Source organism: Helianthus annuus, chromosome 7 (genome assembly GCF_002127325.2).
Source record: "Helianthus annuus cultivar XRQ/B chromosome 7, HanXRQr2.0-SUNRISE, whole genome shotgun sequence".
NCBI classification, from domain to species: domain Eukaryota; kingdom Viridiplantae; phylum Streptophyta; class Magnoliopsida; order Asterales; family Asteraceae; genus Helianthus; species Helianthus annuus.
In genome coordinates, this window is record NC_035439.2 from 13,807,534 (window position 1) to 13,879,622 (window position 72,089).

Genomic DNA, 72,089 nt, shown 5'->3' on the forward strand with positions numbered 1-72,089 from the left:
CCCAGGTTTAATATTGCACTTCGTGCAAGATCCCGGCTTGAAGTAATTCTGTTACTTGTTCGTTCATTGCGTCTTCTTTTTCTGCGCTGAGGTTGCGCCTTCCTTGCGCGACTGGTTCCGCAGAAGGTCGGATATTTAACAGTGTTGAGCTATGTCTCTTGGTACTCAAGTCATGTCTGCCGGGGACCAGGCGAAGATATCCATGTTGTTAGATAGAAGTTCTTTCAACTTTATACGGATTGCCGGGGAAATGGCGTGTCCTAACAAGATGGTTTGTTTAGGATGTTCCTCGTTGAGGACCCATTTTTCTAGTTCGCTTGATGGTGAAGGCTTGGCAACTTTTGCTGGTGGCTTATCGTCCACGTACATTACTTCCTTGCTGGAATATAAAATGGCTACCCCAGTTTCTGTTGGAAAACCACAAGCAGCGTGCGGGATGGAGGTAATCATGCTGAACTCTCTCTGAGATCGCCTTCCTAGTACTACATCATGACGCGATGTTGCTGGCATAACCATAAAATTGACTGTGACAGTGCGCGAGTGCTCACCGTCTGAGAGGGTTACAGGGAAGGCGATTTGATCTAGCGGAAAGACGGCTTCGTTGCAAAAACCAGTGAGAGAAAAATCGGCTGGTTTTAAGCGCGCCTTATCCTCTGGGTCGAGTTGCTTAAAGCATTATTCGTAAATTATATCCACAGAACTTCCTGGATCTATAAACATATAATCGGTTCGATAGTGACCGAAAATACCAGTGATAATTACCAGGCGTTCTTCTTAGGGACCTCCTTGAATGACGGGGAAGACTACTTGCTGCTCTCGCCAATGCTGATTGTGATTTCGCTTGTGCGGTCTTCGTGAAGGTTCTCCTTGTACCACATTTATCTGTTGCACGTCGGTTTCCTGGTGGTCGTTATCTTCTGAATTTTGTTGCATATATCTGAGTGGTTCCAGATATCCTTGGCTACGGAGGTGGATGTCCCACTGATGTGTTGATTGTGGGTCCAACATTATGGTACCAGATGTTCTGCTAAAGATGTACTCTTCTTGATCATTAGATCTGTTGTGCAACGACTCAAATCTGGATTTTAGGGCAAAAATTTGGTTCATAGTTTTCTGAAATCTGGTGAACCAGTACTCTGGAGTTTCTTCCGGGAGCGGATCTCTCCTGGTTGTATTTCTGAGTCAACAGAGGTTTTTCTCTTGAGAAAATGTCTGTTGCTATTTGTGTTTCCCATGATTCCGTCGACCTGAACAACCTGGGCTGGACTGCCCTTGTTTTCGGATCGAGGACTTGATGGGTGATTTAGCGAATTCTCTGCCATGGAAAACAGAGATTGAAGAGAAATGAATCAAAACGAGAAGATGTGAACAAAAACGGAGAAATCAATGGGCGCCAATGAAGAAACACTGGTTTAATCGACCGGAATCAATTGAACCAGGGGGTTTGGATCTGCATAAAAGGGTTAATTCTTCTCGTTTGATTCGAGGGTGAATGATCTCCTTCTTCGAACAACAACTGCAAAACAAACAGCCGTTAGACTCGCCACGGGGAGAATGGGGGTTCTCTTCGTGACCACCCTCCGGCGTGAGAATAAGTACAGGGTTTGATGAAGCAGAAGAAGTGATAGTAAAGTGAAGTGAGAGTAACTTGAGGAATTACACCTGAATTATCTTTTATTTATCGCCGAAGTTTGGGCGGGAAAGTCTGTTGATAGAAAAGATGATGGAAAGTAATTTCCGTGAGCGGTTATTTCCTTCACCCTTAATCACTAACGGATGTTCAAGTGTGAAAATATCGAAATATCCTGCTAATTTTTTGAGAATTTCGAGATACTCGATTAACTTCTTTCCTTTAACTACATAGGTTTCATTAAAATGGTTAGTGATTAACAAGGAATCAACAAATACTTGTAAACTCTTGATATTCATACTTTTAGCCAACTCTAATCCTGCAATTACAGCTTCATATTCTGCTTCATTATTAGTGGCAGGAAACTCACATCTAATAGCCTGGAGTAATATGTCCCCCTGTGGCGATTTTAGTAGTATACCTAAACCTACACCTCTTACATTAGATGCACCATCAGTATATAACTTACAGGATTCTAAGTTTTCTCCTAGCTGTTGTACTTCTAGGTCTACTTCATTTTGAATATCACTACTGAAATCAGCCACAAAGTCAACTAAAGCCTGAGACTTTATGGCATTTCTAGGCTCATATACTAGATCAAAGGCACTTATTTTCACCGACCATTTAGCCATCCTACCTGACATCTCGGGTTTCCTAAGCACATTTTTAACAGGATAGTTGGTTTTAACATGAATCCTATGTGTTTCAAAATAATGTCTTAGTTTCGTTGATGCCATAACTAGGGCTAATATCAATTTTTCAAAAGGAAAATATCTTGTTTCAGCATCTAATTAACTTTTACTAATGTAATAGACAGGATACTGCTGACCTTCATGATCCTTTATAAGGACGGCACTTACTGCATTCCCTAATACTGCAAGATACAGGGATAATGGTTCACCATCCTCAGGCTTCATCAATAGAGGTGCGGTTGAAAGACACTGCTTCAAATCCTGCAAGGCTGTTTCATGCTTCTCTCCCCATTCGAATTTCTTATTCTTCTTCAGGATATCATAAAATCCCTTGCATTTTTCCGAGGATCATGAGATAAATCTGTTTAATGTTGCTACTTGCCCTGTTAATCGTTGAACATCCTTCATATTTGAAGGTAACTTGATATCCAGGATAGCTTTAATCTGCTTGGGGCTTGCCTCTATCCCTCTTTTCGTCACCATGTAGCCTAGAAACTTTCCTGCCCCCACTCCAAAATGGCATTTAGCAGGATTCAATTTCATGTTGTACTGGTCTAGGATATCAAATGCTCCATTAATATCCTGGAGGTGATCCTCAGCCTTCTTGGATTTTACTACCATATCATCGATGTATACTTCCATGGTGTCCCCCATTTTGTCTTTAAACATCATGCTCACCAACCTTTGGTATGTCGCACCTGCATTTTTTAAACCAAAAGGCATAGCAGTATAACAATAAATACCTGTTGGTGTCATGAAGGCAGTATCCTCCTGATCGGAGGGTTCCATTTGGATCTGCTGAAATCCTGAAGAGGCATCCATGAAGGTTAACATCTCGTGGCCAGCGGTAGCATCCACCATTGAATCAATATGAGGTAGAGGAAACGGGTCTTTCGGACAAGCCTTGTTCAAGTCTGTATAATCCACACATACTTTCCATTTCCCGTTTTTCTTTTGTACCACAACTACATTAGCCAGCCATTTAGGAAACTTTACTTCTCTAATCATCTTGCTTCTTAGTAGTCTTTCAACTTCCTCTTGGATGATCACATTTCGTTCTGGAGCAAATTTCCTTCTCTTTTGTTGGACAGGCTTAAATGATTTGTCAATACCGAGCTTATGTGTTATAATATCCTTGGAAATACCTGTCATATCCTCATGCTTCCATGCGAATGTTGACATCCTGCATTTCAAAAAGTAAGTCCTTTATTCTTCTTTCTTCCTAGGAGATCCTTCAGATATTCCTTACTCAGGAGGTAGCTTATTTCTTTCCTTAGAGCAATGCAATCCTCAGTGACATGTCCGAAATCCTTGTGGAAGGCACACCACTTGGATTTATCCTCCCAATCAGCTTTTTGTTGGTTTTTCTGGGGCCATCTTGCTTTGTCTCCCAAACCCTGCATAGCATACATCAATTCAGGTATATTAACAGAAAAACAATATTCAGACAACTCAGGATACTCCTCAGGATCCTCGTCTTCAACAGCATTCACTTTCTTGCTCTCATTTCTGCCATATGGCTTAGAGCGATATGGTTTATACGAGGATTCTGATTTCCTGTTGGTCGACTCGTAGGTTGTAGATGAATTCATCCTCTCTTGCATCTTCTTATCATCCTCCAACCGAATATATCTTAGAGCCCTGTTACGAGCTTCATCCAGATTCCTGCAGTGATTCATTACAAGATCCTGGTAAAATTGAGAATCCTTTTGCAACCCCATCTTGAAAGCCTGCACAGCTGTTGCAACGTCAAGATACGGGATATCCAAGGATTCCCAGCTAAATTTGTTCACATAATCCCTCAAGGAATCCTGAGGTCCTTTAGTTATCCTGTAAAGATCACTGGTTAGTTTCTCAAAACTTCGGCTGCAAGAAAATTGACTTTTAAATAAATTAACCAAATGTGCAAATGAAGTAATTGAGTGAGGAGGAACGTTTAAGAGCCATTTTAAGGCTGATCCTGTTAAGGTAGAGCCAAAACCCTTGCACATGCATGCTTCCTTGAGATCCGGAGGAATAGGGTTGATTTCCATCCTTTCCCTATGCTGGGCAATATGCTCCTCAGGATTCGTGGTTCCATCAAAGAGCTTCATGTTGGGGGTCTGAAATCTTTTTGGGATTTCAGCATCACAAATAGGATGCGCAAACCGGAATATACTGTGACTGTCCTTGGATGCTTCTGGAATTGGCTGGACCACCCCAGGCACACTAGATATCATGTCCTTTAGCTTCTGAAGCTCCCTAGATAATGCTGACATCATACCTGCATCCTGCAAAGATCCAACACCATTAGTGGCAAGGGTATTATTATTAGGCACATTACCGATCTGAGGACTCTGGACATATCCTGAAGCATATCCTGAGCTTCTCACAATCGACACTCTAACTGAAGAGGGTATCTCAGGAGTATGATTCTGGAGATGGCTAGGCACAATATTTCCCCGGTTATCCTCAGTGTAAACTGCAGAACTGAAGTTCAAAGCCCTGGGATGCAAGGGAGTGATAGTATCTTCAGCAGGCCTGCTTAAGCCGGATTTCAAGAGTTGTATCTCTCTCATCAGCATTTGATTAGTTTCCTGTTGCTGCCTCATCTGTTCCTGTACACTACCTAACAAATTTAGAACTTCCTCATTAGAAGCTAAAACAGGACCAGATCCCTGGATATTGCGAGCGGGGATAACATCCCGGGCCACATGAATTTCAGTTCCTTGGGAAGAGGCTTGAGATCTCGGAGGAGGTGGTGGAAGCACCGAACCAATTGTTACAGAGGTTGTAGCAGACACGGTGGAAGAGCTCATGTTTGATCTCGAGGCCAATGTAAATAGTGTAGCAAAAAGTTTTGAAAATAGAAAACCAAGTAACGATTTTGCAAAAGCTTTTAGTAGAAATAGCACCACTTGCCCCACGGTGGGCGCCAAATTGTTTTGGTCAAAAAATTACCAAAGCAATTAAGTGATCAAATTAGTTAAGTGAGGTAGTGATGTAGCGTGTGTTACGGAAAATGAAGATCAACATGTTGATTCTACGAATACCCGTATAGTTCTTCCCCAATCCCCAAATTGCAACCCAAAGGCCACGGAATTTGAAGTGAAAATTTAGTAGTTTCAAAATTCAATTCTGATTGTTCAAATGACTAGAGGGACATATAAATAAGAACAGAAATTCGAAATGGGCCTAAAAAAGATAACGGGCCAAACACAAGCCCAAAAAAAATGCCCAAAATACTTAAAAAACATAAAAATGCAAATAACTAATGGAAATATGTGTTTTTTTGGCCCGGAGATGACCCAAACCGCCATAGGCCGTTTGCAGCAAGATGGAGCTTGTTCTCACGTTCGTTTCGCCTGGTTAAGTTGTTTGCAAAAACAGTTTTAGGATACAGCTCGGGATATAAAGCTGTATCGATGATCAAACAATGAGCAAAAATGTAAAGGATGACACAGGATGTACGAGGAAGGCCCTTGATCAATCTAGATCGCCGGCACAAAACCTCGGGAGTTGACAATCGCAGCTGCCTTGTTCTTCTATTACTTCAAATATCAGGATACAGTGCAGGATATGATGCGGATAAACTAGGTGTTACAATGTAGTTTGAGTACAAGTGTTTGTGTGTAGTGATTGCATGTTGCTAGAGAGTAAAGTGTGCGAAGGAGAGTGTGTGTGACTTAATCTGATCCGATCAATCTATTTATAGTAAAAAAGAAACTAACTAAACATCCTATTATTCCGGGATTTGGTGGACATTCCCCATATGAACATTGTAGTCCACTTCTTCCGGGTTCAACGTCTACAAGCTAATTGATTTGCCCGAGTCTTGAGGGGAAGAAGTCCTCCTAACCGTTAGAGACTTGTCACAATAATCTGCATGTGGTTTTATTAGTTACTACCAGGATATCACATCAGGATGTTACCAATATCCTGATCCGGTATCCTGGTCACAAACAAAAGAAACACAGTCAATATATTAGCCAGGAAATATGAGCAGAAAATGACCCATAACAATAGTGTACCATCAAAGCTTTAAGAAAGCACCAAGATTTACTTGAATAAATAATGGAACCCTATGAAAAGCAACATGTTGTAGAAATTTCTCTTGCATAAAGAACTAACCCATCTACTTTTCAAAGAATGTTAACAAAACATCTTAAGTAGAAAATTACATTTCAATAGCTCTGTTGTAGAGAATCAGATGGTATGGTTCAAAATATATGCATATCAAAGATATTTATAGTCGTCATAGTATAAAATGATATCTTTGTTATTTAATGCACTAAAATTATATTCAACTTTTGATATATATACATATCTTTATTATTAAATGCACTCTTCTTAATTCAATTAGTTTTTTGTTTGCTTGTAATTGTTTTGTTGGTAAATGATTTAATCTCAAATACAATTATAAATATAAATAATATTGTAGTTATATAACAAACATGATATCAAATTTTACAAAAATTCTACGACAGTCTTTCATTTAAGCGTAAATGCGACGAATAGCTCGAATTCCATCTAGATTTGTTTTTAAAATATGGTGGTAGATTTGGTTTAGCGGTATTTCGTTTAGCGTAATGAGCCTAGGGTTTTATCGAGAACCAGATCGGTGTTATAATACCATCAAATTTTGTTATAGAAATAGGGTAGAGAATACCATCTAATTTATTATTATTATTATTCACACACGCATCTTTACTTTACTTCTGTAAGAATAGTGTTTTTTAGTCACCACAGGGTCTGCAATCTTATTTTTTCGGTAGATTTTGCAAGAATCGGAATGTACAGAAATACAATATACAATATCCAATAAATACAATACTCCAAAGATTTCACAAACTTTTACAATGAGCGTTGAAGCAAGTGGAAACCCATGACAGCCTTGGCCATACATCCCTTTAAGAACGTTTAAGATATGATAATTTTGTAGTTATTAGGAACACACTTTCCGGTCAATAAAATATGAAAGACGCCAGAAAATAAATAGCGACGTTTAATAATGACTACACAGAGAATTCCATTTACTAAAACAATATATTTTTTAAATGATTATTGTTTTGCCTTAATATAAGGTATGTGTTTTCATAGCACACCGGAAAATGTATTGTAAGCATCTGTCGATATATTACTTTGTTACGTCCTCATGCTATCTAATTCTACCTTTTTAAGATAGAAGGTTACATATTGTTTATCACCTACTACGGTAAGTAATTTAATTTAAATGATTGCATTAAGGATTGCATTCATGTAAGTTAATTTTTTAAATGATCTATGTTTCTTTTGTTATAAATTCTCCGTTAAGTTAATGCAGTAATCAAAGTATGCATAAAACTTTAAAAGCGTATATTTTCTTTAGAGGTAGATTTTAAAGACTTCCGGATTAAAAATTAATTTATACCACGCTTAAAATCCATCTTATTTCTTGTGTTTTAGTCATGTTTTTAATAATAAAGTAGAGTTAATTAAATATTGGTAGATCTAATGTTGATAATCATAAAATTACGTATGACCATTCCAGATATACAAATTGGAGGAAATATTTTAACAAAATATGGTAGTCATAAAGAGTTGTTAGAAACAATTAAACACTTTCTTGTATTATGTAAAAGAAAAATCTTCCCAACAAAGCTTATCAAAATGCTAGAAAACTATAAAAAATCAAATCAAACTCAAAATTACTAAATGAAATTAGAAAACATAATGCTTATTGTTAAAATTTATTTTATTACATTATATGTGACACCCCGTTGAAACGTTCTCACCCATACTAGCTTGACAGTGGCTGCCTTAACTTCCGAGACGAAAGTTCTTAAAACTTGGGGATAATGTGACACTCTTGGTTTCCCGAGCAACCTTCTTGTATCGGCATTATGTGTATACTATATTAAATGGAAGTTGTAATTATCTCGATGTGCTATAATGTGTACGTATAATGTATAATTATATATATATATATATATATATATATATATATATATATAATCATATGTATGAAGTGTATGTATGAAGTGAACCGAGACCACTAGGACCCAACTCGAGACCTCTCGGTCTCGAGCGAACAGTTGGGCCGATTGGGCCACACCCCTCCCTTAGCCCACTCGTAATGCCTTAGGGTGCACTTACTCGGGAGAGTATAAAATCCTTGCATTAGCCGACTTACCCCTTTTGGAACAACAATCATTCTCCCAAATTCTCAAGCATTCCCTCACTCTCACACCCTCTCACTCCTCCTAGCTTTCTCTCTCTAGAAAGCCCTAAAACTTCACTAATCAACCCCCTCCATCCTTTCGGATCCACTAAGTGGCAGCTTGGAGCTTGGAATCTAGCTAGTGTTCATCACTCGGGAGCTTTCTCTCAACTGTTTTTCACACACTCTTGTATTCGGACACCATCCGGTTAGTGTCTCCAACCGTTTAAAAACAACATGTGTTAAGTGGTCTATGTATAAATAGTTCAAATGATTAAAATGTGCTTCTTGAATAATACGAATACTTGTGTGTTGGATGCAAACCTGTTTCGGTGCTAGTTGTGAGTGATTTCATGATAATGTGTTACGTTTTGGATATATGAATGAAAATATGACATGATTCTCAATGAAATAACATGAATGATGATGTGGTACTATGAACATAGGCTGAGATTGTTGATATGAATGATGTCAAATGATTGTTGAGAGAGTTGTTTTGTTAGGATAATGTAAATCCTGATGTAGAACGAATTGGATATAGGATGAACTGTATGAATATGCTTAAGAACATTTGAAATTTGATTGTTTTGATCCATTTTGATTAGTGTAGGAAATTGGAAACATGTTTGTGATATTTGATTGGATAGTACACAATTACATGAAATTGCAATTCTATTGGTTAGTACATCAGAGATTCTAGAAGGTTTCCACCTGTGCACGCATCCGTGGTTGCGAGTCGAGACTCTGGTTGCGACTTGAGACCATCTCATGACAACCCGAGTCCAGCAGCCAAATTTCAGGGACTCGAGATTGGCACGATCTCGAGTCGAGACCTTCTGATCCATACTCGAGATGGGACTCGAGACCTACCTGGTTTCGAGCTGATCATGCATTATTCGAAACCCTCTAGTTGCGACTCGAGACCTCGTGCCCACATGTCGAGACCATCTGGTCTCGACTGGGCCGTTTGACTCAGTTATTGGGCCATAATGTATGCTGGCATGTTTGGACTGTGTGTTTAACTGGACTATGTGTTAACTGTTGCTGTTTAACCATGTAATTATTAGAGCAGGCCCAATAACTCAATAGATAACTGCATGCATGCTACGTGTTAAATACGTGTAAGACATACGTGATTTGTTTGTATCCGAGCTTGACCCTCACTGGTAACCATGTTAGGACGTGGTGACCATCATACTTGACCTAGTAAACTGTCTGCCGAGCAACCCAAGGTGAGTTCACAACTTAAAGCATGCATTCCAGGTGGATTGGGAAACGGAACTAAAAACAACACTATCCCCTTGTAAGGGATACAAACTTGCTTTTCTTCCCTTGTTACTGGGAACAAACTTACTTTTCTCCCCTTGTGTGGGACTCTTAGTTAATTACTGTTTATACGGAATGCAACGGGCAACACTAAACGAAACTCTATCACTCAAGTCCCTACTACTTAATACCGATTAGTTGCCGGGGCCAGGCGAATGGGTTATTAGTTGATAGCGCTATTTAGGTCTTACCGGCCTCACACCGTGCCCGTGTATGGGATCGGGAGTGAACTAATAGACTCTGGCAAATCCGTCAATGATGATAGAACATTGACAAATGGGGCACTTTACGGAAACGTACGGTCACATGAAGTATTCGGTATTGGAAAAACAGTTTAGTCGCTTACTTATGGGGTAGCTCCCCATGGCATGTATAAATGGATAAATTAACTGGTGAAACAAGTTTTTGGTAATTAAAAACTGGACAACTCGTGAACTCGCCAACATTTTTGTTGATACCCTACTGCATGCTTTGCAGGTACCCAGTGACTCAGGAGCTTGCTACTTGGGGATGTGTAGTGGTCGTCTTACCCATGTGTTGGGTTCTAAATAAACTCGGACTATGAACTTTGTTTTAAACTGTTTTGTCTATGCTTCCGCTACTTATGTTACTATTGAACTTAAAACTTTTGAACTTGATTATGATATTCACTAACCCTGTGGTTGGTGAATACTACTTTTGCTATTATTTAAATTGCTCAGTATAATTGGTGGCTGGATCCTGGTCAGTCACGCCCTCAAGCGGATGGTACTCCGCATGTGGATTTTGGGGGTGTGACATTATATTACTAAAATAGCATAATTTAAATCAATAAAACAAATTTAGTGATGTGTGTGTGGTTAGGAAAAACACAAAAAATGTACCTTTATGCATGTAGCTTGTTCTCAAACCGTTGGTTTTACAACAATCAATAACAAACTTATGGGTATATATTAAAGTTATCATGTGTGTAATTCGAAAACTAAATTTTCGTTCTTGTCAAATATAGTAAAGAAACAATATGTTATATAATTTGTAGCAATTGTGAGAAAAATATACCAATTTTTTTATGTATGCTTACCGATAAATACCCTTCCGCCCTCAAATATAAAAGATGAAATTTTCCATAACATGTTGATTGTTCATAGTGTACCATCAAAGCTTTAAGAAAGCACCAAAATTTACTTGAATAAAATAATGGAACCCTATGAAAAGCAACATGTTGTAGAAATTTCTCTTGTGTAAAGAACTAACCCATCTACTTTTCAAAGAATGTTAACAAAACATCTTAAGTAGAAAATTACATTTCAATAGCTCTGTTGTAGAGAATAAGATGGTATGGTTCAAAATATGTGCATATCAAAGATATTTATAGTCGTCATAGTATAAAATGATACCTTTGTTATTTAATGCACTAAAATTATATTCAACTTTTTATATATAAACATATCTTTATTATTAAATGCACTCTTCTTAATTCAATTAGTTTTATTGTTTGCTTGGGTAATTGTTTTGTTGGTAAATGATTTAATCTCAAATACAATTATAAATAAAAATAATATTGTAGTTATATAACACACATGATATCAAATTTAAAAAAAATTCTACGGCAGTCTTTCATTTAAGCGTAAATGCGACGAATAGCTCGAATTCCATCTAGATTTGTTTTTAAAATATGGTGGTAGATTTGGTTTAGCCGTATTTCGTTTACGTTATGAGCCTAGGGTTTTATCGAGAACCAGACCGGTGTTATAATACCATCAAATTTTGTTATAGAAATAGGGTAGAGAATACCATCTAATTTATTATTATTATTGACACACGCATCTTTACTTCTGTAAGAATAGTTTTTTTAGTCACCACAGGGTCTGCAATCTTATTTTTTCGGTACATTTTGCAAGAATCGGAATGTACAAAAATACAATATAACAATATCCAATAAATACAATACTCCAAAGATTTCACAAACTTTTACAATGATCGTTGAAGCAAGTGGAAACCCATGATAGCCTTGGCCATACATCCCTTTAAGAACGTTTAAGATATGATAATTTTGTAGTTATTAGGAACATACTTTCCGGTCAATAAAATATGAAAGATGCCAGAAAATAAATAGCAACGTCTAATAATGACTACATAGAGAATCGCATTTACTAAAACAATATATTCTTTTAAATGATTACTGTTTTGCCTTAATATAAGGTATGTGTTTTCATAGCACACCGGAAAATGTATTGTAAGCATCTGTCGATATATTACTTTGTTACGTCCTCATGCTATCTAATTCTACCTTTTTAAGATAGAAGGTTACATATTGTTTATCATATACTACGGTAAGTAATTTAATTTAAATCCTTTCATTAAGGATTGCATTCATGTAAGTTAATTTTTTTAAATGATCTATGTTTCTTTTGTTATAAATTCTCCGTTAAGTTAATGCAGTAATCAAAGTATGCATAAAACATTAAAAGCGTATATTTTCTATAGAGGTAGACTTTAAAGACCTACGGATTAAAAATTAATTTATACGACGCTTAAAAGCCATCTTATTTCTTGTGTTTTAGTCATGTTTTTAATAATAAAGTAGAGTTAATTAAATATTAGTAGATCTAATGTTGATAATCATAAAATTACGTATGACCATTCCAGATATACAAATTGTAGGAAATATTTTAACAAAATATGGTAGTCATAAAGAGTTGTTAGAAACAATTAAACACTTTCTTATATTATGTAAAAGAAAAATCTTCCCAACAAAGCTTATTAAAATGCCAAAAAACTATAAAAAATCTAATCAAACTCAAAATTACTAAATGAAATTAGAAAACATAATGCTTATAGTTAAAATTTATTTTATTACATTATATTATTAAAATAGCATAATTTAAATCAATAAAACAAATTTAGTGATGTGTGTGTGGTTACGAAAAACACAAAAACTGTACCTTTATGCATGTAGCTTGTTCTCAAACCGTTGGTTTTACAACAATCACTAACAAACTTGTGGGTATATATTAAAGTTATCATGTGTGTAACTGGAAAACTAAATTTTCGTTCTTGTCAAATATAGTAAAGAAACAATGTGTTATATAATTTGTAGCAATTGTGAGAAAAATATACAAATTTTTTTATGTATCCTTACTGATAAAAACCCTTTCGCCCTCAAATATAAAAGATGAAATTTTCCATAACATGTTGATTGTTCATAGTGTACCATCAAAGCTTTAAGAAAGCACCAAGATTTACTTGTATAAATAATGGAACCCTATGAAAAGCAACATGTTGTAGAAATTTCTCTTGCATAAAGAACTAACCCATCTACTTTTCAAAGAATGTTAATAAAACATCTTAAGTAGAAAATTACATTTCAATAGCTCTGTTGTAGAAAATAAGATGGTATGGTTCAAAATATATGCATATGAAAGATATTTATAGTCGTCACAGTATAAAATGATATCTTTGTTATTTAATGCACTAAAATTATATTCAACTTTTTATATATAAACATATCTTTATTATTGAATGCACTCTTCTTAATTAAATTAGTTTTATTGTTTGCTTGGGTAATTGTTTTGTTGGTAGATGATTCAATCTCAAATACAATTATAAATATAAATAATATTGTAGTTATGTGACACACATGATATCAAATTTTACAAAAATTCTACAACAGTCTTTCATTTAAGCGTAAAATATGGTGGTAGATTTGGTTTATCCGTATTTCGTTTAGCGTTATAAGCCTAGGGTTTTATTGAGAACCAGATCGGTGTTATAATACCATCAAATTTTGTTATAGAGATAGGGTAGAGAATACCATTTTATTTATTATTATTATTCACACACGCGTCTTTACTTCTGTAAGAATAGTGTTTTTTAGTCACCACAGGATCTGCAATCTTATTTTTTTGGTACATTTTGCAAGAATCGGAACGTACAGAAATACAATATACAATATTCAATAAATACAATACTCCAAAGATTTCACAAACTTTAACAATGACCGTTGAAGCAAGTGGAAACCCATGATATCCTTGGCCATACATCCCTTTAAGAACGTTTAAGATATGATAATTGTGTAGTTGTTAGGAACACCCTTTCCGGTCAGTAAAATATAAAAGACGCCAGAAAATAAATAGCGGCGTCTAATAATGACTACATAGAGAATCCCAATTACTAAAACAATATATTTTTTTAAATGATTATTGTTTTGCCTTAATGTAAGCATCTGTCGATATATTACTTTGTTACGTCCTCGTGCTATCTAATTCTACCTTTTTAAGATAGAAGGTTACATATTGTTTATCACCTAGTATGGTAAGTAATTTAATTTAAATCCTTGCATTAAGGATTACATTCATGTAAGTTAATTTTTTTAAATGATCTATGTTTCTTTTGTTATAAATTCCCCATTAAGTTAATGCAGTAATCAAAGTATGCTTAAAACATTAAAAGCGTATATTTACTATAGAGGTAGACTTTAAAGACTTACGGATTAAAAATTAATTTATACGACGAAAGCCATCTTATTTCTTGTGTTTTAGTCATGTTTTTAATAATAAAGTAGAGTTAATTAAATATTAGTAGATCTAATGTTGATAATCATAAAATTACGTATTACCATTCCAGATATATAAATTGGAGGAAATATTTTAACAAAATATGGTAGTCATAAAGAGTTGTTAGAAACAATTAAACACTTTCTTATATTTGGATGATAGGGTTTAGAGTTATACAATGACAAACGCGTGTAACTGTGACTGCTTCTTTTCTGGTGACGGCGACTAGTGGAGATGATGGGGTTTGTTAACATGGACGCATGGGTATATTGTTCCCCTAAATCCGAGTTCGTTTGGGCCGGTTCTGGTCCATGTGAATGTTGTCGTGCAAACTGAATGTACGGAGGGTCAGGTCTGAATTCTAGCTGTAACGGCGACGTCATGTCGAGACAGTTGTATGAATATATAGAACACATAAAATAGTTGTCGTAGTGGGGTGAGGAGAAAACAGGAGAAGAATTTGATCACCACACGTCAAATTTCAAGTAAATAGTTGGGTGTCATAAAGAGCACATTCGGGATAATAGATAACATGCTACTACTCTAACTAAGCATACCATAAGCAACATGAAGAAACACTGGTTTAATCGACTAGAATCAATTGAACCAGGGGGTTTGGATCTACATAAAATGGTTAATTTTTCTCATTTGATTCGGGGGTGAATGATCTCCTTCTTCGAACAACAACTGCAAAAAATACAGCCGTTAGACCCCGCCACGGGGAGAATGGGGGTTCTCTCCGTGACCAACCTTTGGCGTGAGAATAAGTACAGGGTTTGATGAAGAAGAAGAAGTGATAGTAAAGTGAAGTGAGAGAAACTTGATGAATTATACCTGAATTATCTTTTATTTTTAGCCGAAGTTTGGGCGGGAAAGTCTGTTGATAGAAAAAAAGACGGAAAGTAATTTCCGTGAGTGGTTATTTCCTTCACCGTTAATCACTAACGGATGTGTAAGCACACGGATCATGGTTATGATCAACGGCTGGGGAGATGCCACGTGGGAAGTGGGCAAGTATGGATTTTTCTTCAATTCGGTGCCATCATCGTGACCTTGGGGAATACCCAGGATGATGCCACGTGGCCATTCAGTTATAACCGAATGGTGATGCACGATAAAGCTTTATAGAAGGCTTACAGTTGTAATCATGTGTGGCTCTTCCTTATGGTAATTCTGTTATGATAGGAAGGTTATTTTTGTCCAAGTCTGGGTGACCTTTGCGCAGAGATATTGTTTGGATTTTATCCTAACTGTTCTGCTGTAGGGGGAGCTTGTGCAAGGATTTATTAGTTCACTTTTGGCGCGCGGATGTTAAAACTGTTTCCTTTTAAACTCTCTTCTTTAGAACCAGTGCGCTGCCGCGCAGGGTTCTTTTTAAAGAGAGTTCATTGGTGGAGTTGTGGTATGGTCCCGAGCACCCGTGCAAGGTTTTTGGGACCTTTCCCCTTCAAGTCCCCCCAGTCTAGTGTTACTCTTATGCAAATAAGTGGAGCACTGTACTATGAGAGATGGGTGTTTTTTGCTTTTGTGGAGCTTTCTTGGTGCAAAAATGTTGGAAATCTTCTTGGAGAAGATTTTTCTTGATTGGAACTGTTCATTGTGTTAGAATGAATTGATTCTTAATCATGAACTGTCTGAAGTGACATGGCCCTTGTATGCCATAGAGCAGGAGATGAACAGGTGTTTTGACTTATCACCTTCTCATTGAAACTGTAGCTTCTGGGAATGCGTGTAGGCGCTGTCAAAGATCATTTAATGAAATGGATGATTACTATGGTGCCGCCGTTTCGTAAAGTGTTGATGTGACATTAATCATCATAATTTCTGCCATTTCTCTTAAAGAAGCTGATGTCAACTGGTTTAATTATATATATATATATATATATATATATATATATATATATATATATATATATATATATTCATATAGAGGTTATTTTAAACTTTACCTGATTTGGCAAAAATGAGAACCAGGCGAAAATTTCGTTCACGGAGGGTATCTGAGATTCTGAAGACCTTTGATGCTGCTGAAGCTTTGCTTCAACTTGGAGGTATGTCATCAGAAGGGGTTGCCGAAATAACATTCCTTCCTTGTATTCAGGGGAAAATTATGCCTCCCGTCGTACTAAGGACGATAATGGTGAAGGGGTTACTCGATTGTCGGCGAATGTCCTGATGCAGTCTTTTCCGTTTGATCGGAGTGGGCGGTGCTCGGTGTATACAAACGACATCGAAATGGACGACTTTCTGCAATTCCGGCTGATGTCCAAATGACTACTTCTGCCATGGGTGATGGGAGGGGTGAAAACCCGTGGATTCTTGATCCTCATCCTCTCGAATGGTATGGTGAAGCACTGTATACCCCTTTGGAGGTGTTGGCCATGTTTCCAGACCCCTAGCTTATTTTGTATGTTTGTTTTTGTAAATGTCTTTTGATGTACTGTTGTGCTTGTATACTGTTGTTCTTGTGCCTGCTGCACAAGTCACTTTTTGGATGCACTGCTATGCATATAAATTTTTGTTAATGCGTTTGGTACGCAAGTAACTTCTTTGAATATATTATGTGTTTGGATTACAATATCTTGCATGTGTATAATTACTTTGTTTAGGTAAAGCGAATAAAGATGGTAATAAAGATGGTATGAAGCTCATGTGTGAACATAGGCCTGGATTGTGCGCGGGACTTGTATCCGTAGACTGTTCATGAGACTTGTAATGTTTTACTATAGTGTTTTCGAGCATACAAAAAGGAATTACATGCATTTTGTAATAAACAATAGAACATAATAAGAGTAAGCTTTGTATTGATAAGGCGCGGGGCCAGTAGATACAAAGTGAATAATTAAAATAATTATGTTGCCTGCGCATGTGTTCGGCTATTGTGTGAGATGGTTAGGCTGGTTAGATGTAGCACCTGCGCAGTTGTTGCGCGTTCTAGGTGCGTGGTACATCCGTTCCATCAAGCCTCTTTAAAGTGTATGCGCCTTTCCCCAGGACTTCGTGGACGACATATGGTCCTTCCCACTTAGGCGCTAGCTTTCCTGGTTTCTCCGCATTAGATGCCTCGTTGTCTCGCAGGACAAAATCTCCTGGAACGAAGGTGAATACGCGTACACGCGCGTTATAGTACTTCTCTAACTTTGATTTATACCTGGCTTCTTCAATGGCTGCGTTCTCGCGCCTTTCTTCAAGAAGGTCCAGATCAATTCTTCGTTCTCGCTCGTTATCTTGTTTTACATGTCGATCATACGCGGTGATGGGAGACCGACTTCTGCTGGAATTACCGCTTCTGAACCATAGACAAGGCTGAATGGAGTTTCGCCTGTACTGGTTTTTGGCATGGTGCGGTGAGCCCATAAAATGCTTGGGAGCTCGTCTACCCACCCCCTACGTGCAGTCCCCAGCCTTGCTTTTATACCATCTACTATTTTCTTGTCACGCTCTCAACTTTCCCATTTGCTTGTGGGTATGCCATAGAGGTGAAGCTGTGTTCAATGTTCATTTCTTTGAACCATTTTTGTGCCGTTATCAGAAATGATGCGTAATAGCAACCCAAATCGCCAAATAATGTGTTCCCAGATGAACTTGCGGATCACCATTGCTGTAGTCAACGCCAGAGCCTTTGCTTCTACCCATTTGGTGAAGTAGTCTACTGCTACTATTATGAACTTGACTGCGCCGGGTGCATCGGGAAAAGGATCGACAAGGTCGATGCCCCATTGTTGGAAAGGCTAGGCTGAGGTGACTGGGACCAAAGGATTCTTCGGGCCGAGCGTCTTTGGGGCATGGTGCTGACATGCCGCGCACTTGTGCAACAGTTCTACTGCGTCTACATGCATACCTGGCCAATAATAACCTGCATTCATGATTTTGCAACCACCATGCGTGGGCCTGTGTGGATTCCACATAGCCCTTCATAAATTTCTCGGACTAAATATTGTGCATCATTCTGATCTACGCAGCGTAAAAGTGGACCCATGAATGACTTGCGGTATAAGATACCGTCCGCCTCTTCGTAGTTCAATGCCTTTTTGTTGAATTTTCCTGGCTTCCACCTTTCCTTCTGGAAGGATCCCATGTTGCAAGTATATAATGATTGGGGATATCCAAGATGGATTCCCGACCTCTATGATGTTCACTTGTCTTAAGGGAACAAATGGGTTAGATAATACCTCGATGCGGACTTCCTTCGCGAGGTGTCTGAAGCTTGTAGCAGCCAGTTTGCTTAGCGCGTCTGCGTGTTTATTTTCACTTCTGTTGATGTGGACTAATTTGAAGGTTTGAAATTGGTTGATAATGATTCTTGCTTGTTCCAAATATAGAGCCACGGCTTCACCTTTAGCATCGTAATGGCCATTGTTTGTTCTGCTACTAATTTGGAATCGACGTGCGCTTCGAGGTTCTTTGCTCCCATCTTGAGTGCCAGGCGGAGGCCCGCAAGAAATGCTTTGTTTTCCGCCTCATTGTTAGTACTTTTGAAATCCAGGCGAATTGCGTATGTGAGCTCGTGGTTGTCGGGGCTAACCAGGCGAAGACCTGCGCCTGCGCCGTCATCGTTTGAGGCGCCATCTGTATGTAATGTCCAAACCCTGTCATCAAAGACTTGGGTAGGATTTTGGATTGCCTCGCATTCTTGGATTTTGTCGATGGGAACTTCAGTAACAAAGTCTGCTAAGACTTGCCCCTTAATTGCTGGTCGAGGTTTGTACAAGATGTTGTATCCTCCTAACTCGATAGCCCATTTGGCCAACCGCCCCGCAACATCTAGCTTAGACAAAAATTTTCCTAGATGATAATTTGTAAGGACGGTGATAATGTGTCCAGAGAAATATCGTCGCAGCCTCCGCGACTCGTGAACAAGTGCAAGGACAAGTTTTTCTATCATAGAATAGCGTGTCTCTGGACCAGTTAACATTTTGCTGATGTAGTATATTGGAGTTTGAACGCTATCCCTTTCTACCATTATTACCGCGCCGACTGCTACTTCTGCTGCGGATAGATATAGGATCAATGGTTCCTCCTTTCGTGGTGCTGTTAAGGTTGGTAACTGGATCAGACACTCTTTCATCTGTTGGAAAGCTTTCTCTGCTTCTGGCGTCCATTGAAAATGGCCCTTTTTAGCGCAGTTGCGCAACGTGATGATAAATGGATAAGATTTTGCGGCGTGATTTGCCAAAAATCTGTTGAGTGCTGCTAATCGACCAGCGAGACGTTACATCTCTTTAACTGTTGCTGGTGATGGCATCAATTAAATGGCTTCTACTTTCTTTGGGTTGACCTTGAAGCCGTCTCTGGTTATTATGAACCCTAGGAATTTGCCCTCCTCCATTCCGAAGGAGCATTTTATTGGATTCAGCTTCAGGTTAACGCTGCACAAGGAGTCAAAAGTGCGCTGAATGTTTGCAAGCATAGATTCTTCTTCTTGGCTCATGATTACGAGGTCATCCATGTAGACTTCTACTGTTACGCTAATATCCTCTCCAAAGACTCTGTCCATCAATCGTTGGTAAGTAGCCCCCGCGTTGCGGAAACCAAAAGGCATTTTTGTGTAGCAAAAAATACCTTTGTCTGTGCGGAAGGCCGTTTTGTCTTCGTCTTCCTCCTTCATTTGCACTTGATGGTAACCCTTATAGCAGTCTAAGAAACACTTCCAGCGGAAGGATGCTAAAGAATCGACTTTCTTGTCTATTTCTGGGATGGCGTAACAGTCCTTTGGGCAGGCCTTGTTGAGATCTTTGAAATCGACACACATGCGCCACCCGCCATTGTGCTTCTGCACCATTACTGGGTTGGCTACCCAGGTTTAATATTGCACTTCGTGCAAGATCCCGGCTTGAAGTAATTCGGTTACTTGTTCGTTCATTGCGTCTGCTTTTTCTGCGCTGAGGTTGCGCCTTCCTTGCGCGACTGGTTCCGCAGAAGGTCGGATATCTAACAGTGATGCGCTATGTCTCTTGGTACTCCAGTCATGTCCGTCGGGGACCAGGCGAAGATATCCATGTTGTTAGATAGAAGTTCTTTCAACTTTATACGGATTGCCGGGGAAATGGCGTGTCCTAACAAGATGGTTTGTTCAGGATGTTCCTCGTTGAGGACCCATTTTTGTTGTTCGCTAAATGGTGAAGGCTTGGCAACTTTTGCTGGTGGCTCATCGTCCACGTACATTACTTCCTTGCTGGAATATAAAATGGCTACCCAATTTCTGTTGGAAAACCACAAGCAGCGTGCGGGATGGAGGTAATCATGCTGAACTCTCTCTGAGATCGCCTTCCTAGTAATACATCATGACGCGATGTTGCTGGCATAACCGTAAAATTGTCTGTGACAGTGCGCGAGTGCTCACCGTCTGAGAGGGTTACAGGGAAGGCGATTTGATCTAGCGGAAAGACGGCTTCGTTGCAGAAACCAGTGAGAGAAAAATCGGCTGGTTTTAAGTGCGCCTTATCCTCTGGGTCGAGTTGCTTAAAGCATTGTTTGTAAATTATATCCATAGAACTTCCTGGATCTATAAACATATAATCGGTTCGATAGTGACCGAAAATACCAGTGATAATTACCGGGCGTTCTTCTTGAGGACCTCCTTGAACGATGGGGAAGACTACTTGCTGCTCTCGCCAATATTGATTGTGATTTCGCTTGTGCGGTCTTTGTGAAGGTCCTCCTTGTACCACATTTATCTGTTGCACGTCGGTTTCCTGGTGGTCGTTATCTTCTGAATTTTGTTGCATATATCTGAGTGGTTCTAGATATCCTTGGCTACGGAGTTGGATGTCCCAATGATGTGTTGATTGTGGTTCCAACGTTATGGTACCAGATGTTCTGCTGAAGATGTACCTTCTTGATCATTAGATCTGTTGTGCAACGACTCAAATCTGGAATTTAGGGAAAAAATTTGGTTCATAGTTTTCTGAAATCTGGTGAACCAGTACTCTGGAGTTTCTTCCGGGAGCGGATCTCTCCTGGTTGTATTTCTGAGTCAACAAAGGTTTTTCTCTTGAGAAAATGTCTGTTGCTATTTGTGTTTCCCATGATTCCGTCGACCTGAACAACCTGGGCTGGACTGCCCTTGTTTTTGGATCGAGGACTTGATGGGTGATTTAGCGAATTCTCTGCCATGGAAAACAGAGATTGAAGAGAAATGAATCAAAACAAGAAGATGTGAACAAAAACGGAGAAATCGGTGGGCGCCAATGAAGAAACACTGGTTTAATCGACCGGAATCAATTGAACCAGGGGGTTTGGATCTGCATAAAAGGGTTAATTCTTCTCGTTTGATTCGAGGATGAATGATCTCCTTCTTCGAACAACAACTGCAAAACAAACAGCCGTTAGACACGCCATAGGGAGAATGGGGGTTCTCTTCGTGACCACCCTCCGGCGTGAGAATAAGTACAGGGTTTGATGAAGCAGAAGAAGTGATAGTAAAGTGAAGTGAGAGTAACTTGAGGAATTATACCTAAATTATCTTTTATTTATCGCCGAAGTTTGGGCGGGAAAGTATGTTGATAGAAAAGATGACGGAAAGTAATTTCCGTGAGCGGTTATTTCCTTCACCGTTAATCACTAACGGATGTTCAAGTGTGAAAATATCAAAATATCCTGCTAATTTTTTGAGAATTTCGAGATACTCGATTAACTTCTCTCCTTTAACTACATAGGTTTCATTAATGGTTAGTGATTAACAAGGAATCAACAAATACTTGTAAACTCTTGATATTCATACTTTTAGCCAACTCTAATCCTGCAATTAAAGCTTCATATTCTGCTTCATTATTAGTGGCAGGAAACTCACATCTAATAGCCTGGGGTAATATGTCCCTCTGTGGCGATTTTAGTAGTATACCTAAACCTACACCTCTTACATTAGATGCACCATCAGTATATAACTTCCAGGATTCTAAGTTTTCTCCTAGTTGTTGTACTTCTAGGTCTACTTCATTTTGAATATCACTACTGAAATCAGCCACAAAGTCAGCTAAAGCCTGAGACTTTATGGCATTTCTAGGCTCATATACTAGATCAAAGGCACTTAATTTCACCGACCATTTAGCCATCCTACCTGACATCTCGGGTTTCCTAAGCACATTTTTATCAGGATAGTTGGTTTTAACATGAATCCTATGTGTTTCAAAATAATGTCTATGTTTCGTTGATGCCATAACTAGGGCTGATATCAATTTTTCAAAATGAGAATATCTAGATTCAGCATCTAATAAACTTTTACTAACGTAATAGACAGGATACTGCTGACCTTCATGATCCTTTACAAGGACGGCACTTACTGCATTCCCTGATACTACAAGAAACAGGGATAATGGTTCACCATCCTCATGCTTCATCAATAGAGGTGCGGTTGAAAGATACTGCTTCAAATCCTGCAAGGCTGTTTCATGCTTCTCTCCCCATTCGAATTTCTTATTCTTCTTCAGGATATCATAAAATTCCTTGCATTTTTTCGAGGATCTTGAGATAAATCTGTTTAATGCTGCTACTCGCCCTGTTAATCGTTGAACATCCTTCATATTTGAAGGTGACTTGATATCCAGGATAGCTTTAATCTACTCGGGGCTTGCCTCTATCCCTCTTTTCGTCACCATGTATCCTAGAAACTTTCCTGCCCCCACTCCAAAATGGCATTTAGCAGGATTCAATTTCATGTTGTACTGGTCCAGGATATCAAATGCTCCCTTAATATCCTGGAGGTGATCCTCAGCCTTCTTGGATTTTACTACCATATCATCGATGTATACTTTCATGGTGTCCCCCGGTTTGTCTTTAAACATCATGCTCACCAACCTTTGGTATGTCGCACCTGCATTTTTTAAACCAAAAGGCATAGCAGTATAACAATAAATACCTGTTGGTGTCATGAAGGCAGTATCCTCCTGATCGGAGGGTTCCATTTAGATCTGCTGAAAACCTGAAGAGGCATCCATGAAGGTTAACATCTCGTGGCCAGCGGCAGCATCCACCATTGAATCAATATGAGGTATAGGAAACGGGTCTTTCGGTCAAGCCTTGTTCAAGTCTGTGTAATCCACACATACTCTCCATTTCCCGATTTTCTTTTGCACCACAACTATTTTAGCCAGCTATTTAGGAAACTTTACTTCTCTAATCGTCTTGCTTCTTAGTAGTCTTTCAACTTCCTCTTGGATGATCACATTTCGCTCCAGAGCAAATTTCCTTCTCTTTTGTTGGACAGGCTTAAATGATTTGTCAATACCTGTTTTGGTCAAAAATCACACAAGGATAATGCAACCAAACTTTATGTAAACGGGGAATGATGCTTGGTATGATGAACAAAGTGAAGGATCACTTAAATGTAAAATACGCAAGTGACACAAGGATTTATACGTGGAAAAAGCCCTTGATCAATGAATGATCTCCGGCATAAAAAACCTCGGGTGATGGCAACTACCGATCACCAAGCTTCAATATAACAAACAATATTTTTACAACTTCGGATGGTAACGAGCTAGGTACAAGGATCACTATAGTATCGTGTGTCAAAGCGTGTGAGAAATGTGTTGTGTCTTCCGAATGTTGAAGAGTGCTACTTATACAAGTGTGTGTGGTCATATTTTAGGTAAATAACCTAACTATTAGCTCGTTACCCCTTCAAGAATAGAAGTAAATTTAGCCTAAATTATCGCCCTTAAATTGTGCTGAGTTTCCATATTGTCCACAACGTCCATCTTTGATTATGCATATGCCAAAGTAGCGTGACAGGTTCCTTGTTTACGTTGCTAAGACCAAGTCCAACTCGTAATTCCTGCAAAACAACATTTAATCCAAAGAGAACAATCGTTAGTGTGAGGATCCTCAGGATGATCTGTGATCCTGATCCTGGAGCTCCTCTGAGGATCACTATCTGCCAAAGAAGTAAGGATCACTTGTTAGGATCACATGTAAGGATCATAGGTCATAAAAATCCAGCCCTAACAATTGCCCCCAAAATATAAGGAGTATTTATCTGATATAAACGAGTTATATTTTGCCGAATCTTATCTATAACTAACTCAACGGATATATAGCCGTTAAGAATGAACTATCCGTTACGATCTGACGTCATAAGATGACAGCCCTGCACAAATCATCATTATAAATAGAAATAGGGATAGGATCGTTTGCATTTAAATTCGAGAACTCTTCCCTTTATAACCGCGATCAGAGGATTGGACAGGTATTCCCCTTCTCCTTCTATCTTGCTTGCTCTGTTTTTCTTTTTCTTTCTGTCGTCTTAAAAAGATGTTGCTCCGGAACTCCCCACACAAGGATCCTAAGAAGAACAGTCCCTTGAAGGGTCAAGGGATCATTAAGGATTCTCCCACTGAGAGGTTTTGTTTCACCGATCCTCAGATCGACAGAATCCGTCATTGCTTTCCGGCGAATACTATCTTCAAGTCTTTTACTCCCACTGCTTTGAGTGATTTTATTTCTGATACTTGGGTAGATTTCCCGGTTACTCCGTTCTTGATAGGATATTCGTATCCTTTCCCACAGTTCACTCAATCCTTTTTCTCTCTTACCGGCATCTGCTATATCCAGGCTATGCCCATGGTCTGGAGGGTGTTATACACCCTTGAAAGGATCATTGAACAAGAGGGTATTGACCTTGGTATGACGGAGCTGGCTGAGATGTATGATCTTACCACTTTCGGATCCCATCGTTATTTGTTTAAGCGAAAAGCTGGAGAGGATCATCCTGTCTTCAAAGTTACTAAGAATGACACGAACTGGAAGCGTCGGTTCTTTTTTGTTAGGAGAGATTCCATCCTTGATGGGAAGGATTTGCCCAAGGAGTGGGCTACCCATGGTAGGATAGAGGATCCTAGAAGGATCACCATAAAATTTGTTCCTTAGGATGAGGATCACTGATATTTTCTTGTTTGTTGTGCAGCTATATCCGTTGCTCATCTTAAGTTGACTCCTGCTGCAAAAGAGAGACTCTTGGCTTTTAAGAAGCTTGATCCGGAGACAAGAACTTTTCAGGTTGCTACCCAGGATTCTCAAGAAGTATCCTCTGCCTCTGCCACAATGTCAAGTAAGTATTCATATTTATAAAGTAATTCTGTGTAGGATTTCAAATGTAATTAGAATACTTATCTTATTTTGTTTGTGTAGGTGCTGGAAAACCTTCTAAGTCTGCCTCAAAGTTTGGCATCGATGATCTGACCAACGTGAAATCCTCAAGGAAGAAGAATCCTGCTAGCCCAAGTGCTTTAGCCCCTAAAGCACCTATTAGGGGTAAAGGAAAGAAGAGAAAGGCCTCTGAGGATTTACAAGGTCTACCCCTGCTCCGCCAACAGTTTCTGGACTATTTCAACGAGGTAAGGATCACTGCCCCTGTTTGTTATCCTGACAGTTTTGAGGATCACTTGTTTCTGATGTTATGCCTTGTTTTCTTTTGCAGAAATTTGCTGAGATAGAGACTTATGTTGGCCACGTCGAGGATCAAGATCGCCAAATCGCTGACCTCCAACAGATGGGTGTGCTGAAGGATCTCAAGATTGCTGATCTTGAGAAGGAGCTCCGAGCTACCAAGGATGAAGCTGCCAAAATGCTGATAAACTTTGATTATGAGAAGCATGATATCACCCAGGATGCCAAGGTCTCTGCTGCGATAGCCATGTATAAGATCCAGCTGCAGATGGCTGCGGAAGCTCAGGATCCTGCCTTCGACAAAAACACGTGGGACGTGGAGGGCTGGAAGGCGAGGCTGGCAGAGTTGGAGGATGATGAGGAGGCTGAGGAGATCCCGATGCTTGAAGGTGCTGGCAAGGATCATACTGGGGAGGCAAGTGGAGCCGGTGGTGATGGTGCAGCGAAGGATTGAGCTGCAGGATTGGGCGATGAAGGAAACTTCTAGACATAGCCGGAGCCCAATTTTTTTTGTGTTTGTTGATGTTTTTGAACAATTATGGTCTGTAACTTTGAACAATAGTTTTAGGATTAAGGATCCAGGATCCTTCAGACAATAGGTAGGATTGCAAGTGGTGGAGGGATCCTCTGTTTGGGGGATGAAGCCATTGTGATCCTGCCGCCTTTTATTTACCTGCATGCTATGACCGCACAAACAATGGACACCCTTTGCCAACCCATGTGGACGGGCCACGTTTTGCTGGTAGAAATGTGGGTTGGCAATTTTGACAACTTTGAAGGGTTTCAAACCTTTGTTAATAAAATAACTCTTAATCTTTTTGGCTTATCTCGTATTGTTATCCCTTTAATTTCCAATTGTTTTGATACATATTTGTTTGAGTAAGAAAGGTTAAGCAAACTATGTTTAAGAAATTTAGGATATGATCCTGGATCAAATATCCTATAATCGAAAATTTTCAAAGTAGTTTATTTTAAGGATCATAGGTTCAGTTGTCAAGGTCTAAGGGTTATTCAAATGAATAATGGATGAAATAAAAAATAGTTAAGGATCATACCTGAGGATCCAAGTTAGGATCCTAACCTTTAATCAGGATAACCATAAGTAAAACTTTAATGGATAATAAGGATTAAGGATCCTTAATTGTTTAACTTCGAAAACCTGAAAAAATGGAATATAACTTGGGACTAAGCCAATATAAAAGATAAGTTAGTAACTGGGGACAAGCCCAAAGGATCACTGGGGACAAGCCCGAAGGATAACTGGGGACAAGCCCGAAGGATAACTGGGGACAAGCCCAAGGATCGTATGTAAACTGGAGTATGGCCCTTACTGGCGACTATCCAAACTTAGTGACATGAAAATGCCAAAACCTTAGCTAACGTGAAAACGTTAGAAACCTTAGGAACGGATGTATGGTACGTCTACCATTATACGTAGGATCCTAGGTATAGCCAGTACGATGAGGTTATCAGCCCCTGGAGTGGGTACTGGTCCCAAAGACATGAACTATACCAGGATCATCGTGCGCTACAGGCGAAAACTGGGGACAAGCCCAAGGATAACTGGGGTTGAACCCAAGGATATGTGATGCTTTTTGAAGACTATCAACATTGTGCTAAGGATACCTGTACTTATCAGAACTCAAAATATCGTGAGAGAAGGATGAAGGATACATGATCCTTATCCTTAGGTAAAAATAAGAAAATGGAATAGTTTAGGATTAGGACTTTACCAGAGTAAGGATCATTGAAATCACTGGGATCCTTCGAGGATGCTTTCAATGTAAGGATCATATGTGCCAGGAGGATCCTGCTGACATGAAATATTTCTTTAAGTGAACAGCATTCCAGGCTCTTGGTAACAAATTTCCTTCCATGGTTAGCAATCTATATGCCCCCTTTTCTGCTTCAGCTTCAATCAAGTAAGGGCCTTCCCACTTTGGTGCTAATTTCCCATCAGCAGGATTGATGGTGTTTTGGAATGCTTTTCTCAACACCGTATCCCCAACTTGAAACTTCCTTATCCTGAAATTTTTGTTGTAAGCACCAGCCATTCTTTGTTGGAAGCTCGCCATCCTTATCCTAGCTAGATCCCTGATTTCTTCAATAGTATCCAAGTCTTGAGCCAGGTTTGCATCATTTTCCTCAGGATCACGGGTACTTGTTCTAGCAGTTGGAACTACCATCTCTGTTGGGATCACTGATTCTGCCCCAAACACCAAAGAGAAGGGTGTTTGACCAGTAGCATTCTTGGGAGTTGTCCTATCAGCCCAAAGCACATAAGGCAATTCCTCTGCCCATTTCCCCTTCTTGGATCCAAGTTTCTTCTTCAGATTGTTGATGATGATCTTGTTGGATGATTCTGCTTGACCATTGGCTTGTGGGTGGACTGGTGTTGATGTTATCATCTTAATCCCCCAACTGTCACAAAAGTTAGTAGTCCTGCTCCCAATAAATTGGGAACCATTATCACATACAATTTCAGAAGGAATGCCAAATCTAGTTATAATGTTTCTCTTGATAAAGGATATAACTTCTTTCTCTCTGACTTGGGCAAAAGCTTCAGCCTCTATCCACGTGGAGAAGTAGTCAGTCATAGCAAGCATGAATACTTTTCCACCAGGTGCCTTAGGGAGATTGCCAACTATATCCATCTCCCATCTCATAAATGGCCAAGAGGATGGTATAGGATGTAGAAATTCAGCCGGCTGATGAAGGATATTGTTGTGTCTTTGACAAGGATCACACTTCTTAGCATACTCCACAGCATCCCTTTTCATAGTCGGCCAGTAGTATCCTGTCCTTAAGATCCTTGAGAACAATGCCCTGCCCCCAGTGTGGTTTCCACAATATCCTTCATGGAAGTCTTTTAACACTTCTTGAACTTCAGGAACCTCGATACATCTTAAATATGGTCCTGCAAGAGATCGCTTATATAGCACATTATTTAAGATTGTGAATTGAGATGCCTTAATCCTGAAAGCCCTAGGATTTTCTCCCATAGGAATTTCCCCGTGTTGTAAGTATCTCATGATTGGTGAGATCCATGATCCTGAATAAGATTGAGTATCCTCACTAGGGATCATTGCAGTATCCTCTTCTATTTCCATGGCCACCTGATTTTCAATAGCAGGAGCCAGGATATGGATGATGGGGATACTTATATCCTCTGGGATCTTCAAAGATGATCCTAGATTGGCCAATGCATCAGCTTCTGTATTTTCCTCCCTTGGTACCTGTGACAAACTGAAAGAAACAAAGGAGAGTGCCAATTCTTTGACTATCTCTAAATATTTGGTTAGTTTTTCACCTTTCACAGCATAGGATCCATTAAAGTGATTAGTGATTAACAATGAATCCACGTATACCTCAAGATACCTGATCCCCATATGCTTAGCAATTTGTAAGCCAGCGATTAAGGCTTCATATTCAGCCTCATTATTAGTGGCTTGGAATTCACAAGCTATGGAATGGGGTATTATGTCCCCCCTGTGGCGATTTTAGTAGTATGCCGAGCCCTGTGCCTTTGACATTTGAGGATCCGTCAGTATGTAGTATCCAAGGATCCTTGGTCTCATCCAGCTGCTGGACCTCCAATTCGGCTTCCTTTTGTAGATCACTACTGAAATCAGCCACAAAGTCTGCTAATGCTTGGGATTTGATGGCTGTTCTGGGCTCATATCTTATATCATGGGCACTAAGCTTTACTGCCCACTTAGCCATTCTTCCAGACATCTCTGGTTTCCTGAGGACATTCTTAATTGGGAAATTAGTTCTAACAACAATAACATGTGTTTCAAAATAATGTCTTAGTTTAGTAGATGCCATAATCAGTGCAAGAATAAGTTTTTCAAGGTGTGAGTACCTGGATTCAGCATCAAGTAAACTCTTACTTACATAATAGACAGGATATTGTGTACCTTCATGATCCTTAACAAGGACTGCACTTACTGCTTTTGAGGATACCGCAAGGTATAAGGATAACACATCTCCTTTTTCTGGTTTAATCAATGCTGGGGCTGAGGACATGTATTCTTTTAGGGCTTGTAAAGCATTCTCATGCTTTTCAGTCCATTCGAATTTCTTATTCTTCCTTAGGATATCATAGAATTTCTTACACCTTTCTGAGGATTTGGATATGAATCTGTTTAGAGCTGCTATCCTGCCTGTTAGCCTTTGCACATCCTTAGCGTTGGCAGGGGATTTGATATTCACCAATGCTTTGATTTGTTCTGGGCTTGCTTCAATGCCCCTCTGAGTTACCATATATCCTAAGAATTTGCCTGCTTTAACACCGAAGTGACATTTTGAAGGGTTAAGCTTCATGTTATAATTATCAAGGATATCAAACGCTTCCTCCAAGTCCCTTAGGTGATCCTCAGCTTTCTTGGATTTTACGACCATATCGTCTATGTATACTTCCATAGTCTGTCCAATCTGATCTTTGAACATCATGTTTACCAGTCTTTGATATGTTGCACCTGCATTCCTTAATCCAAACGGCATAGCAATATAACAATATAAACCGGTTGGGGTCATAAAAGTCGTATCCTCTTGGTCAGATGGTTCCATCTGAATTTGTTGGAATCCAGATGATGCATCCATAAAGGTTAACAGTTCATGACTCGCCGTTGCATCCACCATGGAGTCAATGTGGGGTAATGGGAAAGGATCCTTGGGACATGCCTTATTCAAGTCAGTGAAATCGACACATACCCTCCACTTTCCGTTTTTCTTTTGAACAACAACCACATTGGCTAGCCATTTTGGATATTTTACCTCTCTGATCATACCTGCTCGAAGTAATCTTTCTACTTCTTCCTGGATAATGGCATTTCTTTCCGGTGCAAACTTCCTCCTTTTTTGATGGATTGGTTTGATTGATCTGTCAATGCCAAGTTTATGAGTGATAATATCCTTAGATATACCTGTCATATCTTCGTGTTTCCATGCAAAGGTAGACTTTCTTCTTTTGAGGAAGGATACTATGTCTTCTTTCATCTTGCCAAGGATCCCTGATCCGATAGAGATTTTTGATTCAGGATCATTAGGATCCAAAAGGATTTCGTCCACATCCTGCTCTCTCGCCTCCAAGACATCCCTTGGAGGATACTGTAATTGCTATTGCTCCCTTGGCTTCGAGGCCGGTTTCATTGACGAGGTGTAACAATCCTTAGCCTCCTGCTGATCACTATCGATCTTGATTATTACCCAAGGGCTAGGGAGCTTCACACATTGATGGTAGGTGGATGGGACTGCCTTCATATCGTGTATCCAGGGCCTGCCAAGGATAACATTACAACAAGACAAACAATCAATAACACAAAATTTCTGATAATTATGCAATCCTTCCACGTAAATTGGGAGTTTGATGTCCCCCAGGGTTTTCTTAGTTTCGCCACTAAATCCTACAAGCACGGAGGATCTTGGTGTGATATCTGATTCAGGAATACCCATTTTCTTCAGAACATCAAGCTGGATAATGTTTACTGAGCTTCCTCCATCAATAAGGATCCTGCGGACAAAATGGTTAGAAATAAAAAGAGTAATAACTAAACTATCATGATGAGGATCCTGGATGTTAATTCTATCATCCTCATCAAAGGTTATGATTTTTCCTTCCGAGACACTTGATGTTCGAATAGGCCTTTCTCTGTTATCCATTTTAGCTTCCTTTGCATGCCTTTTAGCTGCTAAGAAGGATGTACCACAGATGTCTGATCCTCCAGAAATAAAGTTGATCACTTGTGCATCTGCCGGAGGAGCTGGAGCTTTCTCAGGGATCCTTTCAGGATCCTGAGTCCTTTGCTTTTTTCTTCCCAACAACTCTTTTAGATGCCCCTTGCTTAGCAGATATCCAATTTCCTTTCTTAACGCGATGCATTCTTCGGTTAAATGCCCAAAATCCTCGTGGTATGCACACCACTTCGATTTGTCTTTAGTTCCGGCTGGTTTGTCATTCTTTCTAGGCCATCTGGCTTTTTCTCCTAGATTCTGCATTGCAAGGATTAGTTCATTGTTATCAACGGAAAAACAATATTCAGAAATCGGAGGATAATCCTCATCATCCTCTTCTTGGTCAACAGCATGCACGTTCTGGTTGTCATTTCTATTGTAGGATTTGAATCTGTTGCTTTTGAAAGAGGATCCTTGCTTTTCTTGTTTTGAGGATCCTACTTGTCTTTCCTGGATCCTTTTGTCATCCTCTAGCCGGATGAACCTGAGTGCACGAGTTCTTACTTCATCTAGGTTCCTGCATGGTGTCATAACAAGATCATCATAGAACAATGAATCCCTAAGCAATCCCATTTTGAAGGCCTCAACAGCTGTGGCCATATCCAAGTTGGGAATGTCCAAGGATTCTTTACTAAATTTGGTTATATAATCCCTTAATGATTCATTATGACCCTGAGTTACCCTATATAAATCACTAGTCAATCTTTCAAATTTTCTACTACAAGAGAACTGATTATTGAATAAATTAACTAGATTAGCAAATGAGGTAATAGAGTAAGGGGGAAGACTTAGCAGCCATTTAAGGGCTGATCCAGTAAGAGTGGATCCAAATCCTTTGCATAGGCTTGCTTCCTTTAGCTTTTCTGGAATTGGATTGATCTCCATCCTTTCCCTGTATTGTGCTATGTGTTCCTCAGGATCCGTTGTACCATCATACAGCTTCATAGTAGGGATATGGAACCTTTTGGGTATCTCAGCCTCACAAATTGGTGGTGCAAAACGAGATACCTTATGGCTTCCATCTGCAATCTCCGGGATAGGTTTGACTACCCCTGGAACACTTGATATCATATCCTTCAGTTTTTGTAGTTCTCTGGCCATAGCATGATTGATACCTGTATCCTGCATGAATCCATGGTTAGTGGTAAGAGAATTATTAAAAGTGTTACCTCCCATCGGGTTCAAGTTAGGAACACTGGATGTGAATCCATATTGCTGGCATTCTGGGATGATGGATGGACCAGTGGAAGCAATGGTCTGCATCGGAATAAAATCTCCTTGATGGACATCTGGACTTCCTGTTTGCAAATTCTTCAAGGATCCTGGTATCTGAAGGGATCCTTGAACCTGGGATGATCCTGGAACAAAGGAGGATCCTTGAACCTGGGATGATCTTGGAACAAAGGAGGATCCTTGAACCTGGGATGATCCTGGAACAAAGGAGGGTCCTAAGCTCATGAAGGATCCCATATGCTGAGTGTAGGATCCTGCCGGTTGGAAATATGATCCTGATGCCTGAGTCATTGCTGCTGGGCCGAAATGCACTCCTCTTAATCCACCCTGTTTTGGTCAAAAATCACACAAGGATAATGCAACCAAACTCTATGTAAACGGGGTATGATGCTTGGTTTATTGAAAAAGTAAAGGATCACTTCAGTATGAAATATGCAAAGACACAATGATTTATACGAGGAAAAAGCCCTTGATCAATGAATGATCTCCGGCATAAAAAAACCTCGGGTGATGGCAACTACCGATCACCAACTTCAATATATCAAAATATGGTTACAACTTCGGATGATAATGAGCTGAGTACAAGGATCACTATCGTAATGTGTGTCTAAGCGTGTGAGAATTGTGTTGTCCCTCCTTCCGAATGGGGAAGAGTGTTATATATACAAGTGTAGGTGACCTATTTTAGGTAAAAAGACTAATAATCAGCTCATTACCCCTTTAGAAATAAAAGTAAATCTAGCCTAAATTGTCGCCCTTAAATCATGCCAAGTTTCCATATCCTTTGCAACGTCCATCTCCGATTAAGCACATGCTATAATTGTAAAGACGCGTCCTTTGATCGTGATGCTAAGAGCGGATCCTGCTAGACATTCCTGCAAAATGACATTAAGTTCAACGAAAGCAACTGTTAGCATGAGGATCCTATGATGGTCCGTGATCCTGATCCTGGAACTCTGCTGAGGATCACTATCTGCCAAAGAAACAAGGATCACTGGTTAGGATCACATGTAAGGATCATGTATTATAAAAATCCAGCACAAACAATTGCCCCCAAAATATAAGGAGCTTATTGTAAATTAACGAGTTATATTTTGCTTTGATCTTATCTGCAACGGGCGACTCGATTAACTAGCCGTTATAACCGGACTAGCCGTTGCAACCTTTACGTCACTGAGGTGACATCCCTGCAAATCATGATTATAAATAGGAGATAGGGTTAGGATCAATCTGCATTTAAGTTCAAGATATACTCCCTTTATAATCTCTACCGAAGATCGATCAGGTACTCTCTTCTCTTCTCTTTCTTCCTTCTCTTGCTCTGTTTTTCTGCTCCCCTGTTTTTATTCTGCCATGAGTATGTTGCTCCGAAATTCCCCTCACAAGGATCACAAGAAGAGCAGTCCCCTGAAAAGCCAAGGGATCGTCAAAGACTCTCCTACTGAGAGGTGCTGCTTCACTGATGCTCATGTTGATAGGATCCGTCACTGTTTTCCGGCGGATGCTATCTTCAAGTCATTCACTTCCACCGCTTTAAGTGATTTTGTTTCCGACACCTGGGTGGCCTTTCCTGCAACTCCATTTACCATAGGATATTCATATCCTTTTCCAGCCTTCACCCAATCCTTCTTTTCCCTGACCGGCATGTCTTATATCCAAGCCATGCCGATGATCTAGAGGGTTCTGTATACCCTTGAGAGGATCATCGAGCAGGAGGGGATTGACTTAGGGATGTCGGAGCTGGCTGAGCTATATGATCTTACCACGTTTGGTTCCTGTCGATACTTGTTAAAACGGAAAGCTGGGGAGGATCACCCTGTTCTTAAGGTCACCAAGAATGATACAAATTGGAAGCGACGATTCTTCTTTGCTAGGAGGGATACCATCCCTAATGGGAAGGATCTGCCCAAGGAGTGGGCTACTCATGGTAGGATAAAGGATCCTGGAAGGATCACTATCAGACTTGTCTCTTATGATGAGGGTCACTAATGTCTTTCTTTGTTATTTGTTTATTGTGCAGCTATCTCCATCTCTTATCTGAAGCTGACACCTGCGGCAAAAGAGAGGCTTTTGGCCTTCAAGAAGCTTGATCCGGAGACAAGAAGTTTTCAAGTTGCCATTCAAGATTCACAGGAAGTATCCTCCGCATCTGCCACAATGTCAAGTAAGTATCCTCATTAAAAAGTAGTTTTATGTAGGATTAGTTAAAGTACTTATCTTATTTTGATTGTGTAGGCGCTGGGAAATCTGTCAAGTCCGCCTCCAAGTTTGGCATTGATGACCTTGCAAACGTTAAATCTGCAAGGAAGAAAGCTCCTGCTGCCAATCCCTCTGCTTCAGCCCCTAAAGCTCCTATTAGGGGTAAGGGAAAGAAGAGAAAGGCTTCCGAGGATCTCCAAGGATTTCCCCTGCTCCGCCAGCAGTTTCTTGATTACGTTAATGAAGTAAGGATCATTGCCCCTGTTGGTTATCCTACTTGAATATCCTGCTCGAATATCATGCCTGTATATCCTGCCTGTATATCCTGCCTGTATATCCTGCCTGTTTGAGGATCACTTATGTCTGACGTCATATCTTGTTTTTCTTGCAGAAATTTACCGAAATAGAGACTTATGTCAACCACGTTGAAGATCAAGATCGCCAAATTGCCGACCTTCAACAGATGGGTGTGCTGAAGGACCTCAAGATAGCTGATCTTGAGAAGGAGCTCCGGGCTACCAAGGATGAAGCTGTCAAAGCATTGATCAACTTCGACTACGAGAAGCGTGATATCACCCAGGATGCTAAGGTCTCTGCTGCAATAACCATGTATAAGATCCAGCTGCAGATGGCTGCGGAGGCTCAGGATCCTTCCTATGACAGAGGCACATGGGACGTGGAAGGCTGGAAGGCTAGGCTGGCAGAGTTGGAGGATGATGATGAGGCCGAGGAGATCCCTATGCTTGAAGGTGGTGATGCTGGCATGGATCAGTGTCACGGCTCCCCGACCCACCCTGGACGGAGTCGGGGGACCGCGAGACAGTTCACGTGGTATTTAATTATTACGGCAGCGGAAGTCTTTTTATAACAGGATCTTTTATCCGTGAAATATGCTCGTTTAATATATTACACAAAGTTTAAGGGATAAATCCCATAATTTACAATACGTTGATTTCACACAGAAATCTTTATTTCTCAAAACATGTTTTATTCATTTATTTACACTGAGCCACTTCCCTGAGCTTGATAGTGCTTTACTGCACTTTTTCTGGATCACACAGATCACCTGAAACATGTTTGAAAAAGGTTTTGTCAGCGGGAAATACTGAGTGAATCATTCTGTTTTCTAAAACGACCCGTTAGTTATAATTTACAGTATTAAGAGCGATTACAATGTTTCTATCAACCAGTTATCAAGAATGGGTATTTGTCACTCGATTCATTTCTGTGACTGTGGTCATACCACTATTGGGTCCCGTTGCCCAAATAGTGACGGTGTACTCACACAGAGTAATAATAACTCACATAGAGTAATATTCACTCACATAGAGTGATAATAACAGTAATGTGCACAATACCCCACATACCAGCTGTAATTTGGTGATTACAAAGACTTAATCCCTGTAACTATAACCTTGAAAATAATTTGAGGTATTGTAATATTTACTCACAAACGGTGAGAAAACAGTTTAAAAAGAAGAATGACTCACATTGCAGATTAACGAGCAATAGATATAAGCCTACCGATTAGCCTTGCTTAAACCTAATTTAACACAATGCACACACACAGGTTAGTAACTAATACAGCAGTTACGTCAATTCACGAGATTAAACTTTCACAACGATTAATCAGTGCAATACTCGATAATTCAATCGGATTCACAACGAATAACAGAGCATAGTCCGAATTCGAACAGCACTCTAATATTCAAGTCGAAATCACGACGAATAATCAAAGTACAAGCTCAATTGAGCAGCACCCGGACTATCGTTGGATAGTTATAATCGATCGGACGTTGAATCGTAATAGCGATCGAGTTATTACCCTGATTGCGGCAGCACTTCGTGATCAGTGTGTGTTTTGTGTGAACGATATTCGTTATAACTCAGAGCTCAATTCGAAATTGAACGTCAAAGTAAAGCACAGAACTAAGTCCCACTGCCTTCTATTTATAGCTGGAATTTGGCCTCCCTCGCGCCACGCGAAGAAGACCTGTGGATCCGTCGCGTGGCGCGACGGGTCTATTTCGTAGCCTAGGTTGTTTCGTGTCCCTATTAGCCTTGGTGAGTAAGTTAAACGAATCAATTTCGTTTCTACAACAATTTAGAAGATAAACATTGCTAAGGTTTAACCCCCCCTGAGTTTTAGGGGCCCTGATCCTGATTCCGATTGTTATGAAAATTTTAGGGTTTATGCGGAATCACTTGGGTTTCTTAATTAGGGTTTCCTTATTACCTAATTACCATCCTAATTATGGATTTTCGTGACAGTTGTTACATCCTCCCCACCTTTAAGAAAAATCTCGTCCTCGAGATTTACTGGAATAGATGAGGATACTTTCGCTTCATTTCCGATTCCAGTTCCCAAGTGTATTCTGGTCCTCTCCTTGAATTCCATTTGACTTTGACCAGTACTAGTCGTTTGTGCTTGAGAAACTTGACTTTTCTGTCCTCGATCTGTAGTGGTTTCTCTATAAACTTCAACTTTTCGTTCACCTCTATATCTTGAAGAGGTACTACCAGGGATTCATCTGCTAAACATTTCTTGAGATTGGATACATGAAATACATCATGTACTCCAGCCAATTCTTCTGGTAGTTGCAAACGATAAGCAACTGGTCCGATTCGTTGAATCACTGGGAATGGTCCAACATATCTCGGACTTAGCTTTCCTTTCTTTCCGAATCGTACTACTCCTTTCCAAGGAGAAACTTTTAAAAGTACCTTATCTCCTATTTGGAATTCGAGTGGCTTGCGACGATTGTCTGCATAGCTCTTCTGACGATCTCGAGCCGTTTTTAATCTTTCCTTGATCTGAGTTATTTTGTCAGTAGTTTCTTGTACAATTTCAGGATCTGATAATTGACTTTCTCCGATTTTTGCCCAACATACTGGGGTTCTGCACTTACGTCCGTACAACGCTTCGAATGGTGCAGCTTCGATGCTTGAATGATAACTATTGTTATAGGAGAATTCAATTAATGGCAAATGGCTATCCCAATTACCACCAAAGTCAATTACACATGCTCGGAGCATGTCTTCTAGCGTTTGTATTGTCCTTTCACTCTGTCCGTCTGTTTGTGGATGATAAGCAGTACTTAGATTTAGTCGAGTTCCCATTGCTTTCTGAAAACTTTTCCAGAAATGCGAAGTAAATCGACTATCTCTATCCGATACAATGGAGAGCGGGACTCCATGTAGGGATACTACTTCATCCACGTAGAGTTGTGCTAACCTTTCCATACTAAAGGTTTCTTTCATTGGTAGGAAATGAGCTGACTTGGTTAATCGGTCTACGATTACCCAAATCGCATCATTACCTCCTTTGGTTTTGGGTAACTTTGTAACAAAATCCATTGTTATGAGTTCCCATTTCCATACAGGCATTTCTAACTGTTGTAGTAATCCTGAAGGTTTCTGGTGTTCAGCTTTAACTTGTGAACAAGTTAAGCATTTGGATACGTATTCGGCTATATCCTTTTTCATTCCTATCCACCAGAAATTATTTCTTAAATCTTGGTACATCTTATTGTTTCCTGGGTGCATAGTATACCTAGATTTATGAGCTTCTTCTAAAATCTTATTTCTTAACTTTCCTTGCTTAGGTACCCAAATTCGTTTCTTATGGAATTTCCAAATTCCATCATTTCCTTGTTCTAATTCTTTTAAGTAACCTTTCATTCCTTCAGCATCATCTTGGATCGCTGTTTTCTGAACTTCTTTGATTTGTGCCATTAAATCTACTTGTAGATTTAACCTCAGAGCACAGACTCGTTTCTGTTTTTCATGATACTTACGACTTAAGGCATCTGCAACTACATTTGCCTTTCCTTCGTGATATTGAATATCACAGTCGTAATCGCTTAGCATCTCCATCCATCTTCTTTGCCTCATGTTTAATTCTTTTTGCCCAAATATATATCTTAAACTTTTATGATCGGTATAGACAGTAAACTTACTTCCATACAGATAATGTCTCCATATCTTAAGGGCAAAGATTATGGCTCCTAATTCTAAATCATGAGTCGTATAATTTTCTTCGTGCTTTTTCAATTGTCTAGAAGCATACGCAATCACCTTCTTACGTTGCATTAACACACATCCGTATCCTAATTTTGAAGCATCACAGTATACCTCAAAATCTTCTGTTCCTTCAGGTAAAGTTAAGATTGGTGCATTCGTCAACCTATGCTTTAAAATTTTAAAGGCTTCTTCTTGTCTAGGTCCCCATTCAAACTTAGCAGCTTTACAGGTTAACTTAGTTAATGGTACGGCTATCTTAGAAAAATCTTTGATAAATCGTCTATAGTATCCAGCTAAGCCTAGAAAACTTCTTATCTCCATTGCTATTTGTGGAACTTTCCACTTCGTAATTGCTTCTATCTTAGCAGGATCTACATGGATACCTTCGTGATTTACCACATGACCTAAGAATTGTACTTCTTGTAGCCAAAATTCACATTTCGAGAATTTGGCATAAAGCCTTTCGTTTCTTAACAAAGTTAAGAGAACATGTAAATGCTCACAATGTTCTTTTTGGCTTTTGGAGTAAATAAGTATATCATCGATAAAAACGATCACAAATTTATCCAAGTATGGTTTACAGATTCGATTCATCATGTCCATGAATGCTGCTGGGGCATTCGTTAATCCGAAGGGCATGACTGTAAACTCATAATGACCATACCTAGTTCTGAAAGCAGTTTTAGGTATGTCTTCTTCTTGTACTTTCAACTGATGGTATCCGGATCTTAAATCTATCTTAGAGAAATACCTAGCTCCTTGCAATTGGTCAAAAAGATCATCAATCCTAGGTAGTGGGTATCGATTCTTAATCGTAACCTTATTCAATTCTCTATAATCGATACACATTCTCATCGATCCATCTTTCTTTTTCACAAACAATACCGGTGCACCCCAAGGGGATGAACTAGGTTGTATAAATCCTTTGCTTAATAATTCATCTAATTGCTTTTTCAATTCTAGCATTTCGGTAGGTGCTAATCTATATGGTGCTTTAGCTATTGGTGCAGTACCTGGAATTAAATGAATTCTAAACTCTACTTCCCTATCAGGTGGTAATCCAGGTAATTCTTCTGGAAAAACGTCTGGGTATTCTGACACTACCGGAATATCCTGAAGTTCCTTATCCTTAGTGTTAATGGTTACTGAAATCATATACACCATTTCCTGTTTTCTTGAATAACTAGCCAATTTCATTACTGAGATGAATTTTAGTGGCTTTCGAGGTCTATCTCCGGTAATTAAAATTACTTCTCCTGTAGATGTTTGAATTTCTACTGCATTTTTGTCACATAGGATTCGTGTGTTAGGGCTGGATTTTTATTATAGGTGATCCTTACACGTGATCCTAACCAGTGATCCTTGTTTCTTTGGCAGATAGTGATCCTCAGCAGGACTTCAGGATCAGGATCATGGGACATTATAGGATCCTCATACTAACGATCATCTTCGCTTAATGCAATGTTATTTTTGCAGGAATATCTAGCAGGATACGCTCTAAGCATCATGATCAAGGGACGCGTCTTCACAATTATGGCAAGAGCTTAATCGGAGATATACGTTGCACAGGATATGGAAACATGGCTTGATTTATGGGCGGCAATTTAGGCTAGATTGTCTTTTATTTCTAAAGGGGTAATGAGCTGATAATTAGTCCTTTTACCTAAAATAGGTCACCTACACTTGTATAAATACCACTCTCCATCATTTGGAAGAGGGGACACGACATACAACACAATTCTCACACACTTAGACGCTCGAAACAATAGTGATCCTTGTACTCAGCTCATTACTATCCGAAGTTGTAATCATATTTTTCTTATATTGAAGTTGGTGATCGGTAGTTGCCATCACCCGAGGTTTTTTATGCCGGAGATCATACATTGATCAAGGGCTTTTTCCTCGTATAAATCATTGTGTCTTTGCATCTTTATCACAGAAGTGATCCTTTACTTTCATAATTAGCCAAGCATCATACCCCGTTTACATAAAGTTTGGTTACATTATCCTTGTGTGATTTTTGACCAAAACAGTTTGGCGCCCACCGTGGGGCAATTGGTGCTTCATTCATAAGAAAATATTTTGTTCGAAATCACTTCGAAGAGTTACATGGCTTCATCATTGAAAAACATGTCCACGACAATGTCTGCAGTCACCTCGTCCCAGAGCATTCTGCCTCCACCACCGGCAGGATCCCAGAAGAATGCTGAGAAGAGACAAACTCCTACCACTTCTAAAACTCCATCTCCTTCTGCTATGAATTCTTATATTCCCAGTACTAGTGATGTATTTACTTTGATTTTGCAGATGAAGGATCGTATGCAGCGGCAGGATGAAACTAATGAAAGGATCCTCAGGGAAATTGGAGATCTCAAAAGACAGAAGAAAACGGCAGAGGATCATTCTCCACTGATGCCCAAATCCTTGAGCTTTGATACTCCAATGATTACTTCTCAGCCATCAGGAATTCCAGACGTGCAAATCATGGGAGAATCAAGAGGATTGCACCACGGATCGACAGCAATGACTCAGGCATTAGGCTCACACTTCCAGCCGGCAGGATCCTACCCCCAGCATTTGGGATCCTTCATGAATCTGGGAGCCTATCCGGGGGCACAGCAGTTTCAAGGATCCTACTTTGTTCCAGGATCATTCCAGGGCCAAGGATCCTCCTTTGTTCCAGGATCATCCCAGGTTCAAGGATCCTCCTTTGTTCCAGGATCATTCCAGACACCAGGATCCTTCCAGATGCCAGGATCCCTAAAAAGTTTGCAAACAGGAAGTCTAGATGTCCATCAAGGGGACTTCATTCCAATGCAGACCATTGCTTCCACTGGTCCCTCCGTTGTTCCAGAATCCCAGCAATATGGGTTCCCTAACTTGAACCCAATGGGAGGTAACACTTTAAATAATTATCCTACCCCTAACCATGGATTCATGCAGGATACAGGTACCAATCATGCTATGGCCAGGGAGTTGCAGAAGCTAAAAGATATGATCTCAAGTGTTCCAGGGGTAGTCAAGCCTATCCCAGAGATTGCAGATGGAAGCCACAAGGTATCTCGCTTTGCACCACCAATTTGTGATGTAGAGATACCCAAAAGGTTCCATATCCCTACCATGAAGCTGTATGATGCCACAACGGATCCAGAGGAGCATATAGCACAATACAGGGAGAGGATGGAGATCAATCCTATCCCAGAAAAGTTGAAGGAAGCATGCCTATGTAAAGGATTTGGATCCACTCTTACTGGATCAGCTCTTAAGTGGCTGCTAAGTCTTCCCCCCTACTCTATTACTTCATTTGCTAATTTAGTTAATTTATTCAATAACCAATTCTCTTGTAGCAGAAAATTTGAAAAATTAACTAGTGATTTGTACAGGATAACTCAAAATCATAATGAATCATTAAGGGATTATATAACTAAATTTAGTAAAGAATCCTTGGACATTCCCAACTTGGATATGGCTACGGCTGTTGAAGCCTTCAAAATGGGACTGCTTAAGGATTCATTATTCTATGATGATCTTGTTATGACACCATGCAGGAATCTAGATGAAGTAAGAACTCGAGCACTCAGGTTCATCCGGCTAGAGGATGACAAGAGGATTCAGGAGAGACAAGTAGGATCCTCAAAACAGGAGAAGCAAGGATCCTCCTTCAAGAACAACAAATTCAAATCCTACCATAGAAATGAGAACAAGAATGTGCATGCTGTTGACCAAGAAGAGGATGATGAAGATTATCCTCCAATCTCAGAATATTGTTTTTCCGTTGATAATCATGAACTGATCCTTGCAATGCAGAATCTAGGTGAAAAAGCTAGATGGCCCAGGAAGAATGATAAACCATCCGGGACTAAAGACAAGTCAAAATGGTGTGCATACCATGAGGATTTCGGGCATCTAACTGAAGATTGCATAGCCTTAAGAAAAGAAATTGGATACCTGCTAAGCAAGGGGCATCTAAAAGAATTGCTGGGGAGAAAAAAGCAAAGGACCCAGGATCCTGAAAGGATCCCCGAAAAAGCTCCAGCACCTCCGGCAAATGCACAAGTGATCAACTTTATATCCGGAGGATCAGACATCTGTGGTACATCCTTCTCGGCGGCCAAAAGACATGCAAAAGAATCAAAAATGGATAATGGAGAAAGGCCTATTAGAACCTCAAGTGTCTCAGAAGGGAAGCTGATAACATTTGATGAGGATGATCGCATTAACATTCAAGATCCTCACCATGATAGTTTAGTTATCACTCTCTTTATCTCTAACCATTTTGTCCGCAGGATCCTTATTGATGGAGGGAGCTCAGTGAACATTATCCAGCTTGATGTCCTGAAGAAGATGGGAATCCCAGAATCAGACATCACACCAAGATCCTCCGTGCTTGTAGGATTCAGTGGGGAAACAAAGAAAACTCTGGGGGACATCAAACTCCCAATCTACATGGAAGGATTACATAATTATCAGAAATTTTGTGTTATTGACTGTTTATCTTGTTGCAGTGTTATCCTTGGCAGACCTTGGATACACGATATGAAAGCAGTCCCATCCACCTACCATCAATGTGTGAAGCTCCCTAGCCCATGGGGAATAATCAAGATCGACAGTGATCAGCAGGAGGCTAAGGATTGTTATACCTCATCCATGAAGCCAACCTCGAAGCCAAGGGAGCAATAGCAATTAAAGTATCCTCCGAGGGATGTCTTGGAGGCAAGGGAACAAGATGTGGACGAAATCCTTTTGGATCCTAATGATCCTGAATCAAAAATCTATATCGGATCAGGGATCCTTGGCAAGATGAAAGAAGACTTAATATCCTTTCTCAAAAGAAGAAAACCTACCTTTGCTTGGAAACATGAAGATATGACAGGTATATCTAAGGATATTATTACTCACAAACTTGGCATTGACAGGTCTATCAAACCAATCCATCAAAAAAGGAGGAAATTTGCACCAGAAAGGAATGCCATTATCCAGGAAGAAGTAGAGAGACTACTTCGAGCAGGTATGATCAGAGAGGTAAGTATCCAAAATGGTTAGCCAATGTGGTTGTTGTACAAAAGAAAAACGGAAAGTGGAGGGTATGTGTCGATTTCACTGATTTAAATAAGGCATGTCCCAAGGATCCTTTCCCATTACCCCACATTGACTCCATGGTGGATGCAACGGCGGGGCATGAACTGTTGACCTTTATGGATGCATCATCTGGATTCCAACAAATTCAGATGGAACCATCTGACCAAGAGGATACAACCTTTATGACCCCAACCGGTTTATATTGTTATATTGCCATGCCTTTTGGACTAAGAAATGCAGGTGCAACATATCAAAGGCTGGTGAATATGATGTTCAAAGATCAAATTGGAAAAACTATGGAGGTGTACATAGATGACATGGTGGTCAAGTCAAAGAAAGCTGAGGATCACCTAAGGGATTTGGAAGAAGCATTCGATATCCTTGATAGTTACAACATGAAACTTAATCCTTCGAAATGCCATTTTGGTGTTAAGGCAGGAAAGTTCTTAGGATACATGGTAACCCAGAGGGGCATTGAAGCAAGCCCGGAACAAATCAAAGCATTAGTAAATATCAAATCTCCTGCCAATGCCAAGGATGTTCAAAGACTGACAGGCAGGATAGCAGCTTTGAACAGGTTCATATCGAAATCCTCAGAAAAATGCAAAGAATTCTACGATATCCTAAGGAAGAATAAGAAGTTTGAATGGACTGAGAAGCATGAGAACGCTTTACAAGCCCTTAAAGAATATATGTCCTCAGCACCAGCATTAGCAAAACCGGAAAAAGGAGATGTGTTATCCTTATACCTGGCGGTATCCTCAACCGCTGTAAGTGCTGTCCTTGTCAAGGATCATGAAGGTACACAATATCCTATCTACTATGTAAGTAAAAGTTTACTTGATGCCGAATCCAGGTACTCACACCTCGAAAAACTTATTCTTGCATTAATCATGGCATCCACTAAGTTAAGGCATTATTTTGAAACCCATACTATTGTTGTTAAAACTAATTTTCCAATTAAGAATGTCCTCAGGAAACCGGAGATGTCAGGGAGAATGGCTAAGTGGGCAGTGAAGCTTAGTGCCCATGATATAAGATATGAACCAAGAACAGCCATTAAATCACAAGCCTTAGCCGACTTTGTGGCTGATTTCAGTAGTGATCTACAAAAAGAAGCAGAATTGGAGGTCCAGCAGCTGGATGAAACCAAGGATCCTTGGATATTACACACTGACGGATCCTCAAATGTCAAGGGCACAGGGCTCGGGATCCTACTAAAATCGCCACAGGGGGACATAATACCCCACTCCATAGCCTGTGAATTCCAAGCAACTAACAATGAGGCTGAATATGAAGCCTTAATTGCTGGCTTGCAAATCGCTAAGGATATGGGGGTAAAATATCTTGAAGTATATGTAGACTCATTGTTGATCACTAATCACTTTAATGGATCCTACGCTGTTAAAGGTGAAAAACTAACCAAGTATTTAGAGATAGTCAAAGAATTGGCACTCTCTTTTGTTTCTTTCAGTCTGACACAGGTACCAAGGGAGGAAAACACAGAGGCTGATGCATTGGCCAACCTAGGATCATCCTTGAAGATTCCAGAAGATATAAGTATCCCTATCATCCATATCCTGGCTCCTGCTATCAAAAATTAGGTGGCCATGGAAATAGAAGAGGATACTGCGATGATCCCTAGTGAAGAAGCTCAACCTTATTCAGGATCATGGATCTCACCAATCATGAGATACTTGCAACACGGGGAGATTCCGATGAAAGAAAATCCTAGAGCTTTCAGGATTAAGGTATCTCAATTCACAATTTTGAATGATGTATTATATAAGCGATCTCTTGCAGGACCATACTTGAGATGTATTGAGGATCCTGAAATTGAAGAAGTATTGAAAGATTTCCACGAAGGAGATTGTGGAAACCACACTGGGGGCAGAGCATTGTTCTCGAGGATCCTTAGAACGGGATACTACTGGCCAACCATGAAAAGGGATGCTGTAGAGTATGCTAAGAAGTGTGATCCTTGCCAAAGACATAGCAATATCCTCCATCAGCCAGCTGAATTTTTGTACCCAATACCATCCTCTTGGCCATTCATGAGATGGGGAATGGATATAGTTGGCAAGCTTCCTAAAGCACCTGGTGGAAAAGTATTTATGCTTGCCATGACTGACTATTTTTCTAAGTGGATAGAAGCTGAAGCCTTCGCCCAAGTCAGAGAAAAGGAAGTCATATCCTTCATTAAAAGAAACATTATAACTAGATTTGGCATTCCCTCTGAAATTGTATGTGATAATGGCTCCCAATTCATTGGAAGCAGAACCACTAACTTTTGTGACAGTTGGGGAATCAAGATGATAACGTCAACACCAGTTCATCCACAAGCCAATGGACAAGCAGAATCATCCAACAAGATCATCATCAACAATCTGAAGAAGAAGCTAGGATCCAAGAAGGGAAAATGGGCAGAGGAGTTACCTTATGTGCTATGGGCTGATAGAACAACTCCCAAGAATGCCACTGGTCAAACACCTTTCTCTTTAGTATTTGGGGCAGAAGCAGTGATCCCAACAGAAATGGTGATCCCAACTGCTAGAACAAGTACTCGTGATCCTGAAGAAAATGCTACAATTCTAGCTCAGGATTTGGATACTATTGAAGAAATCAGGGATCTAGCTAGGATAAGGATGGAAAGCTACCAACAAAGAATGGCTGGTGCCTACAACAAAAATGTCAGATTAAGGAAATTCCAAGTCGGGGATATGGTGTTGAGAAAAGCATTTCAAAATACTATCAATCCTGCTGACGGGAAGTTAGCACCAAAATGGGAAGGTCCCTACTTGATTGAAGTTGAAGCAGGAAAGGGGGCATACAGGTTGCTAACCATGGAAGGAAACTTATTGCCAAGAGCCTGGAATGCTGTTCACTTAAAGAAATATTTCATGTGAACATGATCCTTCATGCATGCGATCCTTACATTGAAGTATCCTTGAAGGATCCCGGTGATATCAGTGATCCTTACTCTGGTAATATGCTTATCCTAGAAACTATTGCATTTTCTTACTTTTTACCTAAGGATAAGGATCATGTATCCTTCATCCTCTACTCACGAAACATTTGAGTTATGATAGCTCAGGTATCTTCAGCATATCGTCAAAGATCTTCAAAAGCAACGCAGATCCTTGGGTCCAACCCCAGTTATCCTTGGGATTATCCCCAGTTTCCGCCAGCAGCGCACGATGATCCTGATATAGTTCACGTCTTTGGGACCAGTACCCACTTCCGGGGCTGACAACCTCATCGTACTGGCTATATTTAGGATCCTACGTATAATGGTAGACGTACCATACATCCGTTCCTAAGGTTTCTAACGTTTTCACGTTAGCTAAGGTTTTGACATTTTCATGTCACTAAGTTTGGATAGTCGCCAGAAAGGGCCATACTCCAGTTTACATACGATCCTCTGGGCTTGTCCCCAGTTATCCTTTGGGCTTGTCCCCAGTTATCCTATGGGCTTGTCCCCAGTGATCCTCCAGGATCATTCTCAGTTATCCTTTGGGCATGTCCCCAGCTACTAATTTATCTCTTACGTTGGCTTAGTCCCAAGATATGTTCCATCTTTCAGGTTCTCGAAGTTAAACAAATAAGGATCCTTAATCCTTATCTTCCATTAAAGTTTTACTTGTGGTTATCCCGATTAAAGGTTAGGATCCTAACTTGGATCCTCAGGTATGATCCTTAACTATTTTTAATTTCATTATTCATTTGAAAAACCTTTAGACCTTGACAACTGAACCTATGATCCTTGAACTAAAGTACTTTGAGAATCTTCAATATGAGGATATTTGATCTAGGATCATATCCTAAATTTATTAAGCATATTTTTAACTCTTGTCACTTTAACAAATATACTACCAAAAACAATTGAGAAACAAGAAGATAAGGATAACAACACGGGATAAGCCAGAAAAATTAAAGTTATATTATTAAACAAAAGGATCTTTAACCCTTTCAAAAAAGTTGTCAAAATTGCCAACCCACATTTCTACCAGCAAAACGTGGCCCGTCCACATGGGTTGGCAAAGGGTGTCCATTGTCTATGCGGTCTTAGCATTGTGCAGGAAATTAAAAGCGGCAGGATCACAAAGGTTTCATCCCCCAAACAGAGGATCCCTCCACCTTTTGCAATCCTACCTATTGTTCTAAGGATCCAGGATCCTTAACCCTAAAAACTATTGTTCAAATTACAAACCATGATTGTTTCAAACATCAACTACCACAAACCACTACCAAACCTAAAAAATTGGGCTCCGGCCTAGTCAAAAATATCCATCATCGCCCAATCATGCAGCCTACACCTTCGCTGCACCATCACCACCAGCTCCACTTGCCTCCCCCTGATCCTTCTCAGCATCACCACCTTCCAGCATGGGGATCTCCTCAGCCTCATCCTCGTCCTCCAGGTCCGCCAGCCTTGCCTTCCAACCTTCAACGTCCCACGAGCTTTTGTCAAAGGTAGGATCCTGAGCCTCCTCAGCCATCTGAAGTTGTATCTTGTACATAGCAATTGCCGCGGAGACCTTGGCATCTTGGGTGATCTACTGCTTCTCGTTATCCATATCGATCAACCTCTGAGCAGCCTCATCCTTCGTGGCCCGGAGTTCCTTCTCAAGATCTGCTATCTTGAGATCCTTAAGCACGCCCATTTGCTGAAGGTCGGCAATCTGGCTCTCTTGATCCTCAACATGGCCAAGATAGGTCTCGATCTCGGCAAGTTTCTGCAAAGAGGGAAATAAGGTAAGTTCAGAACCGGATGATCCTCAAAGAAACAGGATACACAAACAGGATATTCGAAACGGATAACCAACAGGGGCAGTGATCCTTACCTCATTCACGTAGTCAAGGAATTGCAGACGGAGGAGGGGAAATCCTTGGAGATCTTCAGAGGTTTTCCTCTTTTTTCCCTTGCCCCGGATAGGTGCCTTGGGGGCTGAAACTGAAGGACTGGCAGCAGGAGCCTTCTTCCTCGAAGACTTGACGATGGTGAGATCATCTATCCCAAATTTAGAAGCAGATTTGACAGACCTGGCAGACTTTCCAGCACCTACACAATCAAAAAACAAGATAAGTTGCTTTATTAATCAAACAATCCTACATATAATTTATTTTCTATAAGGATACTTACATGACATAGTGGCAGATGTAGAGGATACTTCTTGAGAATCTTGGACGGTGACTTGGAAACTTCTGACTTCAGGATTAAGCTTTTTAAAAGCTAGGACTCTCTCTTTTGCAGCAGGGCTTAATTTCAGATGAGCAATGGATATAGCTGCACAAGAGATAGAAAAAGACATAAGTGATCTTCATCATATGAGACAAGACTGATAGTGATCCTTCGAGGATCCTCTACCCTACCATGAGTGGCCCACTCCTTGGGCAGATCATTCCCATTAGGGAGGGAATCCCTTCTCACAAAGAAGAAACGACGCTTCCAATTTGCGTCATTTTTGGTAACTTTCATAACAGGGTGATCCTCCCCGGCCTTCCGTTTCAACAAATATCGATGAGAACCAAACGTGGTAAGATCATAAAGCGCGGCCAGCTCTGCCATCCCTAAATCAATCCCCTCCTGCTCGATGATCCTCTCGAAGGTATACAAGACCCTCCAGATCATCGGCATAGCCTGGATATAAGATATGCCGGTCAGAGAAAAGAAAGATTGGGTGAAGGCCGGAAAAGGATACGAATATCCTATGGTAAATGGAGTTGCAGGAAAGATCACCCAGGTGTCTGAAACAAAGTCACTCAAAGCAGTGGATGTGAAGGATTTGAAAACAGCATCCGCCGGGAAACAATGACGAATCCTATCTACATGAGCATCGGTAAAGCAACATCTCTCCGTAGGAGAATCCTTAATGATCCCTTGGCTTTTCAGGGGACTGCTCTTCTCGGGATCCTTATGGGGAGAGTTTCGTAGCAACATTCTCACAACAGAAAAACAGAGCAAGAGAAGGAAGAAGGAAAGAGAGAAGAGGAGAATACCTGATCAATCTTCGGTGGAGAATATAAAGGGAGTATATCCTGAATTTAAATACAAACTGATCCTCACCCTATCTCCTATTTATAATCATGATCTACAGGGATTGTCACATTTATGACGTAATGATCGCAACGGCTAGTCCATGTGTAACGGCTAGTTATTCGGAGTCGCCCATTGGAGATAAGATCGAAACAAAATATAACTCGTCAATTTACAATAAACTCCTTATATTTTGGGAGCAATTGTTAGGGCTGGATTTTTATTATAGGTGATCCTTACACGTGATCCTAACCAGTGATCCTTGTTTCTTTGGCAGATAGTGATCCTCAGCAGGACTTCAGGATCAGGATCATGGGACATTATAGGATCCTCATACTAACGATCATCTTCGCTTAATGCAATGTTATTTTTGCAGGAATATCTAGTAGGATACGCTCTAAGCATCATGATCAAGGGACGCGTCTTCACAATTATGGCAAGAGCTTAATCGGAGATAGACGTTGCACAGGATATGGAAACATGGCTTGATTTATGGGCGGCAATTTAGGCTAGATTGTCTTTTATTTCTAAAGGGGTAATGAGCTGATAATTAGTCCTTTTACCTAAAATAGGTCACCTACACTTGTATAAATACCACTCTCCATCATTTGGAAGAGGGGACACGACATACAACACAATTCTCACACACTTAGACGCTCGAAACAATAGTGATCCTTGTACTCAGCTCATTACTATCCGAAGTTGTAATCATATTTTTCTTATATTGAAGTTGGTGATCGGTAGTTGCCATCACCCGAGGTTTTTTATGCCGGAGATCATACATTGATCAAGGGCTTTTTCCTCGTATAAATCATTGTGTCTTTGCATCTTTATCACAGAAGTGATCCTTTACTTTCATAATTAGCCAAGCATCATACCCCGTTTACATAAAGTTTGGTTACATTATCCTTGTGTGATTTTTGACCAAAACATCGTGCATGGTTGGCTATTAACCAATCCATTCCTAATACTACATCGAATCCTGCTAAATTCATTGGTAACAAATTTGCAGAAAACTTATGGCCTAATAGTTCTATTTTTCCTTCTTGCCAGATTTTATCTATTTTCACAGAATTTCCTTCTGCGGTTTCTACTGTGAAGATTTGCCTAAGAGTGGTTAAAGGTAACTTAAGATCTTGGCAAAATAAAGTATTTATAAAACTTTGGTTCGCACCAGAGTCAAATAATACTTTTACAAATACGTTGTGAACTAAGAACGTACCAGCTATCACATCTGGCATGAGTTCGGCCTCTTGAGTGGTCAGCTGGAATGCACGAGCATTTTTCTTGGTTGCTCCTTCAGCTGGTTTGGTTTGGTTAACTACAGGTTTAGCTAACTTCGGACATTCAGATTGAAAGTGTCCCCTCTCTCTGCAATTATAACAAACTTTTGTTTTCTTCCTGCAGTCTTCTTCCTGATGTCCTTTCATTTTGCAAAAATTGCAAACCATGTTGCATTGTCCATAATGCTTCTTTTTGCAAATTTTGCAGAAAGGAGATGATGAGGATTGTCCGGTTCCTCTCTTCTTGGCATTACCCACACGAAATCCTTGGGTAATCTTGTGAGCTAATTCCTTCTTGCGATCTTCCTCTCTTGTGCGTACCAATTCATCTGTTAGGGTATTAGCTAATTCTACAGCATCGTCAATAGTACGAGGTCTCGCAGCTTTAACGATGTTTCGGATTTCACTAATTAACCCCCAAATGTAACGAGAGATAAGTACCGGTTCTGGCGAAGCCAGTGATGGCACTACCCTTGCGTATTCAAAGAATGTCGAAGTATATCCCCGACAATCTACTCCTAGCATACGATGACTTAGGAACTTGTTTGCCATTTGTTCCTTCTCGTATTCGGGACAGAATTTTCTTTCTACAAGACTCTTAAATTCTTCCCAACTCATTGCATAGGCTATCCTTCTTCCTTTTGCCTGGAGGACCGTGTTCCACCATTCGAGTGCTCCTTCTTTGAACAGATTTGATGCATACATCACTTGATCCTCTGTGGCACATTTGCTTATTGCAATTACTGCTTCGGTTTTCTCTAACCAACGCAGTGTTGCAGTTGCCCCTTCGTTACCTGCAAATTCAGCGGGTTTGCAAGCAAGAAATTCTTTGTAAGTGCAACCAGGCGTTGCAGCTTTCATTCTTTTAGGGAGTGGGGCCTGCTGCGGATCATGATCGTCATGATTACCGCCTCCATTTATGCTGTTACTGCCGTTATCTTCTGGAATACGTTTACTAGGAATTAATTGTGGTTCGGCAGGTTTTCGAACAGCAGCTACAATTTCTGGAATAGCATGAGCTATCCCTTGGGCGATAAAATGCTCGATATCTTGTCGAGTTATATATTGATCTTCCTGTTCTTGCTCAGATTGATTTACTTCATTAATTGGTTCATTGTTAGCGTTTTCCATCTGCTAATTGGTAAAATTATTAGTGTCTAATTTATCAATGACAAAATTCACATAGATACACATAGATTATCACAACATACGAATATAACCAAAATTGTCGATTTCTCGACTTTTACTTTGTTAGTATATTGTATATGCATCCATACACACCTGTATTTTACAGAGTTTTATTTCCCATTTTACAGAATTTTAAGTTACTATTATACAATACGGCTTTTTGTGGTTTAACTAACAGTTCTAGTAATGATGCTCCCTCTCATCGTACTTCCAAGTTATATGCTCTCCCATTTCCCTGATCCTATTACCTTTACCTATCAGTTCTTCACCGAACTGACGGAGTTCAGCTAGGTTTTCATTACTCATGGGAGGATTTGGGAGTGGTTCTGGGTCAAATTGTGGAAGGAAACTATAAGGACTGTTAACTATATTTTGGAATTGCCAGTCGTTGGTCCACCATTCCTCCATTTGGCCTAATGGTCTGGTATGAACTAGTGGGTCTGGAATAACTGGTCCTAGATTTAGTGGGAATTGAACTGTAGCCGGGTAAGAAAAGAGATTATCGTTGATAGGCTCTAAAACATCACAGTTCTCTAATAGGCGATCTATTTCGTCCTGGAACGTGATTTCCTTAGACTGTTTAGAGCTTTCGTCAATCTATATTCCCTTTTGCTTCAGATTTATTCCTATTTCTTTTTCAGTTGATTTCGAACCTTCTCCAGTTTCTATTTCCTTTCCCTTGTTCATGATCACAGGATTTTCTATTTTAGGGAGTTTCCTAGTGGCAGTTTTCCTACGGCGCACTTTCCTCCACCCTACATATCTTCTCTTCTTTTTAGGTTTGGCTTTTTCCAGCGGTGGAGCTTGGAATTCCACAGGTTCTTCTATGTCAGCAATGTAACCAGTAAAGTCGTGAGAGACTTCGATAGGCACTGGATATAAGTTGAGATTCTGGAATGTTTCCGACATCTCATTCATGCTGCATAGCATATATGTAAAATGCAATGTTAAAACTTTGGAACAAAGTTTAACAAACAAAATACTGAAGTTTTATTGCATACTAATTTATACAAAGAATAACAGAAATAAACACACTTAGGACTTTATTTATTTACGGGATTGTGATTTCTCTTACTAGACCCAACTTATCGGATATTTAGAGATTAGCATTTTCTGCTACAGTAGCTAGCATATAGAGATTTGCCCATTTCCCGTCTATTTCATCTTCCCAAGGTGTATTATTACCCAACTCTTGAACTTCTGGGTTAAACCTAACTCTCTTGGTTCGGGGTTTCTTTGTCTCCTGACTCTTTTAAGTATCGAATCCCTTTTCTCTGGGGAAAGTGGATTCTCATAGTTTGCCTTGCGGACAAAGATTCCTTCTTCTAAATTTACCGGATTTTTAGAAGAAGATGCCACATCTAGTTTGTGGTAGATAGCAGACAACTTTTGTTTACCCATACTGTAACTATAAATAGCCAGTTAATAAAACAAATAATCACAGAATAACAATTAGTAAAATTAAGCACTGTGGTCCAAAATGCTTAATTTAGGCTTAATCAGTGGCTCGATCAGTGGCTCAATTTAATTATTAGCTCTGATACCACCTTCGCTGTCACGGCTCCCCGACCCACCCTGGACGGAGTCGGGGGACCGCGAGACAGTTCCCGTGGTATTTAATTATTACGGCAGCGGAAGTCTTTTTATAACAGGATCTTTTATCCGTGAAATATGCTCGTTTAATATATTACACAAAGTTTAAGGGATAAATCCCATAATTTACAATACGTTGATTTCACACAGAAATCTTTATTTCTCAAAACATGTTTTATTCATTTATTTACACTGAGCCACTTCCCTGAGCTTGATAGTGCTTTACTGCACTTTTTCTGGATCACACAGATCACCTGAAACATGTTTGAAAAAGGTTTTGTCAGCGGGAAATACTGAGTGAATCATTCTGTTTTCTAAAACGACCCGTTAGTTATAATTTACAGTATTAAGAGCGATTACAATGTTTCTATCAACCAATTATCAAGAATGGGTATTTGTCACTCGATTCATTTCTGTGACTGTGGTCATACCACTATTGGGTCCCGTTGCCCAAATAGTGACGGTGTACTCACACAGAGTAATAATAACTCACATAGAGTAATATTCACTCACATAGAGTGATAATAACAGTAATGTGCACAATACCCCACATACCAGCTGTAATTTGGTGATTACAAAGACTTAATCCCTGTAACTATAACCTTGAAAATAATTTGAGGTATTGTAATATTTACTCACAAACGGTGAGAAAACAGTTTAAAAAGAAGAATGACTCACATTGCAGATTAACGAGCAATAGATATAAGCCTACTGATTAGCCTTGCTTAAACCTAATTTAACACAATGCACACACACAGGTTAGTAACTAATATAGCAGTTACGTCAATTCACGAGATTAAACTTTCACAACGATTAATCAGTGCAATACTCGATAATTCAATCGGATTCACAACGAATAACAGAGCATAGTCCGAATTCGAACAGCACTCTAATATTCAAGTCGAAATCACGACGAATAATCAAAGTACAAGCTCAATTGAGCAGCACCCGGACTATCGTTGGATAGTTATAATCGATCGGACGTTGAATCGTAATAGCGATCGAGTTATTACCCTGATTGCGGCAGCACTTCGTGATCGGTGTGTGTTTTGTGTGAACGATATTCGTTATAACTCAGAGCTCAACTCGAAATTGAACGTCAAAGTAAAGCACAGAACTAAGTCCCACTGCCTTCTATTTATAGCTGGAATTTGGCCTCCCTCGCGCAACGCGAAGAAGACCTGTGGATCCGTCGCGTGGCGCGACGGGTCTATTTCGTAGCCTAGGTTGTTTCGTGTCCCTATTAGCCTTGGTGAGTAAGTTAAACGAATCAATTTCGTTTCTACAGCAATTTAGAAGATAAACATTGCTAAGGTTTAACCCCCCCTGAGTTTTAGGGGCCCTGATCCTGATTCCGATTGTTATGAAAATTTTAGGGTTTATGCGGAATCACTTGGGTTTCTTAATTAGGGTTTCCTTATTACCTAATTACCATCCTAATTATGGATTTTCGTGACAGTTGTTACAATCAGGGTGGAGAAGCTGGTGGTGATGGAGCAGCGAAGGTTTAAGCTGCTGGATTGGGCGATGATGGATATTTCGAGACTAGGCCGGAGCCCAATTTTTAAAATTTGGTAGTGGTTTTTGTGGTTGTGATGTTTGAAACAATTTATGGTCTGTAACTTAAACAATAGTTTTTAGGGTTAAGGATCCTGGATCCTTAGGACAATAGGTAGGATCGCAAATGGTGGAGGGATCCTCTGTTTGGGGGATGAAGCCTTTGTGATCCTGCCGCCTTTAATTTCCTGCACCTGCTAAGACCGCACAGACAATGGACACCCTTTGCCAACCCATGTGGACGGGCCACGTTTTGCTGGTAGAAATGTGGGTTGGCAATTTTGACAACTTTTTGAAAGGGTTTAAGATCCTTTTGTTAATAATATAACTTTAATCTTTCTGGCTTATCTCGTGTTATTATCCTTTATTTGTCTTCTTATTTTCTAGTTTGTTTTAGAAACATATTTGTTAGAGTAACAAGAGTTGAGCAAACCATGTTTAATAAATTTAGGATATGATCCTAGATCATATCCTGGCACTGAAAATTTTTGAAGCAATCAATTTCAAGGATCATAGGTTTAGTTGTCAAAGTGTAAGGGTTGTTTAGGATAATCAAAATAGTCAAGGATCATACCTGAGGATCCAAGTTAGGATCCTAACCTTTAATCAAGATAACCATAAGTGAAATTTTAACGGATAATAAGGATTAAGGACCCTTATTTGTTTAACTTCGAGAACCTGAAAAATGGAGCATAACTTGGTACTAAGCCAATGTAAAAGATAAATTAATAGCTGGGGACATGCCCAAAGGATAACTGGGGATAAGCCCGAAGGATCACTGGGGACAAGCCCAAAGGATAACTGGGGACAAGCCCAAAGGATAACTAGGGACAAGCCCAAAGGATAACTGGGGACAAGCCCAAGGATCGTATGTAAACTGGAGTATGGCCCTTACTGGCGACTATCCAATCTTAGTGACATGAAAATGCCAAAACCTTAGCTAACGTGAAAACGTTAGAAACCTTATGAACAGATGTATGGTACGTCTACCATTATACGTAGGATCCTAGGTATAGCCAGTACGATGAGGTTGTCAGCCCCGGAAGTGGGTACTGGTCCCAAAGACGTGAACTATATCAGGATCATCGTGCGCTGCTGGCGGAAACTGGGGATAATCCCAAGGATAACTGGGGTTGAACCCAAGGATCTGCGGTGCTTTTGAAGATCTTTAACGATATGCTGAAGATACCTGAACTATCATAACTCAAATGGTTCGTGAGAAGAGGATGAAGGATACATGATCCTTATCCTTAAGTAAAAAGTAAGGAAATGTAATAGTTTTAAGATAAGGACATTACCAGAGTAAGGATCACTGACATCACCGGGATCCTTCGAGGATACTTCAATGTAAGGATCACATGTTTGAAGGATCATGTTCACATAAAGTATTTTTTTAAGTGAACAGCATTCCAGGCTCTTGGTAACAAATTTCCTTCCATGGTTAGCAATCTGTATGCCCCCTTTCCTGCTTCAGCTTCAATCAAGTAAGGGCCTTCCCACTTCGGTGCTAACTTCCCGTCAGCAGGATTAATAGTGTTTTGGAATGCTTTTCTCAACACCATATCTCCGACTTGGAACTTCCTTATCCTAACATTTTTGTTGTAAGCACCAGCCATTCTTTGTTGGTAGCTTGCCATCCTTATCCTAGCCAGATCCCTGATTTCCTCAATAGTATCCAAATCCTGAGCCAGGATTGTAGCATTCTCTTCAGGATCACGAGCACTTGTTCTAGCAGTTGGGATCATCATCTCTGTTGGGATCACTGCTTCTGCCCCAAATACTAAAGAGAAAGGTGTTTGACCAGTGGCATTCTTGGGAGTTGTCCTATCAGCCCATAGCACATAAGGCAACTCCTCTGCCCATTTCCCCTTCTTGGATCCTAGCTTCTTCTTCAGATTGTTGATGATGATCTTGTTGGATGATTCTGCTTGACCATTGGCTTGTGGATGAACTGGTGTTGATGTTATCATCTTAATTCCCCAACTGTCACAAAAGTTAGTGGTTCTGCTTCCAATGAATTGGGAACCATTATCACATACAATTTCAGAGGGAATGCCAAATCTAGTTATAATGTTTCTTTTGATAAAGGATATAACTTCTTTTTCTCTGACTTGAGCAAAAGCTTCAGCTTCTATCCACTCAGAGAAGTAGTCAGTCATGGCAAGCATAAATACTTTTCCACCAGGTGCTTTAGGGAGCTTGCCAACTATATCCATCCCCCATCTCATGAATGGCCAAGAGGATGGTATAGGATGTAGCAATTCGGCTGGATGATGGAGGATATTGCTGTGTCTTTGACAAGGATCACACTTTTTAGCATATTCTACAGCATCCCTTTTCATAGTTGGCCAGTAGTATCCTATTCTAAGGATCCTTGAGAATAATGCTCTGCCCCCAGTGTGGTTTCCACAATCTCCTTCATGGAAGTCTCTCAACACTTCTTCAATTTCAGGATCCTCGATACATCTTAAATATGGTCCTGCAAGAGATCTCTTATATAATACATTTTTCAAAATTGTGAATTGAGATACCTTAATCCTGAAAACTCTAGGGTTTTCTCCCATCGGAATCTCCCCGTATTGCAAGTATCTCATGATTGGTGAGATCCATGATCCTGAATAAGATTGAGCTTCTTCACTAGGGATCATTGCAGTATCCTCTTCTATTTCCATGGCCACCTGATTTTCAATAGCAGGAGCCAGGATATGGATGATCGGGATACTTATATCTTCTGGAATCTTCAAGGATGATCCTAGGTTGGCCAATGCATCAGCTTCTGTGTTCTCCTCCCTTGGTACCTGTGTTAAGCTGAAAGAGACAAAAGAGAGTGCCAATTCCTTGACTATCTCTAAATATTTGGTTAGTTTTTCTCCTTTAACAGCATAGGATCCATTAAAGTGATTGGTGATCAATAATGAGTCCACATATACTTTAAGATATTTCACCCCCATATCCTTAGCAATTTGCAAGCTAGCAATTAAGGCTTCATATTCAGCCTCATTGTTAGTTGCTTGGAACTCACAGGCTATGGAGTGGGGTATTATGTCCCCCTGTGGCGATTTTAGTAGTATCCCGAGCCCTGTGCCCTTGTCATTTGAGGATCCATCAGTGTGTAGTATCCAAGGATCCTTGGTCTCATCCAGCTGCTGGACTTCCAATTCTGCTTCCTTTTGTAGATCACTACTGAAATCAGCCACAAAGTCAGCTAGTGCTTGGGATTTGATGGCTGTTCTTGGCTCATATCTTATATCATGGGCACTAAGCTTTACTGCCCACTTAGCCATTCTTCCTGACATCTCTGGTTTCCTGAGGACATTCTTAATTGGAAAATTAGTTCTAACAACAATAGTATGGGTTTCAAAATAATGCCTTAACTTAGTTGATGCCATGATTAATGCAAGAATAAGTTTTTCGATGTGTGAGTACCTGGATTCGGCATCAAGTAAACTCTTACTTACATAGTAGATAGGATATTGTGTACCTTCGTGATCCTTAACAAGGACAGCACTTACAGCGGTTGAGGATACCGCCAGATATAAGGATAACACATCTCCTTTTTCGGGTTTTGTTAATGCTGGTGCTGAGGACATATATTCTTTAAGGGCTTGTAAAGCATTCTCATGTTTCTCAGTCCATTCAAACTTCTTGTTCTTCCTTAGGATATCGTAGAATTCTTTACATTTTTCTGAGGATTTTGATATGAACCTGTTCAGAGCTGCTATCCTGCCTGTTAGCCTTTGCACATCCTTAGCATTGGCAGGGGACTTGATGTTCACTAGTGCTTTAATTTGCTCCGGACTTGCTTCAATACCCCTCTGAGTTACCATATATCCTAGGAATTTACCTGCCTTAACACCGAAGTGGCATTTTGAAGGATTAAGCTTCATGTTATAATTATCAAGGATATCAAATGCTTCTTCCAAATCCCTTAGGTGATCCTCAGCTTTCTTTGATTTGACTACCATATCATCTATGTATACCTCCATAGTTTGTCCAATTTGATCTTTGAACATCATATTCACCAGTCTTTGATATGTTGCACCTGCATTTCTTAATCCAAAAGGCATGGCAATATAACAATACAAACCGGTTGGGGTCATAAAGGCTGTATCCTCTTGGTCAGATGGTTCCATCTGGATTTGTTGGAATCCAGATGATGCATCCATAAAGGTCAACAGTTCATGCCCCGCTGTTGCATCCACCATGGAGTCAATGTGGGGTAATGGGAAAGGATTCTTGGGACATGCCTTATTCAGATCAGTGAAATCGACACATACCCTCCACTTTCCGTTTTTCTTTTGGACAACGACCACATTGGCTAACCATTTTGGATATCTTACCTCTCTGATCATACCTGCTCGAAGTAGTCTCTCTACTTCTTCTTGGATAATGGCATTCCTTTCTGGTGCAAACTTCCTCCTTTTTTGATGGATTTGTTTGATAGACCTGTCAATGCCAAGTTTATGAGTTATGATATCCTTAGATATACCTGTCATATCTTCGTGCTTCCATGCAAAGGTAGACTTTCTTCTTTTGAGGAAGGATATCATGTCTTCTTTCATCTTGCCAAGGATCCCTGATCCGATATAGATTTTTGATTCAGGATCACTAGGATCCAAGAGGATTTCGTCCACATCTTGTTCCCTTGCCTCCAAGACATTCCTCGGAGGATACTGTAATTGCTATTGCTCCCTTGGCTTCGAGGTTGGCTTCATGGATGAGGTATAACAATCCTTAGCCTCCTGCTGATCACTGTCGATCTTGATTATCCCCCATGGGCTAGGGAGTTTCACACATTGATAACATTGCAACAAGATAAACAGTCAATAACACAAAATTTTTGATAATTATGTAATCCTTCCACGTAGATTGGGAGTTTGATGTCCCCCAGAGTTTTCTTCGTTTCTCCACTGAATCCTACAAGCACGGAGGATCTTGGTGTGATGTCTGATTCTGGGATACCCATTTTCTTCAGAACATCAAGCTGGATAATGTTCACTGAGCTTCCTCCGTCGATAAGGATCCTGCGGACAAAATGGTTAGAGATAAAGAGAGTAATAACTAAACTATCATGATGAGGATCCTGGATGTTAATGCGATCATTCTCATCAAACGTTATCGTCTTTCCTTCCGAGACACTTGATGTTCGAATGGGTCTCTCTCCATTATCCATTTTTGTTTCCTTTGCATGCCTTTTGGCCGCCGAGAAGGATGTACCACAGATGTCTGATCCTCCGGAAATAAAGTTGATCACTTGTGCATTCGCCGGAGGGGCTGGAGCCTTTTCAGGAGTCCTTTCAGGATCCTGAGTCCTTTGCTTTTTTCTTCCCAACAATTCTTTTAGATGCCCCTTGCTTAACAGATATCCAATTTCTTTTCTTAAAGCTATGCATTCTTCAGTTAGATGCCCGAAATCCTCATGGTATGCACACCATTTTGACTTGTCTTTAGTCCCGGATGGTTTATCATTCTTCCTGGGCCACCTAGCTTTTTCTCCTAGATTCTGCATTGCAAGGATTAGTTCATGATTATCAACGGAAAAACAATATTCTGAGATTGGAGGATAATCTTCATCGTCTTCTTCTTGGTCAACAACATGCACATTCTGGTTGTCATTTATATGGTAGGATTTGAATTTATTGTTCTTGAAGGAGGATCCTTGTTTCTCCTGTTTTGAGGATCCTACTTGTCTCTCCTGGATCCTCTTGTCATCCTCTAGCCGGATGAACCTGAGTGCCCGAGTTCTTACTTCATCTAGATTCCTGCATGGTGTCATAACAAGATCTTCATAGAATAATGAATCTTTCAAATTTTCTACTACAAGAGAATTGGTTATTGAATAAATTAACTAAATTAGCAAATGAAGTAATAGAGTAAGGGGGAAGACTTAGCAGCCATTTAAGAGCTGATCCAGTAAGAGTGGATCCAAATCCTTTACATAGGCATGCTTCCTTCAACTTTTCCGGGATTGGATTGATCTCCATCCTCTCCCTGTATTGTGCTATGTGCTCCTCAGGATCCGTTGTACCATCATACAGCTTCATAGTTGGGATATGGAACCTTTTGGGTACCTCTGCATCACAAATTGGTGGTGCAAAGCGAGATACCTTATGGCTTCCATCTGCAATTTCTGGGATAGGCTTGACTACCCCTGGAACACTTGAGATCATATCTTTTAGCTTCTGCAACTCCCTGGCCATAGCATGATTAATACCTGTATCCTGCACGAATCCATGGTCAGTGGTAAGATAATTATTTAAAGTGTTACCTCCCATTGAGTTCAAGTTAGGAACATTGGGTGTGAATCCATATTGCTGGGATTCTGGGATAACGGAGGGACCAGTGGAAGCAATGGCCTGCATTGGAATGAAGTCCCCTTGATGGACATCTAGACTTCCTGTTTGCAAACTTTTTAGGGATCCTGGCATCTGGAAGGATCCTGGTATCTGGGATGATCCTGGAACGAAGGAGGATCCTTGAACCTGGGACGATCCTGGAACAAAGAAGGATCCTTGAACCTGGGATGATCCTGGAACAAAGGAAGATCCTTGACCCTGGGATGATCCTGGAACAAAGTAGGATCCTTGAAACTACTGTGCTCCCGGATAGGCTCCTGAATTCATGAAGGATCCCATATGCTGGGGATAGGATCCTGCCGGCTGAAAGTGTGAGCCTGATGCCTGAGTCATTGCTGCCGATCCGAGGTGCAATCCTCTTGATTCTCCCATAATTTGCGCGTCTGGGACTCCCGATGGCTGAGAAGTGATCATTGGAGTATCAAAGCTCAAGGATTTGGGCATCAGTGGGGAATGATCCTCTGCCGCTTTCTTTTGTCTTTTGAGATCTCCAATTTCCCTGAGGATCCTTTCATTAGTTTCATCCTGCCGCTGCATACGATCCTTCATCTGCAAAATCAAAGTAAATACGTCACTAGTACTGGGAGTATAAGAATTCATAGCAGAAGAAGATGGAGGTTTAGAGTTAGTGGGAGTTGGTCTCTTCTCAGCATTCTTCTGGGATCCTGCCGGTGGAGGAGGCAGAGTGTTCTGAGACGAGGTGACTGCAGACATTGCCGTGGACGTGTTTTTCAATGATGAAGCCATGTAATTCTTTGAAATGATTTCGAACAAAAGGTTTTCTTATGAATGAAGCACCAATTGCCCCACGGTGGGCGCCAAACTGTTTTGGTCAAAAATCACACAAGGATAATGCAACCAAACTCTATGTAAACGGGGTATGATGCTTGGTTTATTGAAAAAGTAAAGGATCACTTCAGTATGAAATATGCAAAGACACAATGATTTATACGAGGAAAAAGCCCTTGATCAATGAATGATCCCCGGCATAAAAAACCTCGGGTGATGGCAACTACCGATCACCAACTTCAATATATCAAAATATGGTTACAACTTCGGATGATAATGAGCTGAGTACAAGGATCACTATCGTAATGTGTGTCTAAGCGTGTGAGAATTGTGTTGTCCCTCCTTCCGAATGGGGAAGAGTGTTATATATACAAGTGTAGGTGACCTATTTTAGGTAAAAAGACTAATAATCAGCTCATTACCCCTTTAGAAATAAAAGTAAATCTAGCCTAAATTGTCGCCCTTAAATCATGCCAAGTTTCCATATCCTTTGCAACGTCCATCTCCGATTAAGCACATGCTATAATTGTAAAGACGCGTCCTTTGATCGTGATGCTAAGAGCGGATCCTGCTAGACATTCCTGCAAAATGACATTAAGTTCAACGAAAGCAACTGTTAGCATGAGGATCCTATGATGGTCCGTGATCCTGATCCTGGAACTCTGCTGAGGATCACTATCTGCCAAAGAAACAAGGATCACTGGTTAGGATCACATGTAAGGATCATGTATTATAAAAATCCAGCCCTACACACCCGTATGTTGAACGTCCGGGGCCTCTGATGGCTGTGAAGTAATCATCGGAGTATCAAAATTTAAAGATTTGGGCATCAGTGGGGAATGATCCTCTGCCGTTTTCTTTTGTCTTTTGAGATCTCCGATTTCTCTACGGATCCTGTCATTAGTTTCATCCTGCTGCTGCATACGATCCCTCATCTGCAAAATCAAAGTAAATATATCACTAGTATTGTGACAACTCGAGTTTCCAAGACTTTCATCCTTACATTTATTGCACGTTAATTGGTTAGATTGATATGTTATATACGTGGTGCGCGTTATATTTGAAGTGTAGATTAATATTGTAATTGGAATTAATATTTGAAGTGTAGATTAATATTGTAATTGGAATTAATATTTTTGTTATTTAATTTAAATCATGCCAAACACCCCATGACCGAAAACACACCATGTGTTTTCGCCCACCTTGTGACCAACGAAACCAGGAATGGGCTTCGGCCCAGTAGTGAACAACTATAAGGCTTTGATAATAACTGTTACGTTGGAGCTTAATCTGAAAACCCTAACCACTTCCCTTCCCATCCAATTTAGCGACGGCTGTAGACGTACTTCCCATTCGAGATATTATCTTGGCTGATTAAATCCTTGGTTAGTGATTATTTATTCATGTTAACTATTGATGTTGAGTATATTTGATGTTAGTATGATGCTCTTGTTAATGATTGTGCTAATCGATGATGGGTCCTTACTAAATTAGAATACACAGTGATGATTTCTTTTATTGGCTTCTTTGATCTTGGATGATGTGATCTACTGACAACTTGTATGATTATGTGAAATCTTTAATATTGAGTTAATGGATTTGGTAGCCACTATACACAAATCGGCCCAATCCTGTGTGAGTTAACAAAAGTTGTGGGCGGCCATTATTGTCTTTTAGTGCATGTGCAATGTCCGATCCATATGTATATGTGTTGTTATTCTCATAAAAAAAAATATATAATAAATGGCGGCCATGTGTGATAGTTAAAAGATATTTTGTGTAATCATGAGATCCCCCATGTGTGTTGTCAGGATGTGTTATTCAAGGTTCACTTCTAATTTGTTTGTCTATAGGCTGCCAAATTGTATGATTTTAGTGATTGGATAGTTAACATGGTGGCATATTTTTGGTCCAATGACACCATGCGGTGGTCATGAAAAGTGCCGCCCACCATGCTAGTAGTGCACATGGATTGTTGGTGTAAATAATTGAAATTCATGAGTTAATGTTGGTTAAGTTTGGTGTACCATTGGCTAAAAATTGTCGGCTAAAACAAGGGGTCCAATCGAAGATAATGTTATACTTACACACTCAATTACATTAAGAAATCTATTCTGTTGTGCATGTGCATGTGATTTCCTAGCATAATGTCGGCTACATTAAAAATTATAAATTAGTGTATTGATTGTGATGGAACCGACATCATCATATGCTGTTGACTACATGGGGAATGATGTTAATTGTATTTGATGATTTTGATCTAGTGATGGTTTAGTAATTGTGTATTGTTAATGAAAAATCGGCTGATATATATATATATATATATTGTTCGAATGATTGCTTGATGATCTTTAGGGTTTTGGTTTTGTAACTGTTACTATTGATAATCATGATATCTAACGAAAACACCCACCTCAATGGTTAACAAACCGGATGAAATCACTAAGGTGATTTCGGCCCAAATGTGTTTTTCCGCCCATGTGTTAATGTTCCTGTTAACTTTATTAACTAAGTTATATGTATTAACTCTGTTAGTCCAGTAATTCAGTTAACTTATTAGTTCTGTTAGATGCTATCTATGTTAAGTGTGTTATTGGATGATTATATTGGTATAAACTGCTATAGACATTGATGCGGTACATGAACTATATGGACTTGAATAACTGTATGCGTGGTACCTGATATTAACTGCCAAGCACCATGTGACACTAGATTTTATGCGAGTTCTTGCAAACATAAACTGATTATATTTACGTGCGTACAATAGGACGTGATTGATTTACTTGTGAGCACACATTTAGCATACCGAGCAACCCAAGGTGAGTTCACACTCCTACTAAGGCATGGGATTCCCGGGTCGTGGGAATGGGTTAAAGGTTTCAATTGACTTATAACGTACAAACGCTTTTCCTAGACTATCACCTATCATGGTCCTCGGATGTCAGGACGGTTCCGTAGGTTGGGATAACACCTACGTGGTTCCGTAGGTTGGATAACACCTACGTGGTCATATGCCAATTACTGCCTTGGATGTCAGGCACGCACGTAAAACCTACGTGTACGCATTACTTACTCCTATCCTCGGTTGTGAAGGATACGTACGTGAAACCCACGTACACCCCCGCGTCTCCTATCCTCGGTTGTGAAGGATACGTACGTAAAACCTACGTACACCCCATACGCGCTACTGTTCTCGGACGAAGAACAGGGATGATACGAATAGTCTAGTGGTCACATAACATGGGAAGCCCCCACCTGTATAACTTACTATTGGCCCTGTAGAGCCACCCGTCATTTACTGTTACGCATTTACATACTGTGAACTCGCTCAACTAGTTTGTTGATCATTCTGTTACATGCCTTGCAGGTCGTTAGGTACTTGGAGCTTGCACTGGAGAAGCGGGTCGTTGTGGGCAAGGATCGTGGTCTCTACGTTGAACTATTATGACATTTAAAACTATTAACTACTGTTGGTTTATTTACTATGCTTCCGCTACACTTTGAAACTATGGTTATGTTTTGAACACCTATCGTATTGAATGGATGGTTTACATTTATTTTACTTAATATTAATTACATGTTCAATATGATTGGTGGCTTGATCCTGGTCAGTCACGCTCCCAAGCGGTGATACTCCGCGTGTGGATTTTGGGGGTGTGACAGATTGGTATCAGAGCCATTGGTTATAGAGAACTTGGTTTTAATATGGGAAAACGTTTTTATTAAAACCGGACTATAACCAGAACAGTGCTCTCAACGATCCACAACGACGCTTCGCTCCACGTGCAAGACTCGACATTTTAGGTAATAAGGTTTATGTTTATTGCCTACTTGCTAGAATTACTTGGAACTTTGCTCGTGGTATGCTTAGACTACAATGCTCACTATTTGCTATTGCTTAAGAACCCTATGTGCCTACACTTTTCTGTCATCGCACTACTCGCGAACCATTCATACTTATGCTACCTTTACTGCTCGATCATGTCTGGACGTGTTAACATGACTCAAGCCCGGTTGACGGCTCTCATTAACAAACAAGTTGCTGCGGCGCTTGCAGCCGCACAAGCAGGAGGTATAACCTGCTATTACAGATCTATCCTAGGATGTTAGATCCTACTCTCGTGACCCAACTCTCGCGCTTAACCTTGACCTATCTTTCTCGCGCAACGAGTCAGAACGCACAGCAACCTGTCTGCACATTCAGGAACATCATGGACTGTCGTCAGGCACATTCAGTGGCACGGAAGGAGCAGTGGGACTACTCCACTGGTTTGGGAAGCTCGAGTCAGTATTCGAGATGTGCGAATTCCCTGAGGCTCGTAGGGTCAAGTACGCCACTGGTACCTTGGAAGGAATCGCGCTAACCTAGTGGAACGCGCAAGTACAGATACTAGGGTTGGCAGCTGCTAACGCCACCCCCTGGAACGAATTCAAAGAACGCATTGAAAGGGAATACTGCACGCATGATGACATCCACAAGTTGGAAGTGGAGCTTTACCATTTGAAAATGACGGGGACAGAAGTTGATGCATATACGAAACGGTCGGACGAACTGGCCATCTTGTGTCCAACCATGGTGGACCCTCCAAGCAAGCATATCGAATTGTATCACAAGGGTCTAGCCTCAGAAATTCAGAGCTATGCTACATCGGCTAACCTCGACAACATTCAAGACATTCAGTGTCTTGCTTATCGCCTCACGGATCAGGCAGTGGAACAGAACAGGCTGCCTAGTTGTATCAGCGCTATTACTACCGCTACCACTCCTGCTACTCCCGCTACTCCTAGTGACAACAAGCGGAAATGGGATGGGTATTCCAGCAAGGGTTCAGCTACCGTTCAGTCTCAAGCACAGCAGCAGCGCAAGAATAGTGCTCACCAGAGCCGAGTCAGCCAACTTCTGGTGGTCAGGGGCAGGGTGGATATCGGGGAATTCACCCAATGTGTAACTAATGCAACAGACACCACGGTGGTTAGTGCAACGAGGGACGTTTCCAGAGGTGTTTCAAGATGGGCCATGAAGCTAAGGATTCAGGAGTCCACGGCCTGCAAATCGGAATCGCCAGCAGCAACAGCAAGCAGAAATCCCATGCAAAGAAAAGAAGTTGGAAGACCATCCAGCTGTACGCGACTTTCCTCGGGTGTTTCCTAAAGATTTACCTGGTCTACCGCCTCATCGTCAGGTCGAATTTCAAATCGAGCTCGCTCCAGAAGCAGCACCCATAGCTCGAGCACCGTATCGCTTAGCTCCATCAGAATCGGAAGAACTATTGACGCAACTACAAGAACTCTTGGATACCAATTATCTGTGAAAAAGAAGGATGGCACCTTCAGGATGTGAAATTGATTACCGTGAACTGAACAAGATCACAGTGAAGAACCGTTATCCTCTTCCACGCATTGACGACTTATTCGCCCAGTTGTAAGGGTCGAGTTACTACTCCAAGGTTGATCTACAGGCTGATTATCATCAGCTGAGAGTCCGGGATGAGGACGTCTCCAAGACAGCTTTCAGAGGTCGCCTGCAGTTTTTCATGGATCTTATGAACAGGGTGTGCAAACCCTACCTTGACAAGTTCGTCATTGCCTTCATCGACGCCATTCTGATCTACTCCAAGAGTCAGGAGGAACACGAGCAGCACTTACGTCTTATCTTGGAACTTCTTCGAAAGGAACAATTGTACGCCAAGTTTTCAAAATGCGACTTCTGGCTTCATGAAGTCCACTTCTTAGGCCATGTGGTGAACAGGGATGGGATCCATGTTGATCCATCCAAGGTAGATTCGATCAGGAACTGGCCTGCACCGCACACACCGACAGAAATACGCCAATTCTTGGGTTTGGCGGGATGCTACAGGCGGTTTATCAAAGACTTCTCCAAGATCGCGCAGCCGCTTGCTATGCTGACACAGGAAGGTGTCACCTACCGTTAGGGAGATTCCCAAGAGACCGCTTTTCAGTACCTTAAAGATAGGCTTTGCAGCGCACCTATTCACTCACTGCCGGAGGGCACAGATGACTTCGTGGCTTATGGTGATACATCGATACAGGGTCTCGGTTGCGTTTTGATACAACGGGACAAGGTTATTGCTTACGCCTCACGCCAACTTAAGATACATGAACGGAACTACGCGACGCATGATTTAGAGCTGTGAGCTATTGTTTCCGGGCTTAAGATATGGCGACACCACCTGTACGGTACCAGGTGCACGATTTACACCGATCACAGGAGTCTCGAGCATATCTTTAAGCAGAAGGATTTAAACATGCGTCAACAAAGATGGGTTGAACTACTGAACGACTACGAATGCGCCATCAAGTATCATCCAGGCAAGGCCAATGTTGTGGCTGATGCCCTCAGTCGGAAAGACACTCTACCTAAGCGCGTGCGAGCGCTACAGCTTACTATTCAGTCCAGTCTTCCTGCACAGATACGAGCTGCTCAGTTAGAAGCACTGAAACCCGAAAACGTCAAAGCTGAAGCCTTACGCGGCTCAAGGCAGCGCATGGAACAAAAGGAAGACGGCGCCTACTATGTAACGGGGCGTATTTGGGTCCCACTTTATGGCGGTTTACGCGAACTTGTAATGGATGAAGCTCACAAGTCTCGCTATTCGGTACATCCAGGGTCGGATAAAATGTACCACGACATCAGCACTACTTATTGGTGGCCTAGTATGAAGGTTCACATCGCTACGTACGTTGGAAAATGCTTAACCTGTGCGAGAGTCAAGGTTGAATATCAGAAACCAGCAGGCCTACTTCAACAGCCCAGGATACCACAGTGGAAATGGGAAGAAATTTCCATGGATTTCGTTACAGGCTTACCTAGATCCCAGCGTGGGAATGACACTATTTGGGTAATCGTTGATCGACTTACAAAGTCTGCTCACTTCTTGGCTATCAAAGAAACAGATAAGTTTTCTACCTTAGCAGACATCTACTTGAAAGAAGTTGTTTCGAGGCACGGAGTGCCCACTTCCATTATTTCGGATCGCGATGCACGATTCACGTCAGAGCTTTGGCAAGCGATGCACAAATCCTTCGGCTCACGATTAGACATGAGCACAGCATATCATCCTCAGACGGATGGGCAGTCTGAGCGAACTATCCAAACTCTAGAAGACATGCTTCGAGCGTGCGTTATCGATTTCGGCAACGGCTGGGAAAAGCACCTCCCTTTAGTGGAGTTTTCATACAATAACAGTTACCACACCAGCATTCAAGCCGCTCCATTTGAGGCATTGTACGGACGTAAATGCCGGTCACCTCTCTGTTGGGCAGAGGTGGGGGATAGTCAAATTACGGGTCCAGAGATTGTAGTGGACGCCACAGAAAAGATTGCGCAGATACGACAACGCATGGCGGCAGCACGCGACCGTCAGAAAGCCTACGCAGACAAGCGTAGAAAGCCATTGGAATTTGAGGTCGGGGACCGGGTTTTATTGAAAGTTTCACCCTGGAAGGGTGTGGTTCGATTTGGTAAACGAGGCAAACTGAATCCGCGGTACGTCGGACCATTCGAAATCTTAGAAAAGATTGGCAAAGTAGCCTACAGATTAAACCTACCAGCTGAACTCGGTGGAGTTCACAATGTATTTCACGTGTCGAATCTGAAGAAATGCCTATCAGATGAGACCCTTATAGTTCCTTTTAAGGAACTCACTATCGACGAGCGGTTGCAGTTCGTCGAAGAACCAATTGAAATCACGGACCGGGATGTTAAGGTCCTCAAACACAAGAGAATCCCTCTTGTTCGAGTTCGTTGGAACTCCAGACGTGGCCCAGAGTACACCTGGGAACGCGAAGACCAGATGACAGAAAAGTACCCCCAGTTATTCGAAACCAATGCAACCACTACTGAGGCTGAAGCTACTACTACTGAATTTCGGGACGAAATTCCAAATCAACGGGGGGATGATGTGACACCCCAGGAAAACCAGTAAACGATACAACCTATCTAGCTTCCTCAGTAACCGCATGCTAAATTTCGGGACGAAATTTCGTTCAAGTTGGGGATAATGTGACAACTCGAGTTTCCAAGACTTTCATCCTTACATTTATTGCACGTTAATTGGTTAGATTGATATGTTATATACGTGGTGCGCGTTATATTTGAAGTGTAGATTAATATTGTAATTGGAATTAATATTTGAAGTGTAGATTAATATTGTAATTGGAATTAATATTTTTGTTATTTAATTTAAATCATGCCAAACACCCCATGACCGAAAACACACCATGTGTTTTCGCCCACCTTGTGACCAACGAAACCAGGAATGGGCTTCGGCCCAGTAGTGAACAACTATAAGGCTTTGATAATAACTGTTACGTTGGAGCTTAATCTGAAAACCCTAACCACTTCCCTTCCCATCCAATTTAGCGACGGCTGTAGACGTACTTCCCATTCGAGATATTATCTTGGCTGATTAAATCCTTGGGTAGTGATTATTTATTCATGTTAACTATTGATGTTGAGTATATTTGATGTTAGTATGATGCTCTTGTTAATGATTGTGCTAATCGATGATGGGTCCTTACTAAATTAGAATACACAGTGATGATTTCTTTTATTGGCTTCTTTGATCTTGGATGATGTGATCTACTGACAACTTGTATGATTATGTGAAATCTTTAATATTGAGTTAATGGATTTGGTAGCCACTATACACAAATCGGCCCAATCCTGTGTGAGTTAACAAAAGTTGTGGGCGGCCATTATTGTCTTTTAGTGCATGTGCAATGTCCGATCCATATGTATATGTGTTGTTATTCTCATAAAAAAAAATATATAATAAATGGCGGCCATGTGTGATAGTTAAAAGATATTTTGTGTAATCATGAGATCCCCCATGTGTGTTGTCAGGATGTGTTATTCAAGGTTCACTTCTAATTTGTTTGTCTATAGGCTGCCAAATTGTATGATTTTAGTGATTGGATAGTTAACATGGTGGCATATTTTTGGTCCAATGACACCATGCGGTGGTCATGAAAAGTGCCGCCCACCATGCTAGTAGTGCACATGGATTGTTGGTGTAAATAATTGAAATTCATGAGTTAATGTTGGTTAAGTTTGGTGTACCATTGGCTAAAAATTGTCGGCTAAAACAAGGGGTCCAATCGAAGATAATGTTATACTTACACACTCAATTACATTAAGAAATCTATTCTGTTGTGCATGTGCATGTGATTTCCTAGCATAATGTCGGCTACATTAAAAATTATAAATTAGTGTATTGATTGTGATGGAACCGACATCATCATATGCTG